The sequence below is a fragment of the Nothoprocta perdicaria genome, unplaced genomic scaffold (genome assembly GCF_003342845.1).
Source record: "Nothoprocta perdicaria isolate Ctin4 unplaced genomic scaffold, notPer1 scaffold_276, whole genome shotgun sequence".
NCBI lineage: Eukaryota > Metazoa > Chordata > Aves > Tinamiformes > Tinamidae > Nothoprocta > Nothoprocta perdicaria.
This window is the reverse complement of record NW_020455506.1, coordinates 353,419-422,598: the sequence shown is the minus strand read 5'-3', so window position 1 is coordinate 422,598 and position 69,180 is coordinate 353,419. Positions and strand designations below refer to the sequence as shown.

The following is a 69,180-nucleotide window of genomic DNA, read 5'->3' as shown; positions in this document are numbered from 1 at the left end:
CCTTTCTTTTCTCTTTTCTCCTTTCTTTTCTCTTTTCTCCTTTCTTTTCTCTTTTCTCCTTTCTTTTCTCTTTTCTCCTTTCTTTTCTCTTTTCTTTTTTTTTTTGTTGTTTTCTTTTTTTCCAGTCTAGGAGAGAAGATGTTCAAGTCCCTACAAAGGAGAACCAATCAGTCTTCCAGTAGCAAAAAATCAATTACAGAGGTAGCGGAGGTGTTCTCCCAAGGATGCACAGTGACAGGACTGCAGTCAATGGGCGCATGTTGCTTCAGGGGAAATTGGGTCTGGATATGAATAAAAGAGTCTTCATCATGAGAACAATTAAACTTTGGAATAGGCAGCCCAGAGAATTATTAGGATGCCCTCAGCAGAAATGAATTTAAAGACTCAGCTTGACAGAGCCTTGGATAACTCATCTAAGGCTCTGCTTCCAACTGACTCTGGACCAGAAGGGCTCTAGGGTTGCTTACATCCTAGGTGTTTTTGTGTTTCAAGCCTGTAAGAGCCCTATATGTTCTTCCATCTTACTGCCTAATGGGAATGGAGAAGTTGCCTCCTTAATACAAATGGAGAAGACGCTGAGCAGTAGCTGAGTTGGAGTATCTTGTATCTGCTTTCTAGTAATTCATACTGATCTTTGCTGAATCTCCGTGCTGTATGATGTGTAATCGTGGCAAACTGAAAAATGCATCAATGTTGGATATGGGGATACAGTCCATTCTTACCCACTCTGTGTCATGCCATACCCACCCTTTATCATTACTTGGATACGTTTTATGTTTTTTGAGGGGGACAGGAAGGAAGATAATTCTTGATCAGCTCAAAAATTTGTTGTAGCAGAAGCAGCAGAGGTAGCAGATAGGCTTAAAGTCTGGTATTTTTTTGTTAATCCATTCAGAAAAACGTATGTCTTCATTTTACCAGAGATACACAATTTGATGAAATTACTGCAAGGATAATGTCACTATTTCAATTCAAATAAGAACTGAAAGAGATAATGAAATGATGTTAGGAGGTTTTAGACAACATATAAGTATCCTAGTGACGGTATCAAAAATTATGCCAATTTTCACAATGGTTTTCAAGTATGATCCTGCATCTCTAGTTAGTGTCTAGCCTAGCCTGAAGTGAACTCTTTATGAAGGCTGTTCTACCACAATATATCATCGGAACTGACTTACTCTTTCGCACTCAAACAACATTTCAAATTTGCTAAAAATATTATGGGAGCATGCTGCACAATTTGGGAAGCAAATGTGGACTTCCTCTTGAGCACCAAGTGGTGAGTACATGTGAGTACCTGAAAAGTCAGAATAGACGTGATGAACTGTTTGCAATGTCTTCAGTAGTACTTGCCTTCCCAAGCAATTCAATAGCCATGCATTGGAGAAACAAGCAAAAGAAGAACAAAAAGGAAGGATTCTCAATTCTCTCTAGAATGAACTTGGGATCATGGTGATATGAACATTATATTATATTACTAAAGATTCTTTCTCTTCCCAACTGAAGAGGGAAAGAAAATATCTAATTTTAAAATTCTAGAAAACAGTATGCAGATCCTTCATAACTGACAAACAAGTAAGCAGTTTCACCTAATGAATTAACATTAGAGATGGCAGATTTTTTTTTCTAAAGAAAAGATGACCATATTTGTCTTTTGAGCAGCTTTGATAATCAGTAATGCCAATTTACTTTTATTTGGTCTTTATTTCTTTTAAAAGATAGTTCTTCTAATTTGGGCACTTGCTTTTCTTTGTTTTAAAACTCCAAAGAAATGGTAAAAATTGTGTTTTATTTTTTCCAGTGCTTCTTGAAAGAGTTAAACTAGGATTTAATTGTTTGCTTTTGCAGTTTGAGGGTGCAGTTTTGTTGTAATGTGTGTCAATGCAGGGATGGTCCTTTCACTTCTTTGTTCCAAAATATTTATTTATGGCTGCCTGAAATTATGAATTCATTCTCTGTTATTTCTTATGTAAACATTTGAGGTCATCTTACATGAGAGGCTTAAATATTTACTGCAACATTGATCTCATTGCCTAGTATAATAGTTTTGTGTGCTTTAAGAAAAAAAATGCTGTGTTTAACAGCACATGGACTAAATAAAGTTACTGCAATCCACTGGCTGCTCTATCTTTTTTATATATGCTTATGTATTTATTTATTCTCAAACTAAGGCTGCAGTATTGTTTTATATAATTTACAATCCTTCCTAAGTCAATAGTCTCCATACAGTTCAAAACTAATAAAATCATGCCACAGCCTTTCACTAGCTGGTTCACAAATGCTGCCGAGACCCTTTAGTCAGTAACAAGTTATCATATTTCATGAGTATATATGTAATCAATGGACACTGAGTGGTCCTTGCAAAAAGCTAACCCGAGTGATTCTTGTGATAAACTACTGCTGTGTACGCCTTCAACAGAACCCACGTCCCTTCTACTGCCTCCTATGAGTCAGTATCATAAATCTGTAAAGCAGAATAGAGTAATCCAGTATCTCTTCTTCTGACACTGTGCAGCTTTGCTGGCTAAGTCCAGGAGAAGAATACTGTAATTCCTTCTTGCTGGAAACATCCCGAGGGTGCACAGTTAATCTGCTGTAGTAAAAAATTGAACTAACTGTTTCCTGAGAGATTTAGATCAGTATGGACTGCATTAATGTCCCTCTATTGCTGCTTCTTTGCATTTGCAGGAATCCAGATGTCAGATTGTGACAGAGCTGTGTGCATTATGATCACTGGAGGAAAGCTGGATAGGCTGCAGGCCCAGACTGATTGATAGACTTAGCAATGAAAAACAAAAATTTGTGGGAATGCCTACCTGTAGCGGGATCTAGATGAAGAACAGTATCTTGCCAAGTTAGCTATTAAGACAGGCAACTGTAAGATAAAACCCCTTGAAATCCTAGAGAGCTGTTTGAAAACATCTGTTTGAAAATGCAGATGATTTCATATTTCTGAAGAAGGATGTGTCATGCAAAAAGAGAAAGGAATTTGACCCAATTATATATGACATGTGTAATTTATTTGGAGATCTGCTTGGAATATAAAGCAAGAATAACAGTTTGGCAAACACACATGTGACTTGCACCAGTAATTTTATTGATTTCAGAAGGAAATCTCAAAGGCTTATCTGCTTGTTTATCTCTTCCTTTTTTCACATAAGCACAGGAAGGAAGGGTTTTGTTTGTTTTTGTTTTAAGCAAATACGCAAGAGAAATAAAAATCTACAGATAAATTAGGAGCAAGACCAAGAGGTATGTAGTTTAACTGCCAAGAACTGAAGGGCTATAATGTTGAATGAAACACTATTCTCTACAGAATAACAGATGGTATTGTATACTGACAACATCTGATGGCTTGAAGTGAAAAAAAGTGTGACACTTTTGCGTAATTCTTTAAAAAAAGGGCTTTTTTGAAAAAAAAAAAAAAAAAAAAAGGTTTGTATCAGTACTGAAGAGAATACCCAATGAATAAATCAATGAGTACAATCATTCTTGAAAATTCAATGAATATAATCAGTCTCAAGAATTGCTGATTTGTTGTTTTCTAAAAAATGTGTTTGGGATTACTGTTTGATAAATTAAATCTAGTTAGGATACAGCTCCTGCTGCTTCTCCCACTGAATTTAGTGGCAGCCTTTAGTCGCATAGATAAAAGTGGGATTCAATAATTTAAAAAGACAGTCCCAAAACTGTCTGGCTACAGCTAACATCTACACAGGGAGGTTTTCTGAGAACTTCTAACACAGTGAAGTTAAACTGATGAGACGTCTGCATTGTCATACATGGGCAAAACCAGTTTATGTTCTGGCTTATGATGATCATGCCTGTGCTTCACTAACTCAGCTATTGACAAGGATACGGCTCCATTGCCCTCGTAGGGCAGTCTAGTGCTCGGCAGTCCTTAGGACCTTTAATGCAGAAGGACAAAGCGTGTGCATGGCACTAACCCCCGCTCCAGTCTACAGGAAAATTAATAGTAACTGCATTGAACTTTGAGTCATGCTAACTACTTTTCTTATATATCCAGCATGTTGTATCAGCTAGTAACAAAAAAGATTATTGCTATTTTCTTTCTTCTGTTTATAGAAAAAAATAAAGTGTCTAGAATGGTAATATAAGTTTCTTGAAAACTTGGATTTTTTTTTACAGAAGTCTTCTTTTGCCTTTTTTTTTTTTAACAAGTTAACTGAGTAGGAAGAAATCTTATCAGCTATCCATTAAAGGAGAAGAGATGACACTTATGACAAATGATGGATATTTTTGTCTAATAAAAGAATTTAGGAAGCATATTGAAGTTTTTTTTTTTCCATATAATTTATACAGGTAAAACTTTTCTCATTGAGAGAGGAAGGCAGGTGACAATTTGATCAATCTTTTGTAAGTAAGTTTATATTCAGGAGAAAAGAATGGGAGGTGCCTAATATTTCCAGAGCTTTTTGATCAGAGGAGAGATGTCTGAGCCATATATTGGCATACACTCTTTGCAAATGTTTGTCCTCAAGCTAGCTGTCTGACATGAAATCAAGATTCAAATCCTATGAAATAGCCACTGCTATCCAAAGAAAGAAGACTGAAGAGGAAAAAAAATATATAATAATATATACAAGAAGGAATAGTAAGAAAGTTTAAACCATTTGCAAGCAATTTAATCTAACCCTCATATATTATGCAAAGCAAATTTCTTTGGGTAGCAAGGCACTGATAATAAACTACTCTCTAAAGGGAGATACCTAAAGCCTTGACTTATCTTTAGTAAGGTCTATCTCAAAATATATATCATAGACTGTATATAAAGCCACACTTGCTGAGCTGATGGAATTCCAAGCATCATGTACTGGTAACATTCCCACACTTTTCCCATGTTTCCTAGCTTTTCCTGGCTTTTTCCCAATCCCACTTTTCCTAGCTTTCACCTTTCTGCTATTTCTCCTCTCCACCCACAGTCATACTACTAAAAAATTTAGGAAAGAGAAAAGAAAGGTAGACCTTGCTAGTGAATGCTTACAGATTCTGATCAAAACAATCACTCATTCAAAAGGACATATCAAAGCTCCTGTTTTTCCCTGTCAAAAAAGCCAGCATGAGATGCAAGAATATATTTTTCTTTCACTGGTTTGCCATTATGCAAATCTTTCTATGATAAAAGCTTTAAACAAAACAAAAAGCCACAGAAGAAAAGCTCCTCATATTCATCTTCCTAGCAGGGAAGGTGAGATTTCTTTAGCAAACTTTAAAATCATGTATATGAATCTGTCTATCTCTGAGTATAAAACAGAAATATATATGAAATAAAAATGGATGTTTACAGGATTGGAGCTGGGCAACATTATTTCTCTTTTTCTTTCTTCGGTGGCAAATTAAGATTTGGCAGTAATGAAAATCTTTCATATTGTCTAGATAAAATGTGGCTGATTTCATAGACACAGTCCTGCTGGGAGATTTTTAACTCTTTGAGGTCTGAACTGCTTTGAGACAGCTTTGCTTTTGTTCCCTATTTTGTTTTGAATATATTGGCCATATTTTTTTTGACATTTCTTACTGGATTTGTTTCCCTCTTAATTATAGACATAGAACTCTGCTAGTATGCACTGTAATGTATAATACAAGATAACATTGTTAATAAATGCATTCTTGTCTCTATAGAATTTTATAAAATATGTTCTGTGTAGTTTTGAAAGCTTTGTTCTTCTGCCTTTGGGAGTATATTGGAAAGTTCAGCCAGCAGAGCTTACTTTCTCAAAGGACACAGCAGGCATTGATAATGTACTGTAAACTGTAATTCTGTAGTGACAACATGCTGCAGACTGACAGGAATCTCCTGGGTGCCGGTGACAGGGTTACAATACTGCCTCAGTGAAGTGACTGATGTCTTTGAAAGGTCTGTTTGATTTCAAAGGACATCATATTTTTCCTAAAGACAAAAGTGTTTTAGACATTTGTAATGAAAATGAATAACCGTATAATAACAGTAAATAAAATTACTATTCCTTATGAGAGATTTATTGTTTCAAGTCAGTAAAGTCGAGCTTGATTTCCACCTAATTCCTACATAATTAAATTGAGTTTTGTCAAATGTGTCTGTTTTCTTTTTTTTTTGAGTTAGAATATTGAATTCATTATTTTTACAGGGATTTTTTAAATACAGATAAACTACCCTATAAGCAACCTTTATTAAGATATGAAAAAGGTAAGAATTTTCAGTTGTTTCATTTTGTTTTCTTATTTCATAAGAAAGTACTCATATTTTGCATAAATACTCTGCATACTTTGCAGTAAACACAATCAACAAAATCAGTTTTTAGTCACATATGCTGTTCACAGGTTTAATATGGTATAACACATAATCTGTTAATAAGCTTACACATGTAATACATAAACTCATTTAAAAAATCCTCCCATAGGTTAGCTCTACTGAAACTTATTTAAAAAAAAAAATCAGTTCCAGTGAATTTGTTTGAACCTATAGAAAGTACAAGAATGCTAAACATTACTTCAGTTTAATTATAATGTTAATATTTAAGAAACTAAGTTGCTCATTTGACCTTTTTTCTCCTAACTGAGAGAGTCAAAGCAAAAGACAGATCATAGTTTTACATAAATTTCCAGAAATGGCTTTCACCTTTAATGTCATAGTTCAGGTTGATTAGCTCATTATAATAGCATTCTCCCAGGACCTGTTTATAGATTTTTTTTTCCTCCAGAAAATAATAACTCCTAGATTTCATTGTCACTTTTTCTGAAATATGATGTTCTTTTGCCACTTAATTTGTTATCAATTTGCAGAGTAATGTGACAGCAATACTAGTGGCCCTGCATCACTTCCCGAGCAACTTTGCTGCTTTACTGGCTCTAAGACTTTTCATGAAGGTATTTTTCTTCCATACAGAAATAGTTGCAACTTCTTTTGCTTCAAAAACTTCCCTCTTTTCATAACCATATATATTCCTCTTGCTCTTTGAAGCTAAGAGGCTTTTAAAGGGAGTATCTGCTCGAACACATTTATCTCAGTTCTCTATAATATTTCTTAACTATTTTTTGATATTCAGCATCAAGCCGTAGACAAAGATTCTGTGCATTTTGGTGGGATTTTGGCCTCTGCAGAGAAAAATAACCAAAAAAAAAAAAAAAAAAAAAGAGAAAAGCCCCTCGTTCTCCTTGCTTTTACTATTTTCTAATTTGATTTGTCCAAAGTTTACTCATAAAATAATAATTTTTACTGTTAAATTCTACTGGGCAACTGCTCAAAAAATTAATATCAAGCAGTAACAGGAAAAGCGGATGAAGTAAATGAATGAAACATTTATTGAATAAGCATTCCATAAAAACAGATCAGTCAATGAAGACTAATAAGCACTGGTTCTAATGTAAACTGCTAGTGCTAAACACTTTCAGGTCTGAGAAAGAAAAGTTTTCTGATATTTATAATATCTATTTTAATCTCCCAGAACCACCTATTCAATTACTGTTGTTTTTTTTCCTACTACACTGAAAAATTTATTTGACAGCTATGCTGAACTTCTCTATTGCTTTTTTATTTATGTGAAAACCTCTGGGGCTTGTAGGGACGCTAATGCTCTCCTTACTTAAAATATCTCATTGTAAGCTAAAGATATTTCTAGAACCAGAGAAGAAATCAAAAGATCTCTTCACTCTCAAATTACAATGTACTGTCCTTTTCTGAAAGACAAATTTGCCTAACATCGAGTCATAGAGAAATGTATAGTATATGAAAGAAGAAATTAGAGCAAAAACCAGTGAATTATTATGTAAACTGAAAAGAGTAGGACAGATAGTGTGCTCAATATATTTAAGTTTAAGATTTTTTTTTTTCATGTTACAAAAATGCTCGGATTTTTTAGGAAAACTCTGAACAGATGGTATATTGCCAGCTACTAAAATACTGCTTACTACTTATTCCTAAGTAAAAATGGATATTTTATTTTTTGTTTCTATCATTTGTCACTAACTTTACTACTCCCTTGTAAGACTAGAAGATCCTACTTCAGGTTCTAATCTTCAAGTTGAGCGGTTGCAGCTTTGATCATTTTTTTTTTTTTTCTTTTCTCCTTTAAATCAATTCATTTTTTAAAATAGTTTTTTTTTTTCCAATTAAAAATCCAATTTCCCTTCAGAAATTATGGAGAAAACATAAATTACATTTTTTTGAATTCAGACTAGGTGGTGCTTCAGATGCAATGGGTTACATCATTACTGGATTTACCAACTTTCTAAAGAGAAAAGTCAGTCAAACGGTCTGTGAAGCCATCTCCGCTCCCGCTTTGTTGACAGTATAATATCCAGCAGACAGCCCATGTCTTTTGCTCTGATCAAATGGGTGTCTGCTTTGTTTCTGTCTCGATAAAATGACTCAAAGGAGAAAGTTTCAGCAGTGTAGAACAAGTGAAAGGACTGCTGCTTACCAATACTTCTGTATTTAATAAATTATTTCCATAATCTATATTTGCACATTATGCAAAACGAAAGTCACTTGCTATCACAACTCTTCTCCTGTTTTGCAGTTCTACAGCATCTACAATATTTTTTCTTCCATTCAGAGACTTATTTTACTCATCCATGTTTATATATAGCTATTTCTATTCCGGAAAAACATTCCATGAGCTTAGAGTTATAGAAACTTAAGAGATCCTTCATCTGCTTGTTTTCATTTATTTCACTGACCTGCAATCATTTATCTCTGAAAGTATATATAGACTATATCAGCATTAGTCATTTTAGTCATTTCTAGATTTGTACTGACTAGAGTGTAGTAAATATCTAAAGGTACAATTATGTTATTAATGTCTTGAATGTATTTTTTTTGTTGTTTGTTTTCTCAGTTAATATTTTCAGTCCTTTATTGTTTCTTCTAGTACATGTAACATATTTTTCAGAGACGAAAAGCTGAAGCAATACCTAATTATTTAACACTAATAATCATTACCAAATTGTAACAGCACACTTGAGGACTTTGAAAGAAGGAAGACAGAAATCAGAAAATGAATAAAAATCCTAACATTTTAAAGGTAGAAAACCCTGAAATAAAATCCTGGAAAGGATATGGAAAATTAAAAAAAAAAAAAAAAATCAGGACAACAAGGAAGTTATCTTTAAAGTTCACAGGGATCATGTTATCTTGGCATATCTTGCACATGTTTATTAAATATTCAACATGCTAGAGTGATGGAACATAATAGATAGCTTTCAGGATATTAACTACATTCATTATGGATGCATTAACGGGCTGTCATACCTGGGGAAAAATAGTTTTTTGCACATGTAAATGAGAGATCAGTTGAAATTTGTTATCTCATTCCATAAAAGAATAATCTATAAAGTCAATATGCACTGCTTGTTGTCTAACTTGATCCTAATTAGAATGATGAAGTATAAATATTCTTGCATTCTGCAAATGATTATTAAATCATTTTACATTTTCTTTTACATTAAAAGATTTAGCTTTTTTTAAAAAAGAGGTGTAATAAGCCTAAGTACAGAACAAGTATATAGAGACGACAATGTTAATTGGACCACTTGAAAAATAACTGTATCTTTTAATAATGAATGGTATGCTTGAAACTTCATTTGAATTTCTTTACTTTGTAAAACTTGGATGGAAGAGCCACAAGGATGTTTTCTAGTAATATTTTAGTTGTTCCTTGATTATTGTGAGAATCATAAATTTCAGATAAAAGTTTCTGTACAGCTTTTGTGTTTGAATTTTCTTCTGTTTCAAAGCTGTATGAGATGGGAAGATTCCAATTCTCTTGGAGATTGGAAGACAGTCTGTAACATTTCCTAGTTCCTCAAATAGTTTACATTTTGCAAGCCAGAGTGAAGAAAGTTTTCAGCCTCATGTCCTGTCAACTTCCAGCTAAGCTTGTGTTTCTCAGGGAAAATGCAGAGAGACAGATGTAGGCAGAGAGATGCAAGCTCATTTGCATCTCTCTCTGGGCCTCTCGCTGTGAACCTGGGACAGGCAAAGCTGCACGGCTGCATTTATAGCTGCATTACTTGAGATTTGGGCGCGCATTAAGATAGCCCTATCTCTCAGGGGAGTTCTGAGAAGGACTTTGACTGAGATAACAGGGCAGTTTCTGACAGCCCATAGGAAGTCTTCAAATGAGAAGGGCAGCCTGGGAGACAGTTTTATGTGCCTTTCTCCTGTTTAATAAACAGATAATGGAGCCAAAGCAAGGCATGACTTACTTGCTCAATATGTGAAATGGTGGGTACATCATGAAAAATGGAATTTCTCTTATGTGGACTAAAGAACCTGTCCAGAAAGTTGAAGGAGATAAACATATATATATATACATATATATATATGGAGAATAATATAGAGGGGAATAAGGAGCTTTAGCAGATCTGAAAGAAGACTGAATTTCCAAGAAAATTTTGTCAGGGTATTTGAAGAAAGCTAATAATACGAGAAAAATTGTTTTTAAGAATTCATAATAAATACATCACTGAAGATGGTGAATAAAGTATTTTCAACAGAATGCAAAGGAAGAAGACAAATTGGCAAGTAATTTTTGAATATTTGCCAGCAATTAGCAATCATGGGGGAAAACCGATATCCACAACTTAACTACATTCTCAAAGTAAGACTGTAATGCCTCATCTCTGAAATGGGTAAGGACTATCTGCTTGGACACAAATACCATTTCTAGAATTCAAGTAGACAGAATAATTGAGAGTCTGAGCAACTGAGATTGAAGTTCAGGGAGCATGGATTTGTTCTCTGGGAAATCTGTGACAGGTTTCTAGATTTTTGTTTTATTCTGTTCCTTTTGTTTTCATTTGGTTTGGTTTTGATTCTGGACCTAGAAGGATATGTTTCTGAAGCCTAGAGGACTAAGTGTGAGTAAGTCTCAAGACTGGTCTGCTTTGGAGTAGGTAATGGTTTTGTAACCAATAGTTCTGTAACCACCTCAGGTTTAGAAGCTGTGGTTCAGCCCCACTGCCCTTTTAAACTACATTTTTTTTGCCAGGGAGGATGATTTTGAAATGCCAGCTGCTTTTATTCTGCATTCATCTCTGTTATTTTATTATGATCTTAAAACCATAAAGTTGACCTGTTTAACATGTGCCCCCAAAATTTGCATGCCCTATCAGTATGCTCTACTTGACTTTAACAGTGGATAAGAAATTGTCTATTTTTTATTATTAAAGTATTCCTTCAGGATCCTGGAAAAAAAAATCTTTTTTAAAGTGGCCTTATCTGAGCTCAGAAAAAGCATTCTACTGCATCCAAATAATGACTACTTTTTATTTTAATGTAGGAGTACTTGGCAATTTAGACACTGATCTATAATTGAGGACTTCAGAGCACAATAATAGTAGTTAAACAAACATCAGTTACTAGTACTGTTTCCCAAACATAACTATTAAGTACCCTCGCAAAGAATAAAACAGGTAATTTTGCTGGAGAGCAAATTACTTGTCAAACTGATAGATTCATACAAAATATAGCTATACAAATTACCTATACAGCTTTTTCAAAACATGTGTATAGACCTGCATATGCATGTGTATATATCTGTATCTGTACAGTGTGTGTGTATATATTTAAATATATACACACAATATCTCAGAAAGACTTATTTTTTTTTCCCCAGAAATTCATGTTAATTCATGAGTGATTTTGCTGTGCTCTCTTGATGTGGAATAGTGATTTAAGTGACTTCTCTAACTTGGAAGAAACAAAAATGTTGAAACACTAAGATTATAGTATAAATTATACAGGTATGACAGGGTAGATTGCCCTTGCCCTATATACAGGGCAGTACTTAAAATGACAGCACTGTCCTGACTGTACTTTAAAGGACTTTATGGTAAAATTTCATTGCAATATTATGCAACCCACTCTAGAGACATGATGTTCCATCTAAAATTCCTCAGAATGAAGGTTTGCCACTCTGGATTTTTGTTTGTTTGGGTGTTGTGGGATTTGACCCTTAGTCTGCAGTGAAAGAAACTCATGAAGACTGGCCAAGTTCTGTGTGGCCAGCCACTTGTACAGAGATATCAATGTTTTGTGGACGTATGTTCATCCTTGCTACTTGCTGGACTCAGGGATATGAAGCTGTGTCAGCCTTATTTTTATCTGGCTCCCAGATTTGGCACCTCCTAATGAGAAGAATGTTCTGCTTATAATTACATGCAAGAAGAAAATATTTCTGTTTTGGTCCTAAGTTATCTTGTCTATTTGGACATTTGTTACGTGTGAAGTCTTAAAATATGAAGCTTTAAATGTAGATTAATTTGTTACCTGATAGCTTTAACAATCTACTTTTATAGCTGCTGGCAGTAATATGACAAATTAACAATTCTAATCTTACAATACATTTGGAGAGTGACCATGGACAAATTAGGCGAGTGCTATTCTCTCGTTAAGTTTTTAAATCACAAAACTTGACAAATTCAAGAAAATGTCTGTGGTTTCATTGTATTTCTAATCAATAGACTGTCTGAGGTTTACAATTTGAATGCATGGTACTAAATACATGTGCATAGGTACATAAAGTTTACACAAGTCAATGGGAATGAATACTGTTAATGCCCAGAGTGCTATATCAAATAGTCATTGTTTTTGTAGTCACTGTTTTAAGTAGTTGCTTCCAGTCTGTATTTAGAAATTTCAGATTTTTACAGAACACTACTGATGTACACAACATACAGGAATATCATTTACAAAGTATGCTTGCATTTATCATTTTTCTTTTATAATATTTATGATATCACAGAAAACTACAATTGTGTACTATAGCACTACTACAAACATTATAGGATTAAAATTTGCACAAAACAAAGAGAAAAGGTGTAACATAAACAGAATAAATAGCCTGAAATGCCGAAATTGAGCTGAAAGATATTGCTGATTAAATGCCTGAGGGAATATTCATTTTCTCTGCATGCTTCTGTAAAATTCCATTTTTCACTGGCAGACACATCCAAACAGAATGGTACTTTCTGTTAGTATCTGCACCTCCTCTCCCTGGCACTCTTGGGTTTGGCAAGTAAAAAGATGCATCTGAGCCAGGGATTTTGTAACACTGAGGTTACTGGAACCTCAAGAATCAGAGATAATTAATCAATAAATATACCAAGTAACAAAACTTATCACAGCAGTATTTTCCTTGCTGTATATTTATTTCCTGGCCAACAGTCACTGTCACACTGAGTCCACTACTGTTGCATGGTAGGGAATAACGACAGTCTTTCTAGTGGCAATACTGTGACAAATGCCAATACTGGATAAGTTATGAGAGACACTTGTATTAACCCCTTACAACCTCTGTAATAAAGCCTCAGTGTATATGAATTTCTATTTTCTGATCTTTTGTCAAAGGATAAATAATACCGTGGCATTTTGTGGAGAGCAGACTCAACCCATTCAGTACAGAAGCCAACTTGTAAAAGATTTGAATGATTATATAGCACCATTAGCAATTTGAATTGTACATACTGGATTGAAACAGCTTCACATTGCTTCCTACAACAGAAATTGGGCTGGTTTAGTTCAGCCTACATAACATAGTACTCATGAAATTCAGGGAGCCTGTCTCCAAAAGCCATCATTACAAGAATACTTGCCCATTTGCTTGCTCTATGAATGACTATCAGTCTCTGTGTATTCTGGAAAACATCCTGGCTTCAGTTCCAGTGGAAAATTAGAAGAATGTAAGTAAAGATAGTGACTGAAATAAATGAGTATGTTTCTGACCTGCCATTTCTTTCTGTTCTAAAGTAGGGAAAAGGAAGTGTCTGTGCTAGCTTTGCTCTCAAGCAGATGAGCTGTTTGCTGATTATGTTTCCCAAGAAGTGATGGGATGAGTCATATGAGATGTGTTTTTCTCCCTGCCCTCTTCCTGCAGTGTGCTTAAGAAGTGGTGAAAATGAGGGTTTTTTTTTAGCATCTAAATATCATTTTTAAAACAATATCAGAATTATGTTGTTGGTCAGCTCATACTCTTGAGACAATTGGATGTAGAATGAGGACCTCTAGGCAGTCTAATCTGTTCATCTCTTTAGTATTTCTTGAAGGCATAAGTAATTTTTTTCTTAGGCAACTTACCAGGACTGAAGCAAAGCATCTTCCCATATCATTTATTTATTTATTTATTTATTTATTTATTTATTTATTTATGTAAAAAAGAGATACTAAAAGACAAATATTTTGTCTTTTTGGGGTTGGTTTTTTTTTTTTTTGGTCACATGGTGACATTTCTGGACACTCGAAATCTTTCTGATTGTAGATGTAGATCTTTGATGTAGATTGTATTGACTGGCTTTTTGATCATCTATAATCTTTAAATACCTTAGTTCTAAAAGCCTTAGGAAAAAACACCACCTGTAGGCACTGTTGCATCAGTCACAGAATAATGCAGTTACAATTACTGACTATGTGCTAGTAATCAAAACTTGTCAAGGTAATTTGTTTCCTTTGCAACTCACATTTGAAATGTATTTTAGGCCTAAAATCTATTGTTCTTAGTATAACTCCTAAATGTGCACTACATCTACTAAGTGTTTATGTAGGAAATATCAAAATTCATTTCAAGGAACTGGCCAATTAATATCTAAGGCTATTGTTAAGGGGCATTACCAATTAAAAAAGCTATATTTAAAAAATAATCTTGAAAATCAATACCTCATGCTACTACTAAAGCAATAGAATTAGTGAAGTACTTCCTGCACTGTATTTGAGAGCTCATTTCTGCTGAATGAGGTATTTCAAAGTTTCTAAAAATCTTCATGTTTTCACAGATTTCTTAAAATGTGACATTTCTTGTCACATTTTCTTGTGTTACTACACAGTGAATAAAATACTCCAAATTTGAACATATTTAAACAGGCAGGTCCTTAAACAGAGTTTGTTCTCATTTCAAAAATTTTCTCAAGGAGTCAACACATAACCTTTACAATGCCTTCCATACACTATTTTTTTAGCAGATGTGAAAGTATAAAAATAAAAGGCTTACCCTTACCCTTATTAAACACATTAATGCAGTAGCTGCTTTACCTAACAGTATTTCACAGAAGTCCAATAGCAAAGTATGCTTCTTGCTGTTGTTTCCAAACAAATGTACAAATAAACCCCAAACCAAAATTGAGGTTAACCTGTAAAATCTTGTAGAGTTCCAAGATATCAATTTTTAACAAAACTGGCTCTTCAGGAGAAAAGGGAATACAGAATTCAAATATATGACCACACAACTCCAGTTTACTTTCTAATAGATAAGACTCATTGCACACAAACACAAATCCCATATTTGTCTTTAGACTGTGAAGAGTAAAAGCAACATATAAATGATGTACAAATTACAGGCTGCTAAATTATATAACTACTATGTTGCATTTGGAGCCTTTCACTTTTACACATTTAGTATCATCCAGAGTGATTCATTTATTTTTCACTTCACTGCTGATAACTCTTATGGCAAGCTGTGTTTCATTAATGACATACACAATGAAAGGAGCTTAGAATATTTTGGCATTCTCAAAGCACAGTTGCATCTTTTTCTTGTGATCAGACTCATGGGAATCAAGCTAAGGGAATACAAACTGACTTAAGCAGTCCAGTCTGTTCAGACTTCCTCCTAATATAGACTTCATGAAGTTACTCCACCAAATCTTCCAGTGTTTGCTTTATGACAGAACATATACAGTGCTTGTAAATAATTTCTGTTGTTCCTGTCAAGCTCAGGAAAATAAGCTTGGAATTTTCTAGTTCTTAATATTTGTAGTTTGCATAGATCTGAAACCTCATTGAAATTCTATTGAACTTTTATCTAAATTTATATTGAATCTGGCATTGTTGCCACAGTACAATATTCTCCCGAGACATTCTAAGCTTATGTTTTAGCTTTATTTGTGATGCTTTTTTGGTTTGTTTTTTTGAGTAGCATCATATGGATTATGGATTTGTGTCTGGTATTGTGTACCTATGTTGGATATATTTGGTACTTACAAATATGATAAACCACAGAAGCAAGAAAAGTTTCTGGCAAACTAATAAAATAAAGGGATTTAGGAAAATAAACCTGGTATTCCACTAAAACTTGCAAATGTCAGTGGAGAGACTCCTTTTTTTTTTTTTACCAGGAGGCTTTTATTTAGCTTTTATTACAAATTTGAATTAAATATTTCCCAAAATTGTAATGTTTGATGGACACTTGCTGGGTGTTTATATATCATAATCCAATTTCCAGGGCATTGTGTTAAAATTCTATAGAATTCTGTATATAACCAGAGTATTGTCTTTTTTTTTTTTTTTTTTTTTTAAAGAGAACTTGTATCAGCAGTGATTTCATTATTTTCCAGGTATTTTTATAGGTTGCTAGCTCATCTTGAGTGGAATACACTTTGATATATCACTTATTTTTCATACTTTTCAAATTTTGAATATTTTCAATACTTTCAAGCTAGATTTTTTATTTTTCAAACAGATGTACACACTTGTAACTGACAGCAAATGGAGCTTCATTTTGATTATTTTGATTCCTTTGAATATAAGTTTTCTGCTTCATTTAATTCTGTGATTGATTTTTAGTACAGGAAGACATTAAAGTTTATTCACTATAGACTTGCCATAATTCTGGTATAAGTAAAATTAAATGGTGTTCCCTGAATTTTATAAGAGCTAAACCATAACACTGACAACAATGTCTGATGTCATTATTGCTTATTGCCTAAAATAATGTATAGTTATCCAGTGTATATGATACAATAATACTCATTTATGGCAATATATTAATTGAAAGTCAGTACAGTAATATGCTTTCTGCTGAAAAAAAGGAGACTTGCTCTACATATCATTTTGCTATTAATAAAATATAGCTGTTTATTTCAGCTGAGTTGAAGTTGTAGAGTACGTACTAAAGAATGAGGTAGGGAAATAATTAGTGGGAAAAGTTGAATTTTGGACAGATATGTAAACTCCATAATGATTTTTGGGCCTAGGGGAATGATCAGGAGTCCAGGAAAGTACATCAGTGTAAAAAGAAAAACTGTTAGGGCATAGAAAGCAATTAGGAACTTGGATACAAATGCTGCAGCCTGAGGAAGAACATTTGTCTTTCATGGTGGATTAAAACAGCTTCAGCCATTCATATACTTCCATGTTGTATCTGTGAATGTAGAAAGCAATTGCTCATCACACACTGTATGCTGTGCTCTGAAAATAAATACTCAGTGTACTTAGATACACAGATGATAATACACAGTATAAAATAAAATGTGGAATTTCTAGTAACTGCTTTTAAGTGTCTTATTTCTTTCTCCTGTGTTGACATCGGAAGAATGCACTCTGTTGCATTTATTCTGCAAATAAAGTAAGTCTTCCTTTTATAGTGCTGTCAATTTGGAATATAACACTAAACATGAAAGAAAAAAATAAATGTGTATTGTCAGCTTACTTGATTTTGTGACTTCCTGGGAAGTGCTTTGTGAAGTTCAGTGAATGAATTGTTAGCATCGGTGTGTGCCAACTGGCATGCTTTGTGGAGTTTATTCAACTTAAGATAATTAAAAACGTAATTGAAAAATAAAATTGCATAAAAATGCATCTTCTATAATTGAAAAAAAAAAGCACAGATTTTTATTGAAGAAGCAGCATTAAGTTGCTTTAAATTTGCTACAGTACTAGTCTAAGCAGAATTTTTCACTGCTTCACATTTTGATCAGTTTGGGATTGTTTCTTAAATGCAGAATTAAATGCATATCCTAAACTACAACGAATGAATTGGCTTAAAATGCAAAATATTCCATATTATGGTGTTTTTATTAAGCGGCTGTACAGCTGACTATAAGCACTGCTCAAGTGATTTAATAACAACGCAACTATTTTGAAAACAAAACAATTTTTAAAAATAAATTGTGTAATTATTATAACAATCTAAATAAATTATAGACTGATACAGAGAATATGAGATTATAGATCACTGCTTACTATTTTCTTGTGTTATTTTAACTTCTACTATTATTAGATGCAAATACACAATAAATTGAGAAGAATGCACATGAGAATAAGAATGCGTATGGTGTTTGGTGACTGCTTCTTCAGATGGTTTAGGCATAATAGGAATCTTTAAGACTCTTAGTTTAAGAGTCTTTAAGAATCTAAGAAGTTGGAACTTTTTCTGCAATTCTTCTCAGTGTTTTGTGATCCGAAGTAGAGAAAATACTTAAAAATAGAAAATTTCAAAAATGCTGTAGTATTCAGGTAACAAAAACACTTGCAAACCCCACTTTCCTACCAAAGAGTAAAGTTTCAAATTCCTAAGCTACTTGCTTCTTGATGATGTTGGGGCAGTTGTCAGGAACCCAGGTGTACCCCCAAGCTCTGCATCCTCCCACCTGGACACCCTCGGGTCTAGTGACCTGGGCTCAGGCCAGCTCAAGTTCATCAATATTTTTTCAGGTTTTTAAAGGAATGAATAAATCATAACAGTCTTCTTAAACACTGCTGTAGAACATCGCTATGCAGCCATGGAAAGCCAGCTACCCCAGCTTCTTTCTTCTTTCATACAATCATTCTCTTTTATTCTGCAGGTTTGGAGAAGGATTATCAGTCACTTAAGAGGATCTGTGTAGCAAGGTGTTTTACTTTCTGTCTATGGTATATTTATTGAAGAAAGGAGGAAGTCTGCTCCTGTTAAGCAGTTGAACATAGCGGAAAAGCATTCACACAAAACACACTCATTTCCTGGGTTTTATGTTACAGTATCTAGAAAATACTCCATATTCTCATTATATCAGAGCTTCTGCCAAAGCTGCTACAGAGGAACAGGGCGTTGAGATGCTCTATGAATTCTAATACTGCTTTTAGTAGGTGACAATAGCTATCAGTAATGCATTAATGTTATAGGACTTTTCAGTCACTGTACCCAGAGTATGATGAATGACAGTATGAAGTGAGGAGAGATATGACGAAAAACGAGTCTGTTTCTACCAAGTTGATTTCAGCTGAAAATAGTGTTTTAGAAACTCCTATCTAAATTTTCAGGATGTAATACTGAAAGTCTAAAGTCAACAAATGCAGAATTCCATTACAGTGTGCAACTGTTTCCTCTTCTTCCTCTTTTCCTGTTCATAATCTGAGCAGATTCTACCTTTATTATTATTATTACTATTATTATTATTATTTATAAAGTTATGTATAGCTTTAATACTGAAAACCTTCTATTATGAATGCATGTTTTAAGTATCTTTCTAACTATAGATTCACTCTGTGCCCTACATACTGTTGTGGTCGCAGTATGCCGATGAGAGTGCTAGGAGCCCTGGCACAGGCTGCCCAGGGAGGCTGTGGAGTCTCCTTCTCTGGAGGTCTTCAAAACCTGCCTGGATGCCACCCTGTGCCACGTGCTCTAGGTGTCCCTGCTTGAGTGAGCAAGAGGTTGGACTACATGACCTCTAGATCATCTCTAGGTCATGAGGCCGGATCATCTCTTCCAGCCTCAACCATTCTGTGATTCTGTAATTCTGTGTTTTTTCTTTTTTTTGGGGAGGAGGGGGGAGATTTCAATGCTGTAAATCTTTTGCCTCTAAAGTTCATAGTAAACTCAATGTAAGCAGGTTTAGGATATATTCTTAGTTCTGAGTCAAATCATTAACAGATGAAAGTTTGAGTGATTCTGATTCATTGTAAAGACAGAACTCTCCCCAGCTTGTCATTTGTACAAATTGGACCAAATGCTTATCTGGACAAAACACAAATTTGGATGCTCTTATGAAAAGAAATAGACTGTACATTACATGTATCACATATGAACCTTTACAAAAGCTGATTTTCTGTAGTCAGAAGCCTGGTAAAATACTTACAAACAAAATAGGAGCTAAGTATAATGGCAAATAGATTACTAGAAGCATTGCATCATCTACTGATATTGCACACTCAAGTATAAAAATATATTGATTTCACTATGTCAGCCAGTGATCAGATCATAAATAATAGTTCTTCTACCCACCATCACTAACAAAAACACATATTCCACTCTGAATGTGTATCGTTCCTACATCCTTGAGTAAAACTGATTGTCTTCCTATATCCCTGATTATCTGTTAGTGGAAAGCCATTTACTGAATTTAACAAAGTAATTTATTTAAAGCAGACAAATTGTAGTTTGTGGGAATGCTGGTCTCAATTATATTGTGGAAATAACAGTACTACCACTGAGATTTCATCCACGGAACAAAATATATGCCGAGTATATAAAATTGTGGTTTAATTTGGACAAACTTTATTTAGGGACCAATTCTCTCTGAGCACAGGAAGTCCATCTAATGAATTGTTTTCTAAGTGACAGAATAATTAGTTTTGAGGTTTGCAGCTTAAAAAATATTGGGTACACAAAAAGAAATAACAAGTAATGACAAGATAAATAAGTGCAATATAAAAATGACCAAACTTTAGAATATCCAAACCAATAATTAACAGGAAAATCTGCTCCTCAGAGAGAAAGAAAAAAAAATATGAAGTCATTCTAAGAAATATGATATGAATTGTATGAGATAACTTGTCTATATGCATTATTTTTTTCAACTCCATGAAATTGTAATGAAAAATGAATTGTAAAATTTTTGAAAAAAAAAATTCTCCTAATGATTAGATTGCAGAAAGATTCTTGAGTTGTTTCTTTACTCTGAAACAATTCAAACATTTCACAGAATGAGGTATTACCTTTTGCCCAAATTACAATTACAATTCCTTCAATTACAATTATTACAATTCCTTCAGAAAGGTGGTGTGCGAAATGTTCTTTCCTAGACAACCTGCCAACTGGGGCACATGCTGAAGAAACTGCTTGATTATGATGTCAAAGCAAAAGCACTTTGATGTAAAGAGCATCCAGTTTATGATTTACTCTTGCATTTTACAGGATCTCTTGCCAAATTCAAAGAAAATACCCTTTTGGAAAAGATTTGCTAATAGTTAGAAATACCAGATCCTACATGTAGTATCTTGTCTTCCTTGTTAATGCACAGCAAACCTTTTCCCCGCATATCTTAGCTCAACACTGTTCTACCAAAAATATATGGGCTGTTGTAGAGGGGCTAGAAGAGGGACTGAGGGCAGGGGTTACTTATACTAGGTTCAGAGTTAAACTTGGACAAGGTAGAGACTCAGAAAGCAACTTCAGAATAAAGCATAGCTGTATAGCCTTGTTACAATCTCTTGTAGTAATCTCTTGTTACAATCATTAATTAGAGATTTATGATTTTTAGCAGAGACTGAAATCATTTTTTTATTTCAGGTGCATGGACGCACTGTAAATGTACAGAATTAACTAATATTGAATACAAGTAAAATGTACAAGTACAGTTATCTTCTGTTATTTGCTCTATATTCAACAAGATAGAAAATATGGATACTTATCATAAGCCTGACCTCTTCCTATACTTGAATAAATTAATACTTTTTTTTATTCTTTGTAACTTAATTGTGGAGAAGTAATTAGGCTGAAAGAAGCAAAACAAAACAAAACACCAACAACATGGAATGAGAAGCCATTAAAATATTTTTGAAAAGCTGCACCAAATCCTACTACTGCTATAATTTAAAGGTTGACTGTGATAGAAAGTTAAACTCTGTTACCTAAAATTGGAATTTGGGGTGAAAATTTGGAACAAATACTTCGTTGCTATTTTAACATGTACAATAATGTCTTATATTAAATATAAGTTGGCTATTATAATAGAGGTGTGTACTTTCTCTGAACTACTGACATAAGATACAAGACACAGGTGTCTCCTACAACATTTTCAAAAATCTCCTAAATAAACATTAAACGTGAGCTCACAAGCGACTGGTCTTTGGAAATACAGAAAATAAAAATATAATTGCAATGATAGCATGATTCCATTTTAAACAAAGGAAATAATTTCATTGTTTATTTTTCTTCTTCTTCATGGTGTGACTAAATCTTTTTCTCCACATGGATCAACTATACAGATTTTAATTTTCACATTCTACATTGACAAGCAGACTTTGACTTATCTTTTCATATGAAGGAGCACATTTCCGAGCCTCTGTTTTCCAAAGCTCCTCCCCACAGTCTGTTTACTTTCACTTGCAAGCAAAAGCATTATGTTGAAATAATGTTTTTCTTGGATGAATGTTTTGAGTATTTTTCTACTGCAGAAATTAATTTGAACAGTGGGTGCTATCATGAAGAGGAGAAATCAGAGCACTACACTAATCAAGAAAATATAGTAATGTATTTTTTTTTTTTTAAGCACAGAAAATGCTTAATGGTCCTCAAATAAATTTTTTTAAATCTATTTGTTTCCTTTAGTACTCATCTTTGTGTTGTAAAAAAGTAAACTGTTTTACTTTGTGGGATTTTGTATAGTTTTACGTTCTTCATTAAGCTCTTGGAATCTTTATTTCAGACTACTTCTTAATTAAAACAACTATAGAGGAAAATACATTCAAAAAGTAGTTCTGCAATCTCTATTTTCAATGGTTAAAAATAAGATTCCATTGCAATTATTTCTTCTCTATCACTCTTGCAGATCAACTTTTCTTGTGTTCACATAGGTATTAGTAATGATATTTTCAAAGAAGTTTGCAACCAGAGTTAATAGTTATGGACAGAAATTTATGTCATTCACCCTGCTGTACACCCAGAGCTATCAGTAGACAGCTCTGTACAGAGTATCAGTAGATAGCTCTGTACAGCACACTGAGTTAGTTATAAATTGCTAAAGGATTAAAATTTGGAATGAGTAAAAAAAGAAAAGAGGTTTATTTTTTCACATGAAAATACGTCATGCAGTCTCACTATTAGTCTGAATTATGTCTGTTCACTTTATAATCTCATTTCATGTAAAGCATTTAACTCATGACTGAAATGAAAGATCCTTCATTAAAAGAAAGTCAAATCATAGAGCAACTAGAGGAAAACTAGTTTGTAAAAAGATGATGCCCATGTTTTCCAAGTACAAGAAAATCTTCACAAGTACAATGAGCCTTTGTTCTTGAAGAAATTATATCCTTTTAGGAAGGATATTGGAAGATATGTATGAGATAAATAATCATTTGTTTCAGTCACATGTTTCAGAAAAGCTAAGAAAGTTGTAATGTGATTTGACAGAGAAACCTGCATAGTAAGATTTGTGAGGGGGGAAACAATATTTTGCCTTTAGAAGTCTAGACTGAGAGTTCAGATGGCAGAGCAGAATTGTAATTTGACAGAAGGAAACATCAGTGAGCTTGAATACCTTGTGAGAAGCATTAGAAGTAATAATCTAAGGAAGCACTCTGAAGTATGTGAAATGTTTCCTGAGGCATTAATTTTATTGTTTTATTAGCAGATGGGGCTAGGGAATGGGGATGTATTGGAGGAGGGCTTTTTTTTTTTTTTGGACTTAAAGACCTCATTCTTTTAAAATATAACCGTCAAATTTCAAATATTTATTCAAGATACTACATCAGTAGAAAAGAAATTAGTTCAGTTTCACAAACATAAGAGTCCATTTTGTAGATGCCCTGTACATCTTGGAATCATAGGATCTGTGCTTCCCCCTTTTATTAATGTAGATTAGAGGACAGACATTAACATTTGTTTCAAAACTATAATTTAATCAATCTGTAAATTACAGATTAAGTTTTCCTTTTTTTTTCTTTTCTTTTTTTCCTTCCTCCCTCCTCCTCCTCCTCCCCTCAAGATATTCTGTAGGACCAAAGAGCGAGAAGAAAGAACTATGTGCTCTGTTTCTTTATGACTTGACTGGAACAATGATCTGCTTATCTTTGGTGTGACATGATGTTAAACCAAATGCCCAATATTTGGGTACTTTTTGGGAGTATCTTTGATAGGAAGTATAACGTGGCCGGAAATTTAGTTTTGATGTCAAAATCAGCAGAATTTCAAGCTTGTCTTAAAACATCAAAGACTGGATATTTTTATTATTCACTTTATTTAAAATAACTCTGCTAAATATTCCTTGCCTCAAACTACCTATAGCAGTATTAAACTACTTACAGTATAGTAACACATAAGTATATGGGGCAGAAAATATACACAGACAAATCAAAGTTTAGTCTATTCACAACAGCCTATACAGACAAACTTCTTATTTTTCATTACATGGGAATATTACCTGCAATTAATTTGGCCTGTTTCTGCTTTGCTTCTCCAAAGCTCTGACGTGATTTCTGTTTGTGTTTAGTGTTTTAATAAAAACAGTCTTTCATAGGTGAATGTAAACTAAAATCAAAATATTAATAAAGAAAATGTATAACATATATACTTCTCTATAACATAGTAACATTTTAGGCAAGAACGTGATATGTTGAATAGACACTTTCTCATTGTCTCAACACTAATTGCAAAAATATGTTTTTAGTTATAGAATGATTGTGCCGGTTCAGACTTTTCATATAGCAATACATAGCTCAAGGTATATATGTTCTGCATAATCCTGATTAGGCAAGTATATTTGAAAGGCATAATTTCCCTATTAGGGGAGATTCTAAGACAACAAATTTTGTATCTAATATAAAAACTTCATAGACAAAGACATAGGAATTACAAAGATTCTTGTGGTGACAGAGCAGTGCACTAATATATCACACCTGAAACTAGTGATTAACTCCATACTTTATTGAATAATTTTAATGAATTTTAGCACAGCTTCAAGACATAACACGTAGTCATTTTCAGATTTCTCATTTTTATAGCCATCTACAGACTGTATCTTAATGGCATTTTGAAAAAGAATGATAAAAGAATAAGAGTGGCTAAAATTATCTCCCCACCTACATAGTGTGGCATATGTTATTCTGGAGTAACACACACAACATAAAAAGGGTTAGATGTCTCTGAATTAGTCATGCAAGAACTCCTATGATGGGGTAGGGCACTGCATAGAAACCTCAGGTTGCCTCTATTATGTGATTCAACCTCAAAATATTTTGTTAGTCTATATAGCATGTGTGACATTTTGAGCATTTTTCTTTCAGTCCTGGAACTAGCTTGGATGTCTAAAGAGCAGGTTTCTCTCCAGGAAGGTTTATTGCATGTATGAATAAGCCCACATTTCCTCAAACAACCTTTCTTCTATTTTTCTCTTTTCACCATATCATTTCTTGTTATTTTCTCATCATATGATCTTCTTTTTCCTCTTGTTATAATATAGTTATATCTCTGAGCAGGATTAAAATGCTGTGGGTTTTTTTTATTGTTTGGTTGTAGTTTTTCTCCAGCAATTGACTTCTAGATTTTGGGGGCATGTCCTAGCTATAGTCTTCCCATTCTCATTGATGATAGTACAGAACACAATATTGCCCTCCTTGTTTTTCACAATGACAAATTTTAGTTTTGTGTATTTATATCAGATATTATCTAAGCGTTATAGATGTACATTGAGTTATTACTATAGGTTAGATATTTACAATAAATTATCATGTAAAAACCTGAAGCTAGTCTAAAACATCATTCCAGTCTACCCAAAATTACTGATGATGATGACGATTTTTAAAGTTAATCAAAACTTGGCAATATGTATATATGCAGTAATGTTATTTACTATGTAGGACTAGAATAATGGATATAATCTCTTTATTTGCTTGATTCTCTAGATTAAGGATATAAAAAAAAGAGCTTGAGATGGTCATACCAATAGAAATACAGCAGTGTGTCTGTTTTGTGTATTAATATTTTTTTCCGGGTATTAACAGCAGGAAGATGTCAGCTAGCATGACTCTGACTTGATTACTCTGTATATTGCACAACATAAAAAAAAAATACCTTTGGGTGACTTATTTATTCACTAAGGAAAGACCCACTAGCTTCTTTGCTGTTATTTCCAAAAATGAAAAGGAGGAAAACAGTGCTCTTCTTCTATCCCTATTAAAAATGTATGAATTTGGTAGAAATTGGAAACTGAAGAGGGAAGTACTGCTCTCGGGCTATGATAAACATAACAATGTGTACAGAGGGCTGCAGAGGTAGGGCCTCTATATTCCTTCCACAGAATGAGGAGGGGGTTATTCTTTTTTCCTGCTCTCTGTTAAGAAGAATAGAATGCAGAATGTCTCTGAGTTGGATTCAGAAACTAAGCACTGTTGCCAAAAAGAAGTTGAGGAAAGGCATTTTGCCAGTCTTTTTAAAAGAGTACTTTTACCAGGAAAGAAAAAATCCATTTTTTTTTTAATTGCCAACTTTGGCATTGCTGTAGAAATGAAATAAGATGAAATTTTATTCATTGCTCCTACTTTGTCACTATTAGGAAAGCAACTGTTATTATGAATCAGCATATGATTCATATATTGCACATTAAACATCAAAATTAGAAATCAGCTCAATAGTCATCATACACTTGCTAAGAGGGTTCATGTTGATAGAGAAAACTGGAAAAAAAATTACAGAAGGACCTGATGATTCCAAGGGAACATGTCAAAGGGCAATTGATTTTTTTTTTAATCAAAGACAGTATGTAGAAAATAATTTGGGAAGAAACAATTATTATGTCATATATGTATTGAGAAGCTTTAAAGGCGTTGACTCTTAGCAAGGTACCTTACAGTCTTTGTGAATAAAATTCTGAAAGTAGGAATTTAGTATTTTTTGCTACATAGCTAGTATTTAGTATACATCTTGCTGTTTACCTAAACACACTGCTGCCTAGAAGTCTATTAAAAATGTGGAAAAAATATTTTTTAAAAGAATTTTTCCATGTTGTGATGCACAAAGACAGTACAGGTTAATTACCGATTTCAGTATATAAGGTGAAACTTCACTCAACTGAATTCAATGGAAACTTGATAATTAGCAGCACATATACATACAGTTTCCAATTTGTAAAAAACAAATTGGGCCTATCTTTTTACAAGAAAAAAAAAGAAAAAAAATGCATTTATGACTAGATATGCATAGTAAAAGATTTATAAATCAGAAATACTATAATTCATTATGAAACATTTGCTTAAATATATTTCTGATTCCTTTTTTGCCATCTGTGAGACTCCATGAGCTATCTGTTATTTATAAGCATTACAATTTAGGATATTCACATATTTGGATATAACATGCATGTCTACTACTTTCAGTGTATGTAGACATCATAACAATTGTGTATTTTTATATATGTGCACAGATAAAAGGTCTTCAGTTGAAAAGGATACTACCAATAGATATCCATGAGGGAATAAAAGAAAAAAAAATAGGTTATATTGATGCAGGAATATACAAAGTGATTTTACATTGTCAAGTAAATTATTTTCAATAGATTTTTTCTTTTTTTTTTTTTTTTAAGCAGTTACCATGCAAAAGGAATGTTTTAAATTACAGTGATGTATAATTTCTACTCAATACCCTTGTCAACATAAAAGAAGATGCAAATATTCTAACTTGAAAAGATAATATATCTTCAGGTGATTAAAGATAGCAGCCAAGCCCATTTGTAACACTGTGCAGGGTAAATGTAGGCTCCAAAGAGCTCTATGAAACCGTGACGTAATTAGGCAAACTCATGATAATATCCAGTTGAACAGATAGGTTTTCAATTACAGGTGTTAGGGAAAAGATATTGCAACAAATCAAAACGCAAAATAATGAGATATAGCAAGGCTTTTTTTTTTTTTTTTTTTGAACACAAATGCTTAGGCATAGGTCTGAGTAAAAGATGATTCCTGCATCATGAATGTGATAGTAACAGGAACTGTTTTGTCAAAAATAATCAAGGAAAAAGAAAAAGAAATGTAAAAAGCTGTGATAAAGAGCTCGGTTTCATCACTATAAACTTGAGCTATCAACTAAATATCCATAAGGTAATGTCAGAGATAAAAGAGTGAAGTGCGGATCTGGTGTGGGGTAAAATAATCTGGGAAAATTGGAATAAGGACAAGAGCTGCATAAAAATTTACCTCCGTATTATTTATAAAAGTTTATTCCCTTACTGTATTGCAAATCATTTTTTTCCCCACATCTATGCTTTTTCATGCAATCTATGCTCTTTCACTTGGATTTATTAGCACAAATGACAGTGCTCATCCTCAAAGTTTACTTGTTATTTTAGTTAGCTTTCACTGAGCAATGACCTCCAGTTTAGTTTTGTCTCTAGTTTTGCTTCCTTAAGTAACACAGATCTAGCACCTTTTAAATCAAAACAGAGATTTTTCTTCCACCTCTGATTTTCTGAATCTCATTGTATTTTTTTAAGCTAGCTATATAATTTTGTTAATTCATCATTGGCTATAGTTATAAAGTTAAATTTGTTCTGATGCAAAACTTTCTGCATAGTGAAACCAGTTTGATCAGAATATGCAAGTAAATGGACAGCAGATTAGAAGGAGCAATGAGGTCTAATCAAACTGTCTAAACTTTAGACTAAAAGTTTAGACTATTTTAAGTGTCCCAGATTGATGTCTTTTAAAAGAACTATTTCTTTCCTTTGATAATACTGGAGATAGAAATTCTCAACTCCTACTACTTTAAACTATAAATTATTGATGGATTTAATCTACACACTATATGCTTTCTGCCTCCTCTGTGTTTAACTGCTTATTTAGGATTTCTAGGCCTAATTCAGTTCAATTTTCTATCCACTCCCCTTTTGTTATATATACAATTTTTTTTTTAAAGGCAAAGATTTCCTTTCTCTATAGTGATACAGATCATCAGTGAACTTATTAGTCACACTTTTTGCTGGGAGTTCATCTGTTTATCTGTGGATTTCAGTCATTCTGGCAGCAGTTATCACTCTCACACTCAAAACCCTGTGCTTGGTGGCTGTGTGTATGTGTATGAATACATACATAAATATCTCAAAGGTCACATTCCTGCTATATTTGACAGATTGACTATATTATCCTTCAAATGGCCTTTTTAGAAGTTGTCTCTGCACATCATAACTGCAACATTTCTAAAGTGATATTGTGTAATTTGGAATAACTGAATAACTCTTAAAATATATTTTAATGTAGTCTGATTCCATTTCATTTTTCCCCCTTATTCAGATTCATGCAACTCCTTCTGCTAATCCCTGCTTTAGAATACTTAATTCTCCAAACTAAGTTGCCTAAATCTCTTCACTCCACTTAAATTCTCTTAAAAAAAAAATCTCTTTAAAGTCTTCATGTATCCTTTCATTATAAAAGTGTCTAGATGGGTCTAGATGGAAAAAAAGCAAACCACTCCACCTCACTCACAAACATTCATGTACTTTCTGTCACCTAAAGGGAGACTTTTTCTGCAGATTCGTTTTGTAACTTCAAAATGGATACATTCAACTGATGGAAAAATATAATTACTGTCCTTAAGATAATTCATCACCAAACTACATTTGTGACATCAGTCATTATGAGGTCTAATGCATGTAATTGGCAAATGTGTTTGCACCTCATACTTTATTCTAATTGACATCCACCATGTTGCTGCTGACAGCTTTTCAGCCAAGATGAATGCTCTTTGCCAAGAGCTATTACTACTTTGCTGAGGCCGCCATACATGGATACATTACAGTAAGGGTACAGCGTAAAAATTTGCTATGTTTTTTACTGCTCAGGTGTCTAGGTTCACTAGCGCTGAATAGCAAAGCTTTGACATGCATCAAGTAGATCCCTGGCAGTCTGACGATATGTCACTTCTGAGCATTTTATACAGTACACCAAAAGAGGACCATTGAAATACTGAAAGGCTACCATGTGCTTTGAAGCCCTAAATATCATTCATGGAAGATGATTCTTTATAAATTACATCACTGAAGAAAAATGTTTTACTAAAGAAGTTATTATTAAACTTTCTCTCCCTTTAATTAAAAAAAAATTAAAAGCACAAATTACATTCAGTTCACAAAAAATAATGAACACTGTAACATGAAAGCTACACATCTGGTGAGTTGCTACACACATCTGTACTTCCAATGTATCTTCCAATGCTACCTCTACAGGCTTTCACACTTCCTTTTTTCATACATGGTAAGAGATATTTTTCCTTCTCATGGACTTCTGCGAAATCACTTTAACATTAAAGACTACATGTGGTAAAAGTCAAAAAAAATGTTATAGTACAATTAAAGCAAAATTTTATGTCATGCTTTGCAGATGTTATTATATTCAGGTATGTTTGACATTTTTGTTTTCTATCTTCATGCTTTTCTTTGTAACTACATTTCCGATAATCAAGAACTCAACACTTTTTGTTTTTAAAATACATTTTCATTTCATTTTAATCCATGTTATAGGTGTAGTAACCAATTCAACTGTAACTTACCTGAAATATGTTGTCCACAGCAGATGGACTATTTTGTGATCATCTTCCTCCAGTAGTCTCCAAATTTTATTTAAAAAACTACAGTTAGTTAGAAGGGAAAAAACAGTGGCAAGAACCTATTCTCCTTTTCTTATTTTAGCAAATGTATTAATTTAGAGGGACATAGTTTTCATTTTGATAAGCTCTAAGCACTGTTCAAACTTTTCTAGGTATTAGGTAGCAAGCCTTTTGGTATGTCACTTCTCATAAAGTGCTTATAATAAGATATTGATAACATTTCTATTGTTCTAACTCTTCCTTTTCAAGCAGCATGAATTGCATCATGAAGTTTCTACAGCTTCATAATATCTCACAATTTACATGTTGTTTAAAGAATTATCTATATAATATTTTATCGTATTCATGTGAAATATTCTTCCACAGGCTGCGCTTGACATATTAATAATTTAAGTAACAATTCTGATGCAGTTTTTTCCCCCCTCTTTGGGTAATTTCAAATGGTCAAGTCTTTAAAGCTTCATGCTATCAAAGCCAGTTTCAGAAAATGTGCCATTTCACTATGCAGCGGTGAAGACCAATGATTTGAATTATCATAAAGAAAGTAGTTGGTATTTTAAAACAGCAAGCATGTGTGCTACTTTCCATGTTAACAGGCCTATTTTTTCAGTTTAATTCTTATCTGTCATCGTTTCTGAGTTCTTATCAGAAATTAGCTTCCTATTTTAAAGATAGTAATTGGACATCATTTTTCCACAAAGACCAAAAAAAGGATGTTTTCTATAACATACATTGTACAAGAGAACTGTCTTTATACTTTTAGAAAATGAAATTGTGTCTTCCATATCTTAAATGGCAAAGAGTGATAGGAACAATAAATAAGGTAATGTAATCACATAAAACTCTAAAGACATGTTACTTAGACTGTATCCCTATACATGTTACTTAGACTGTATCCCTATATATCCTAGACTGTATATCCCTAACCAAACCAATGTGTCCTAGACTTATCTTAATAACTGTGTGAAAAACAATGGAAATAAAACATTAAAAGATTATCAGAGTAGATTATTCTAAAAAATCTAAATAATTTCTTTTAGTCTTGTGCTGAACAACAACTCTCAGATTTCAAAAATCAGGCTAATTTTCTTTTCTTATACTTTGCATCTACTTTTTCAAAACCCCATGCATCCCCACATGTATGTATTAGATACAAATACCTGGGAAGGAGTTGAGCATCATATATATTTAAATTGCATAATAAATACCTATATGCTAGTAGCATTGTGTAATGCCATTTCAAATTTCAGATTTTCAAAAACTCTCTAAATTTGTACATACTATAAATTTAGGTTTTATCATAGGTGTATGATGGTTGGAAAGGACCTTCAGAGGCCCTGGTCCAACCTCCTTGTCCAAACCAGAGGATAGCATCATGTCGTCACCCAGGGCCTTGTCAAGTTTTTGCATCCCCAAGGATGGCTATTCCCCAACCCCTCTGGGTTAGTGTGTTTTTTAACAACACTCATAGTCATTTTTTTTTTCCTAGTACATGATCACATCATGCCCTGTTTTAATTACCTCTTATCACTGTGCATCTCTGCTAAAGGTCTAGCTCCATCTTCTCTCCAATCAATTAACTGTAGAAAGCAATCAAATCTCCCCTTGGCCTTTTCTCCTCCAAGCTGAACATGCCCAGGTCTCTTGATCTGTCCTTGTATGCTATATTTTCCAGTCTCCTGACCATCTTGGTGGCCTTCTGCTGAAGTCACTCTATTATGTCCACAAGATTTTTTTCTAGAGGAGAAGGATGCAGGCCTTGCTAAAATGAAGATGTACAACATCCACTGGTTAAGTATAGCCAAGTATGACCACCCTTGGGTAAAGCTTAGCTTCATATTTTCAATTGTCTTGTCTTTCACATGTTAAAAGGGTTTTTAAGGAAATTTGCTCCATAACTTTACCAGGCATCTCATTGTCAGTAAGACTGACAGACCTTCAGTTTCTGCGATCTTCCTTCTTGCAGACAGGTGTTATGTCTGTTTTTTTTTTTTTTTTTTTTNTTTTTTTTTTTTTTTTTTTTTTTTTTTTTTTTTTTTGTCTCTCCAGTTATCATAAACCTCTCAATTGCTATGACCCTTCAGGGAGACAGAGCGTATCAGGCTTCTCCCAAGGTTTGTTCAGGAGGTCACTCTTCACCTTTGCTGCCGCCATGCAACCTCCAGGCAACCCGTTTCAGTCCAAAAGAGGGCATGGGCCTGCAGTGGTCTGGGGCCGCCTCGCCGCTCCTGCTCCTCCGGCAGGAGGAGTCGGGCCGCCTTCTGCTACAGCCGCTACATCTCACGGCGCCGCTCCCTGAAGGTCGGGACGCGAAGCCCACAGCTGGCGCAATCCCCGAAGGCACCAACCGCCACTGACAATCCCGCTAACGGCCGCTAACGGTCTCTCAGCGCTGCCTCAGCGCCTCGCAACAGCGCCGCACACGCGCCGTCACCCCCGCCCTCCGCCGTCTCGCTCCTTCTCGCGAGACTACGAGCTGGCCCAACCCCTACAGGCGACACGTGGCCGGCGGGGTGCCGCCATGTTTGTGCGAGGCGTCGTGCTGGAGTCGCGGGAAGAGGTGGAATTTGGAGCACTGTGAACGTTGGTTTTCTCCCTCCTCCTGTGTGTGGGTATTTTCCGAAATACTCGTTTATCTCCTAGACCTGTTCTTTTAGTCTACTAAAAAGTTTTTGAGCTGTGTAGCTCAAGAGGTTCCGTCCGCAGTTGGGCACGAGGAGTGCATGAGAGGGAGGAGTTAGGTAGAGCTGCTGTTACATCCACCCGGCGCAGTCTCTTTAGGAAACGTAACCATGTTGAGTAAGGCCAGTAAGCAAAAGTCAACCCGTGCAGAAGAGGTGATTTCTCAGCTTGTGCACGGTGGAGGAATTTTAGGAAGAGGTAAAGAATTTTATTTCATAGGTTAATGTTTTACAGTGTTAAAGAGAATTTATAGGAAAGCTTGAAAATACCAAATCTGGAAGAAATTCCTTTTTTAGGTTAGGGTTTGCATTACTTATTTATTTTGTGTCTTCATGGAGTATCTTGGATAGAAACTCCATCATCTGCTGTTGGAATATGAGTAAGGCAGGACTGATGACCAGAATAAATGGATAATTTTATGTCACTGGATAGAGCTTATTTATAACTATCTAGTTATATCTATACTATCTAGTTATAAGTTATATCTATCTATACTAGCACTGGATGCTAGTAGAGCTATAGTACTACAGTAGTAGAACTATAGGCTGGAATTGCCTTTCTTAAGAGAAATTACATATACTATGGGTAGAGTATTATGGAAAAGCCAAAGTGTTATACAGCAATCTGTTGTAATGTTCAAAATGCAAATGTTAATGTGATTTTGTAATTAGGGATATATGGTATTTCTCAGTCTTTTTTGAGTCAAGTTCTACTATCTCTTGATCAAAGACTCCTTTTAAGCAGAAAGCTGCATGAGGGAGGCTTCTGTATATTACTTTTAGTCTTATATTCTTGTGTCAAAGTTGGTTCTTTTACATGAGCACGTATGTTTGTTTGCCTTTGGTTGTCCTGCACTACAGTGGTGCTTAGTGTGTATCTACAGCACACACTAAGGAAATTTCCAGTCTGATTTCTATCACAAGATTAAAGAAGTTATGTTAATCTGATAGACCTAATAGGAACAAGAACAGAGAGGAAAGGAAAAAAAGACAAAACTGAGAGTAGGGGCGAAGCTGGAAGATGCAGGAGACAAAAACAAACAAGATCTTTAGTTGCCATGGGCGTGTAAATTCATTAATTTATTTGAGAGGTAGTCGATCGATGTGTGCGTCTTCCAGCAGTTTATGTGACAGGGAAAGAAACACCGGACAACATGGCACTATTAAGCTCGTTTTGTTGAGAGGATCAAGTAAGTGATAGGCTATATCAGAGAAGTGCTTACATGCATGCATGAATGCGTACATGCCCCCACACACATGCTGAGTTAACTGAGCCTGGCCCTATTTACCTGCCAGAGAATTGACACGGTTAAATATGGGGAGTTGGAACACTTTCTCCGACTAGTCTAAGGTTCATCTCTTTTTGTATTTGGTGAGCTTTCCTTCAAGTAGCAGATTTTCAGTAATCTGATTAATATTTCTGTACCTGCTAAGCAGCTTGCAGCAGTAGCTGTTCTAAATTTCCCAAATAGGGGCATCGATTTCAAAAATGAAAACAATCCAAGATTTTTATTTAGCTATATTGAAAGAACAGAAAAATCCATTTTCTTTGTGAAATGTATACTAAACTGAACTAAAGAGATAAAGATACTGTTTCTCTGAGGATAAATTTTAACTGGACGATCAGAGCAAATGATGGGACAAATCTTTGTGCATTTGGGTCCCCCCTCCCCTTTAAAAACAAACATACCTTGTGTTATGTCAGGTTTTTTGTGTAACTAGTACAAAGAATACCACAGAAAATTCAAAGCTTGCTGAGTGCAGTAGTAGAATTTCATACAGTGGTTTTTTGCTATCAAAGCAAAGTAATTAAATGGAAAGTCATGCTTTCTATTAGGAAAATATCAGTATAAATTGCCTGACTGCAAGACTCTATCATTTCGAAACAACACTGTCTTGATCTTATGCTGAGACAGTCATTTTTGTGCCTTTTTAAAGGCAGATACATGTGCATAGAGGGGAAAAAATCTACAAGAGATCTGGTAACTGCAGAGAAATAACTTTAGGATGGTGAAATTGCAGAAGTTTAATGGACAAATACAATGCCTGAAAAAATATCCAAAGAATAGTAGATCAGTTCTATTAACTGTATTTCAGAGAGAGACTTAGAACAATTTATCAAACTTTTTCTTTTTTTTTCTAAGCACCTGTAGGAGATGGAGAGAATGAACTGTCAGCATAGATTTGTGGGGAACAAGTCAGTCCTACCCTGCCTCACTCAAAAAAATAATGCATGAAGCCTTAAGAGGACGTGACATAAATTAGTTTTGGTAAACTGTTTGTTGAAGCCTTGTGAGACTTGCCCTTAAGCAAGCTAGGGATTTATGGTATATATCAGAATGCTCTCAAGTTACTGTTTAACTTAATAGGGAACAGAGAAGAGAGATTAAAACAAAAACAAAAAAAAACCCCACATTTATTCAGAGTTGATCTGGGGTCATTCAGAAAAGTTGAGTGAATTCCACAGCAGCCTGTACCAAGTCTAGGACTGTTCCATAATTTCAGTGGTAACTTAGGTGATTATAATAGAGATAACTTTTGCTGCAGTCATATAGGAGGACAGGGTTCAAGTTCAAAATAATCACAATTAGTTTCAGAAACGAGAGAAAATAATAGCACATAGTTTGGTCAAAACAAGCAACCGAGGCTAACTGTAGCTGCATAGACTAACTAACTGCGTAGATGTAAGATGGGGAATGACCTCTAACCTGTCAGGAAAGAGTACGGTGAAAGCATGTTCAGCATGCCCTACTGTTACAGGCATACCCAGGTCTGGACTCCTCACTTCCTAACACAGCTGTTTATACTCTCAATATCACTAATATGAGAGCTCAGAGCTCAGAAAGTGTTACAGGACCTGGTGGAAGATCCTTTGGAAAATTTCCAAAGGAGGCATAATATCTACCTCTTCTTGTACAGAATTGGTAACCTGTAGCAAAGGTACAAGAGACAAACTTGATGGCAGAATGTTTGAAACTGCTAAAAGTAAATGAAGTGGCACTATTTTTTTTTTTTCTTCTTTCTTTCTCCCCTCTTTTTTGGCCTTTCAGTGGAATTAACTCTGTTATTAAAATGAACTAGACTGGTCATTTTACAAATACTTGTATCATTGTTCTCCATACTGACTGAAAACCTAGTTAGACTGTTTCGGAAAGCTCTCCTGACCACTCTCTGTCGTCATTATGTTTCTCCTCTCAGACCACCAGATGGCTGTTCAGGTGTAACAGTGGCAACTGTTTGATTCTGTTTGCCAGCCATGAGATAGAAGAACTCTAGAAGCACTTGAGTACTGCAGATATGAATGAGGGCAAATTTAAAACTTTTATTTTCTATAATGTGGTAATTACATTTGAGAGAAGATCGTGCAGACTTTGCAATAAATTATTGTTCAAAATAATCTATTTCAAATGATTTAGTTTGTATTTTTTTCTGTGTATGTTTGTACTTATTCTGCATTGGTTATTTTCTAGGTGTATCTCCAGAAGGACAGAAAATTAAGCAAAAGAACAGAATACATTCTGGATTTTCTTCCTGTGTGCAGTCTACACTGATTGAAGTGTTGAACCCACTCATAGGACCAGCTTACTGTAAGTAGACTCCAACAGAATGAAACACACTTTATAAAATGTTGTTTAGTTCCTAGTGATATAGTACTCTATGAAGGAAGCAATTCCATGTACTTATGTGCTTACAGAATATTGAGAGAACAATGAGGAAGTTTAAATGTTTTCTGATTTTAACAATTTAATATTTCTGATGCTCCCCAAAGTCTCCTCTGAAACTAAGTTTTGAGAAGGAGTAACAGGAAGAATGTAGACACTATTGGCCAGGTTTCAGAATCCTCTGTACAATAGGCTCAAGCCTAAAGCTTCTGATCCTTTGATATTTAAATGTAATGAGTGCATAATGATCTTTTGAATGAGTGCATAATGATCTGAGATGTATTTTACAGTCATGAGCAAAAGCTAGAATTACAAAATAAAGAAATTATGAAGAGTTCCCATCATTCTTTTTCTCTATCTCTTCCATTGCCTTCCATGTTATTAAATAGCACAGACTATTCTTATGTATTTGTCAGTTTTATTCTGTATTCTTATGTATTTGTCAGTTTCATTATGAGGCACAGAAGGATTGGTTCTGAGATGGTCAGAATGACAATCAGAGACACACTCTTGTGATTGATAAAGTGGTAAATAAACATTTTTCAGGCTGAATTTTATCAGAGTGATAAAAGTTAACATAAAACATACCTTTTTTTTTTTTTTTTTTTGTTAGAGGAATGGATGTTTTGAGATATTTTGAATTTACAAGAACCCACGTGTATAAATATGTTTCTTTGACTGTATTATCTTATTTGTAATAGGTACCTGAGTTGGCTCCCCAGTTTTGTGGTTTATTTTTAGGAGTTTTAAGACACAAAATCCTGCTACCAAAGATGATTTGTGATTTCTGTTTGATTTAGAAAAATCAGATGTAAGAGAATTTTTTATTGGTTCATTTGATGGACTCTTGCGTTTATATGGTTAAAATGTGTGCACATGCAAATTTTTAAAGATAATAAAAATAGTGCCTTAATCAGGGCATAATATAGTATATTCTTTAAAAGCTTGACTTCTTGACATCAATGAAATAGAGATGTTGAAGTTAACTGGAATAGTCAGTGCATGACTTTTGCATGTCTGAAATACAGATCTAACAACAGAAATGAGAAGTTTTGTTGTATGGAGCATTTGATGATCTGTCAGGGTGAAAGGGATCAGTGTAATTTTGACACTTTATTTTCTGTCATCTTAAAATATTTCTGTATCTACTGTTTTTTTTTTTTTTCTGGCTCTAGAATATGTAATAGTACTAGAGGTTGCTTTTCATGATTGCTCAAAGTTGACTTTTTGGGGGGATATAGGGATTGCAGCTTGCCATCTGTTGCTTCATTCTCTACACATTTTTACTACATCGACTACAGGCTGTTTAGCTGGCTTTATTATTTGCAGATAGAAGGCAAGGCTTATGTAATCAAACAGTGTAAGCGCATATTGATGGTCATCTGCATGGTTTATATCTGCAGTTACTATCTTTGAACCTGGAAAAGACTGGAGGCATTTTGAAAGAGATGAAAAAGTGTCCATCCTATATTCCTGGATAACTTTTATGGCATGTGACTGAGCTGAGATATTCAGATACAGGCCAAATGTCTTCAGTGCTGTTGAACTGTTGGTCAGTGGAAAATACATGGGGGAGCAAATTATGACAATTACCTCTGTGGGAAAATTTTCAGACAGAGCTTTGCTCCTTAAGCAGGCATGGACTACATTGAATTGCACAATCTTTCAGCTGCATGTAACTAAATGTAACTGCATGTAACTATGTCAGAAACAAAGTATCATCTCTTTTTCCATTGTTAGTAAAAATGTTTGCTTCTGAAGACTAGTTGCAGTGTTCTGTGAAAGCACGTGCTTTTCTGCTTGAGTAGAGGGAAAAACAGATGCTCCTAATTGTGTATGCCTGTGTTCTTTGTAACCCCATGGAGATGCAGGAGGAGAAACTGAGCACGGAGTTCAGTTAGGTGAATTAATTCTGCTTCTAAGCTGTTGTTTTAGGTATATTTATGATGCTTCAATATGTGGTAGTTTAACAGCAGAACTCTTATTGAGTGGTAAACATTCGTGGGTAGGAAATATTTGAAGTTCATACATAAAGCACGGTTCAATTTACTTAAATCTGTGAACAGACTTTAGTCTTCTCTGCTTGTGACTAGTGTCCAGTATTCCAGAGAAGCTAGGAAGCTTACAGTAATGGACCTAAAATAATATTGAAACTGTTTGTCCAATACATTTATTTCTGTCTTTTACCAAAAGTGATCAATTTTGATTGTCAAATTATATATTGTTGTCTCATTGAACTTCAAGTATACTTATTAAAATGGCAGTGACACTCAAGTCTGATGTGTTAAATTTTAATCATTTCTTTTGTCAAAGAAACAAATTATGAGATTAACTCAAGAATCATTGTTAAATTTAAAGTGCAAGGTAGTGGGAACACAGAAAATGCTTTATGATGAGTTTTCGTCAATCTGTATAATTTTTCAGTTAAGCAGTCATAAATCAAGGAATATTGTATTTTTTGAGGCTCATTAAGGAGACATTATACATTAGAATAGTGAGGCAGTCAGCATAATGAAATGATGAATGCCTATAACTATCTGTATGTAAATGATGTGAGACAGATTTGCTGGTGCTACAGAGGAGAATAACAATCTATTTGACAGTTCCCTGTAGGTGCTACTTCTGGATACAAGTGACAGATGTTAAATGTAAACCTCTTCAACGGCAAGCACTTATTAGCACTCAGTGGGGAAAAAATGGCAATATAGAATAAGACAAATAGCAGATAATGCCATTTAAATAACTTTGTTCTTACAAAGCTTTACTGCCAATATGTTAAAGTCTGTGGAGGCTGGTTTTCTTGTTTGTTTATTTTCCCTGGAAAGATCAGGTATGTAAGGGAAATTTCTGGAATTTAGAAAAGTGGCATTTCAAATAAACATGGAAAAAAGCACTCAATATTATGAGAATTTTTGACAGAAAATATAAAACTTCCATCAACAAACACCTCTTAGTAAATACTTATCAAATCCTTGTTATCTGTCATAAAAGCCAGTACTGTGTATGCTGTCATTACTTGATTGACCAAATTAATTTCAGGTGCTGTTTCTTTCTTTATTCATGTGATGCAATGGAGGCTTTTTTTTTTTAATCTATGATTTTTATGGAAAAGAGGCAGAAGCAGCTGATGAAAACAAGCAGGTAGTAGCAAAGAGGTTTTAGGATGTCTTACAATTTTATGTCTAGGTCATTTGTTTCTGGCCTAGTCTGAGATGCTACTCCTACAAGTATAAATATTAATCTTGATGGAATTCACATTTCAATAATAATCCAGCTTTTCAACAGAGATCAGCATTAAAGTAGTTCAGGAGACTATCAGAAGCATTGGATTTCTCTCATACTACTTTGTAATGTATTAGGTTAGAGATTTTTGTAATATTTTAGACTAGAGATTTATATTTCTTTAAAGTAAGAAGCCTAGGCATATGCATTGACCTACCTGCCTTGAAAACTGCTTGAGAGGCTAGAAATCAAATGTGATGATACATGTTTATATGTTTAGCCTCCATACTGCCTTGTGTCTTTCAGTATTATGAAGTTTTTTGACATTATTTATTCTTTCTCTGTTACATTTTGTCAATTGCTAAAGCTACCTTGTGTTGCTTGCAGTAAATCTTTTAGAAACTTTGTGTTTCCCTGTACAGGGAAATTGCAGTTGCAGATTATTGATTCGTTTTTCATGAGGTTCAGTTATCAGCCACATATGCAGTGTCTGGCTTACTGGATGGATGTATTGGTCCTTTGTCTATGGTACTTGCTAATTTGTTTCTTTATTGCTTTGCTTTGAGTAGGGCGTATCCATATTCCATCTCCTGGATTTTTGGAAGAATAGCTGAAGTTCATTCCTATATACTTTTTGCCACATGTCCCTGGCTTGCGATTCAGACCTATCTGCAGTTTAGCAGCCTAATGTATCAAGACGTCTTCCTCAGATAGATCCTGGCCTGTATCTATGTAGAACAAGATGAATTTGAAAAATATGGAATGTAACTATCATTGGGAAAGGAGAATAAAGATACAAGTTGAGCAGCAATCCATGATTTTAACAGCCTTTTCACATAGTTAGACTTTGTATGGATGTAACACAGTTTTTTAAGTATGGTACCTTCCTGAAGCTAGATCTTAAAGCAGTTAAAGGAGTTTGGGGAAGATGTACTTTTCCTACCTCAGAGAACAGGATTAGAAAAAATACTTATAAGAAGCTATGCCAGTCTTTTGCTTTGCCATTGTTTTTGGCTGTTGGAAGTCCACTATGATCTCATTAAGCTGCCAAGACCTCTTTAGAAAAAAATAGGTTAATGTCTGTAGCTTCAAAGGTCCAGATATTCTCTTGAGATGTCCTGACATCTATTTTGGACATTCTTGAACCCCAAAATGGAAAAACAAAACTTTTTCTTCTGCCCTTTCTGTGATGTCAAGTGTAGTAAGTAAGAGCACGGAGATCTGAGATCACTACGTCTGTAACTGGGTTCTGTCTATTCTCTGAGATTGGTCCTATCCAGTGCTGTGGAAATTACTAAAAAGCCAGTCTTTTACCAGTGTTTTAGTTGCATGACTTAATATCATAATACATGCAAAGTACAAATTGAGAAATGAGTGTTTTTTTGTTCAGAATGCAGATTCAATTGTATGGGGTTAGTAGTCGTCAAGCTGGGCTTCATAGGAAAAAGATGACAAGACATATCTAAATGTAACTTTTCAGTGAGCACTGTCCGAACAGGAAGAGTGTGTGTATTCATGATGATCACAGCTTGTAGGGAGGAAATAGAGGAACTTAGAATTTCTAGTTTTTAAACATTCGACACTTAAGATGTAAGAAGACTATCATCAGCATTGAGAGCTTTTTTTCAGGGAGGATATACATGTGATATTTGTTTTAAATTATCTTTTAAAATAGAAATATATTTAGCTCAGAAGTTTTTATTTGATGAATCAATGCTTGTAAGGTACTCAGCTCTGACTAAACATTATATACACATAAAAAATATAGTCTCTAAATACATACAAAATGTGTATAATCTACACGTCTATAAATACAGGCTAAATATAGGCTAAGTAAACACTGCATTTTTATTTTAGAAAAAAAAAAAAAAAGAAAACCACAGGTGAATAATTTATGGTATATTGCAAATGCTTCTGGGATGTTGAAAGAAATGCCTTTGAAATGACTGACTGACTGAACTTTTTTGGTTAATTGGAAAACATACTGAAGCATAAATGTTACATTGCCTCATTACCTGTGTTTAGCATAAATAATAAATACAATGACATTTTTAAATTGCTGAAAATCAGTTCCTGCTGCAGTATCTTCATTTAAGATGTTGTAACTCTTATCACTAAGCCAAGATCTTACTAAAAAAAGTTATAGTGGCTATATAAGGTAGCATGAGAATTTTACTGCACTGTCATTTAAAATCAACTCAGGTGTACTAGAGTGCTTGGGCAATTGCTACCTAGACTTAACTTTGCACAGAACTCAGTTTTAATTTTTAAATTTCTGTATATAAGCTAAAGTTGAACAGTTTTTTTTCCCAAATATCTAGAACCCAGATTTTAAGTATTGGTTGTAAAAATATTGAAACCTCTTGAAATCCCTTTGATTTTAAAGTAAACCTACTGCAGTATATACAGTGGTGCTCATGCAGTTTCTGCTTTTTAAAGATCCAGATAATGTATGAAGATGTTGAATGCCAATTGTATGAGCTGACTTCAGGTGTGTCAGGTTGAACATGACAGGAAATTACAAAACTAAAATATAAATGTAGTATATGAGTTTCAGCATAATCTTTAGTAGATTATTTAGGGGTTTTTTTAGATGTTTTTTAGTAGTCAAAAAAGTTAAAGAAGTTGCATCTTGTAATTTACTGCACTGGCAATACATTTTAACCAATAATATTTTAATTAACTGAACTGTTAAAATCAAAATCCTTGTAGGTTTAAGAAATGCACAAATTAAAAATGTCTTGCAGACCAGTTTAAGGAGGTTTGGTCTTTTTCCAGTTTTTACAAGAAACATTTACAATTTTGCGTGTATAAGGACATTGTCTGAATCTAAAACGGGATCTTCACAAGTGATATGAAAATAAAGAACAGTAGTGCTCATTTGGGTAAAAGATGAAGGGAAGCATTTGTCTAGGCAAGTTCTTTAATGGATGTATTAACTTTTGTTTGTTGTCCGTATTAAATTATCTGTACTATAATTCAAAAATAGGAATCTATGGATCTACTTATGTTTGTTATGTCTGAGTTTTTTTCCATTTTCTACTGAGATCGTGAAACTTGAACATTCTTACACAGTCATCAAAATATCCCAGTTGTGTGATGCTGCCCAGCCAAAGGAGGCCTGAAGTTTACAAAACTGTTTAGGGGAGAGATCTATTTGAAGAGGAGGCTGTAATCTGTTCTTCAGTCCTTTCAGTGTGAAAGTCCAGTTTTATGTTAATAGTATGTAGGTAGGCTCATAAGGATTGTAATGAGGGTGATACAGGGATAGTGGATGCTTCACTCCTGCTCCCAGAGTTTGGAACCCTAGCAGCAGGAACCACCAAAAATTGCTACAGTCTTCCATTTGTCCATCCGTGGTTTGCCTTTTAAAAAAGCACAGTGGTGGTTTTTTTTTTTTTTTTTTTTTTTTTTTTTTAACTTCGTTGCCAGACAATAGGGAAATAAGCAATAGTATTATCTTCAGGCTTTTGCTGATTTCAAGAATATAGTGTATATTTAGTAGTCTCAAAACAGTCATTTGTTTTCAAGTTTGAGATATAGCCGAATTTTTGCCATAGAGGCTTTTTGTGAGGAGAAAATAGAATGACAAACAGAAGATTTATGGCTAGTATTGAAAATACTGTGGAGTGTGCAATTGAATTGCAACATACTTAGGTTTCCTCTTCAACCATTGTAAAATTTTGACATTTAAAATTGAGGCTGAAGGTGAAGGATTATGGAGAAGACACAAAGTAAAATTGTAACTAAATATGAGAATACAATAGAAAAGAATAAGCAATGGGAAGTATGTCTTTGGACACTGTTGAAGAGGATTAGATGAAGGGTTGCTTGAAAGAGAGAAAGATAATGAGAGAAGAAAAAAAATTTATCTTAATTTTAGAGACTGACATAACCTGAAGCAAACTGTTTGACATTGCAAAGCAGAAGCAATTACCTATTTTACTGAAGTCATTTCCACCTGAAAGGGATGGAAATTAGAAAACGAAAGGATGAAAAAACTGGTCTGGGAATTCTGTACTAGAGAGAAGGTATTTAAAATGTAGCAAATGCATCTGAGATGCATCATTTGGCAGCAATTTTAAAACGCTTTTTCCTGAAATATTTTCAAATATACTTAAACGTATAGACGTATGTATTTCATACGCTTTCTTTATTTTTCATCCATCGATATATGCACAAGTATTTATGAAGATGTATGTTTTATTGCTTACTATGCACATTATTGATAAATGAGCTCCATTAACTATGTTTAGTTTTTCCTGGAGAACTTTTTCTGCAAAAGCTTTAATAATGTTTGTCTCTCTGCAATTGCAGTTTACCTTTATATGAGTGGTAAACCTGTAATAATCCCCTTGGAGTGTAAGCAGTTACTTAGTAGCCTACAATGCCTGACACTTTCCCCTTTGCTCTACTGCACCAGATAAAGTTAGACTGAACAAATACACATTTCAGTTTTTGAAATGAATTAGAGAAGGGTACAAGAAGGAAAGTGGGAGGAAGGACAGAAAATAAAAACAGCTTTGATGAAAAGAAGATTGTTGACTTACATATTAATTTCTGAAATGAAAAAGCTTTTTTGAAGTCTAATAAAGGTTATTCTGCTTGACACAACATGAAAGAGTTTGCCCAAATTCTTTTAAGAAAAGTAATTCTAGATGCATAAGATTGTGGAAGGGAGATTTTATCTTTTACACACTTTCTGTTTCAGTAATTTTACCTCTATAGTAAATGACTGAGGGTAAAAGCTTCCACTTCCATCTGCTTTCTGAGAGGATTTGATTTTACATTTTCCACAAGAATACCCACTAGGCTGCATGCGTGGGGGGTTTCTGTTTGTTTATTTCCTTTTCTGGAAAAGAGAGAGTAGCCAGTAAGTTTCCTTAAAACCTACCCTCTGTATTGTATATCAGCAACTTTTAGCTTTCTCTGGAGCAGGCACAAGAATGACTGCCAGAAAATTGGTCATTTCTGTGCACTTTCTCTTTGTACCGGATAGTGCTGGGAGAATGAACAATTGAAACAGTTGGGATTATGGAAGAGTCATCTTGTGATATTAGACACTTGAATTTGAAAATGGATTTCTTACTGCAGTGGTAATTGTTTTATTTTTTTCTCCAATTGCCTTTTCAAAAGTTATCTTGAATTCTGAGTCTTCTGCTGTGTACATCAAAGATCTTTTTGAATCCATATGTGATGGAGGGAACCCTATGCACCAAAAGTGTAGAGACCTTTGATCTTTATGGGAAAAGGAGGGGGGAAATCTTTGAGGCCATTTTAATAATATTAGATATTTAATTGTGTGGAATATCTTTTATTGAAAGAAAAGAAAAAACTTGGTGAAGTTCAGATATAACTGTCCTGGAACTATCAGTGCTTTAGAGATCTAGTCCAATGGCCCTGCTCAAGCAGGGACACCTAGAGCACGTGGCATAGTTTCTCTCCTTGTAAATATATTTCTATGAAATTTATAATAAATATTTGATGTTCTAGGAAGACTAGAGGAAAACAGGAATTATTTTTTCTGGAAGTCTAAAGATGTACAGGATTTGATGGTTGCTAGAGGTCTGCTATCTGTCAGAAATTGCATGCTTTGGGAAGTTTGCTGTGTCATAATTCTAATGAAGAATTTAATATACTAAAAGTATATGGCAACTGTAATGACAGTTGTCACCTGGGTTTCAATAAAAGCTTTATACCATTAAAAAGCTGCAGAGGAGGGAGAGAAGGCAATTAATATGGTCAACATATTTTTGCAAACCATTTCAAGAAGGAACTTATTTTTAGTAAAGTTTGAAAATATAATGTGTCTGAGCCTGTTGTTCATGCAGGAGAAAAAGCAATCAAGCAAATAAAAAGAACAAACAAAAAAGGATCACTTTGTCCAGACTATTCTGTTTTCCATTTGTGAATACTGTGTGCCACCTGGCTCATTCTAGAAACCGTGTAGGCTTCCATCTTGCACTCGCAAAAAATGAAAAATACATCTAATTTTCTATATAGGATCAATCAGTTTTTAAATATGCCCCAAGAAATTTAAATTATTACCTATAAAAAGTTAAAACATATGTTTATCAATTGTCAAGATGGTAATATGTCAGTTCCCTACAAGTACCTTGGAGAAAATAGTGAGATAAAAAAGGGAGACCAAGAACAGAATTTGAAGCTCAGTACTGAACAACCTTCAGTACTGCTGTTAGAGCTTCTGGAATAGCTTATGTTACTCATTAAGCTAAGGAGGTCTGTTAATAGTAAAACTTAGAATTTATTATGTATATAGAAGGAAATGTTTGAAAATCTTATTTTCAAGAAACAAGAAAATAATGAAAGCAAGTACACAGTATAAGCAAGCATACAGAAGTTTTCCATATTAGTTTTACGCATCTTAAGATCAGAAAGCTATTATTTTTTAATATACTGCAAATTTGACATTGAGACATAAATTTCATACTGCATAGGTGCATGTATTTTGTGTAGTCTTAACATTGATTCATTGTTAGGACTTGGATTGTGGATAGGAAATTGTGCAAGAAAATACTGAGGTAGGCAATATTACTATTGCCAAGAAAAAATCAGAGATAATTTAATCCTGCAAGCCTCTTTATTTATTTATTTATTTTGAAAATGACCTTCAGAATTTAGGACAGGAAGTATTCAGAAACTTGTATTGCTGGGGAACAAAAAAAGATGTTATTTTTCCAATTGTGCCCAGCATCTACATCTCCATGGAAGATGATAGCAGTTTGGCTTTGCAGCCATGCAGGGATATGAAAATGGTGAATACAATCCTATTTTGTCCAATAGCTGTTCTTTGTAAACTGCTTTGGAATCTCTGGCATTCTGTCACTACTCAAGCATCTTTTAATTAGAGTGATTTTTTAGGTAGAGCAATTTTTTTGTGGTAATATTAAGATGGTTAATATAAAAGCCAAGCATGCTATTTGTGTAAGATTTTCTTTTTATATTTGCATGCTTCAATGGAAGGTTTATTGTTGTTATATTCCTTTCTATTGATCTCAGTAAGCGTGAACACATAGACCCCAAGACCCTGTGTGTATGAACACACATACAAATACATACCACTTGAGTTAGGAAGTTCTCCTTTTGGGAATTAAACAAGACAAGAAGTGATGTTACATCTGCAAATAAGCCCATAATTGACTGAAACAGATACATTTATATATTGATTTTGTATTATTTGTGTATTACTGGATTTTTATCACAAATAGTTAAAATCTAATTCTTTTTTCCTAAGGACTTATTTACTTGAAAGTGTAATCATACTGATTTATACTTACCTGCAAAATGTAGTATCTTAAGATCCAGTAGAACTGGTCCCTTGCATTGTATTCAAATAGTAAGCTCTACACAGAATCACAGAATCTTAAAGGTTGGAAGGGACCTCAAGAGATCATCTAGTCCAACCTTCCTGCTCCAGCAGGGACACCCAGAGCACAGGGCGGCATCCAGGCAGGTTTTGAAGACCTCCCGAGAAGCAGACTCTACAACCCCCCTGGGCAGCCTGTTCCAGGGCTCTGTCACCCTCACAGCAAAGAAGTTCCTCCTCACCTGGAGATGGAACCTCCTGTGTTTCAGCTTGTACCCATTACCCCTTGTCCTGTCATTGGCCACCACTGAGAAGAGCTTGGCCCCCTCCTCCCTACATTCTCCCTTCATGAACTTATACATCTTAATCAGATCCCCTCTCAGCCTTCTCTTCTCTGAGCTGAAAAGGCCCAACTCGCGCACTCTAGAGTATATATTGCATATTAGCTCATTATGAGAAATATTACTGTAAATTTTAGATACTCTTGTTGTAACACTTAGATTAGTTTTGAATTTTGTTAGTGCTGTAGTTTAAGGTCAAACTTATGTCAGTTAGTATTTTCCTTTCACCAATGCTACCTTGGTGTAACAGCCACCAAGACTAACTTTTAATATTGTTTCTTTGGAGTTTTTATCCTGTACATTTAATCCACGCTTTTCCAGAATAATTATCCCCTAAAGTTAGACTGAAAATTATTGACTTTGTTCATTTCTGAGGAGTTTTATAATCAGCATATATGCTGTTGTCAAATCTTACAGACAGTGATTTCTCAGCTACAAGAATTGTCATTGATCTCTTCCTTTCTCTTATATTTCACATCTGTGATATTTTCTATCATTTGGAAGCATTTATTTATTTATTATTAATATACTCCTAAATTGTAACACTTTACAGATCATAAAAGAACACTACAAACACATGTAGAATTTATGAGCAGACTTTGAATTTATTTAAATACGAGAGCTTCACTGCCATTGAGATCTGCAGAATTCTTCAGGTGGTGATGCCGTGTGGGATTGTAGGTTCCTTTTCTGTTTGATGATTATCTGGGTAGGAGAACAGACTGAATTCATTTCTAAGATCCCCTTTCAGACCTTTTTTCCTATGGTTCATTTTCACATACTCTCCAGGCGAGAATGTAACCATAAGTTTTGGATTCTTATAACTAAGTGATACTTTCTGCCTTTAAAAAAAAAATAAAAATAAAAACTTAAAAAGTTTAGTACAGATGCGTTATACCAGGCTCTGTATCAGCCTCAGCTGTTATACATGTTTGTGGGTGTGGTTTATTTTGTTTTGTTTATTTGCTTTTTCCCAACACTAGCTAAATACAGGCTCATGCGACCCAATTCTTGCTGTATCATCATCCTTCCAATAAGCAGCACAACTGGGTAAGAGAGATTCCATTTGGATTAATATTGTCTTGTAAAATGGATTTTTTTTTTTTTTTTTTTTTTTTTTTTTTTTTTTTTTTTTTTTTTTTTTTTTTTTTTTTTTACACTAATTGTGAAATTATCTTATGCCTGGCATGGGCTTTTGCTTGTAGCATTACTGCTGGGAATGCTTGAAAGAACTGTGTAGAATTCGAAACCTTCAGTTTAAAGTAGTTAAAAATAATGAGCTGTTTTCCTCATACAGTGTTTGTGTGTGTGGAGATTAGGAAAAAGAGGTGACACCTTGATTGCCTCTTGGTAGTATAGGAAGCATACTGGTAAGAAATACGTTGTGCAGAATGTAGGAGGTTATACATAGCATAGGAAAGTGATGGTGGAGGTGGGTTTCCTAAAAAAGAGACTATGTTGTTAGTTATTGCCTTTGTTCGTAGACTGGTAGATTGATGTTTAAATATATGTATGTATATATGTATAAAATTCTAAGATTGTGCCCACTCTATGCGAATTCACATATATTCTCAGATAGGTAGAAAAAGGCCATGAAGTCTTAACATGAGAACACCACGAACAAGATGTGCTTGCACTGTTATTTCGATATAAATTGTTCTACCTCTGATCTTCAAAGCTGTATGCAATGTATAAGCTGAACCTCACTTGCATATTAGATCCTATATGAGCCGAGCTATTGCAATTTGGATATTTATTAGGTTCTAAAAATTATTGGTGGCTTAAAACTGATTTCTTACCTCCTATGAGAAGTTTTTTGTTAGTCCTTCTTTAATTATCTTGCTACAGTTTCCACTGGTAATCTTTAGTGCAAATTACTCAGCAAGTAGAAGCAGGAGAAAATATGGCTAAAAAAATCCACTAATCCATTGGTGAGCATGTGCACAGGTCCCACAGGTGCCACTGGCATGGTCCTTTAGGTAAGGACTGTAAAACAGTGAGGAAACCCATCTCTCAGTGGTCTAAAAGAAACATCTTGTTTGCAGGCATGGTTGTGATGCCTGTTGGTATGCAGGGGAGATCTCAGCTGTCATCTGCCTGTTTTTCTATCCCTCTTCCCCCAGTAATTCATTCAGCGCACACAGTGCTGACCAGTGAGTTCTTGCAGAGGTGATTATGACCACCACAGTTACTGTAAGAAGTGCTCAGAGCACTGACCAGAACCGGAGTACATGTGAGGAAAAAAGGAAAGGGAAAGAGTAGGTGAGGCATTGTGGTAGGGAAGGGGAAAATTAGCGGAGGTACCAAAGGAAGAATTTAGGCATTTTAGGGAGGATGTGAGAGAACTGGATGCAAATCCGTAAGTAACAAGACTTTCTTTGTCCTAAAATGGCTTGTTCGGGTAATACTGGTTTTGCACTTTATTTTTTTTCCCTCCTGCTTTCATTTTATTGCCTTATTTTTTCTTGGTCTGAAAAATCCTAATGACTGAGCATGTGACGCAGTTAAGTTCTTTAACCTGTAAACTCTATAACGTTGTGTAATTGGCATTGAACAGAAGCTTATTTTTTGGGGGGATGCTTCTGCATGGCTTGCAAAGAGCTTTAATTTGGTTTCCAGAAAGTCCATCAAATAGCATTTAGATTGTTTCGTATTGTCCTGTGACTCTTTGGCTGTTCTCGTTCACAAAATTCGCTCATGTGAAAGCTATTTTCAGTCCTTCTCATATTGAAACACATAAAGTGTCTGTAATCCAGTTATTCTGAATGAAAAAGCAATAAATCATGTACCTAATCATATAAATATCAAATACACAATATCCTTGACACCAGCATACCCTTTTGACTGCAGTTATGTAAAACTTGCTCTTGTTGACACACACTATGGTTACTCATTATATGCAGATGCATATTTGTGTGTGTGTGTGTATATATATATTCCAAGTAATATCTTGATTTCTTTTGTCTTGCTAAAGAGTCCACTTATGTGAGCTCTTTAACACTTCATATACTATTCAAAATAAATGCTTGGCTGTTCTGACTCAGAACTTAGTGTAGGGAATTTAGATATGATAAATTTTGATCCACTTCTCACAGCCCCCCACCTCCAAAAAAAAAAATTTTTTTTGCATGTTAATGAATTACCATGCATTATGGTTCAATAACCATTCTTTTTTTCGTTAATGAATTACTGTGAACACATTTCAGATGTGCACAGTTGTCTTTGGGCCCCATGCACTGAGAAGTCCAGCACAACTTTTACAGACAGGCCAGGGTTTGCAGCCTGTGCTTGGGTGCTGGTTTTACACCTATCCCAAGCAGTATTTGTGTGTGAGCAGGGCCCGTTTCAACAAGGCTGAACATGGCCAGGAACTGCCAGATCTGAATAGGTGCCATCCTCCCCTGAAGCAGTAGCTGGAGAGTGTCCCTGCGCCTTATCGGGAGGGATGTATCCCTGCTCCTGATGTTGACAGCCTGGATGGCATTTTATCTTTCATGGCTCAGCAGATCACAGTTACTCATAGGCTGTTTAGGCAACGTCACATCTCTAGAGATCTACGCTGTGATTTAATTCCTGCTCCGTCAGTCTAACAGTGGGCTTCTAGTGTGCACTTCTGGTGTGCTCCCAGTGAGCTCTATCTGGAAGGCTTCTGAAGGAAATTAAAGAAAGGAAGGCAGAGATGGCAGCAAAAATATCCATCAGGGCAGAGATATCTTGAGAAATGAGTTAGAGTGGCAGGAGAGTAAAATACTCTGGTAATTTCTTTGTGCCACAAGCTGCACCGCTCACTGTGTTGAGGTTTAAAGCTAGCTCAGTTATCACCAGCTCTGCTGTGTCCCACTGTGTCCACATGCCCTTTATTTACATAAAAACAGTTATGAAACTATGAAGTTATAAAGTTTGAAAAGGCAGGGAGACTGCATGGTGATCACCACAGGATTTTATACTGCTACTTAGACAAAAATATAAATATTATTTAACACTTTCATCAAAAAAACAGATTTCTGCTCCATTCTAGTATCTTAATAATCGAGAAATATCTGAGAAAAACCATAAATGTAAGAAGAATAAAAGATACTTAAAAAAGGAAATAAAAAGAACTTGATGCAATTCATAACTTATAGTGTATATCATGGTTATTTATCTGTATAACTTTTTAGTTCCATACTGTTAGGAATATAGATCACCTTCAGGGAAGTAAAATATTTAATTTATGTGGAAAACAAACCTGAAATTTTCTTAATCACTTGGATTTTTGTCTGTAGTAATTCCTATTCAGTCTTGAGGGTTTTATTTTTCTCTTTTTATAATAAAACTGTATTTTGTGGTGATTAATGACGGTCTGATTTAAAAGTCATTTTGAAGAATAGACAAGTCCCTTAGCTCCAAGGATAAACAGCAAATAATAGCAGTAGTAATGAGGTAATTCAAATCCCAGCTGGATAATAACCTGTTGCTAGAAACTTTTAAAATTGGTATCCATCATCTAGCAAATATTAATATGAACCAATTTATTTGAAATTTCGGTGGATATTTATATGTGATATTCATCTTCTGATGTTTCGAATATGCCATAGTATTTTAGTGTTCTAGTGTATTTTTAGTTGAACTGCCTGAAGTCCTTAGTATCTTTCCTTGTGTAATTCTCTGTTTCTTTTGAGCACCAAGTTCTATTCGAATACCTGCTTTCATATCTCAGAGCTAAGATATTTTTAGGTGTCATCTTTCTCAACTGAAAATAGTTTTCTTCCTGAGTCTTTTAATCTTTCCTTTGCATTGTGCTATGCTATATGTTTTAGAATATACTGCTGAAACTCATAAAGGAATCTCTGGTCACAGAACATGGAAAAGCTATATTAGTCTTCAAAATTAAATTGTTCACAATTTCAAAACAAATGCTGTCTTGATTTTTTTGTGTGTTTAAGATTTTTTGATTTGTTTTTTGATTTTTTTTAAATCAAGTTTTTATTCTAAAAGTAATTAAATACAATAATTAACTTTTGAACTATTATTAGTCATGTCAGGCTTGTTAATCAGTTGTGGATTATTGAAAGCGTTACCATGATCCTCTTGGTTTTAAATACTTCCTAAATTATAGGGAATTCATTTGAAATTAAAAAATGAAAAGGTTCAATAATTCATTTTTAAAGCTATTTTAAAGCCATTAAGGGAACTTAAATTTCCCATAACAATTTGTTTAAATTTAGCCCATTAATCAGCTATTATTTATGGGTCAGATATTCCGTCTTGTCATTATCTCCTTATCGTTGTGGCTCAAGGTTTTAGATGCTTCAGAGAGTGCTTCAAATTCTAGTGCAAGGGGCGGGGTGCTGTGCGGCAGTCCCTTCCAGTGCGTGTCGGGGTCAGGATTCTGCCTTGCACCTGGTGATGCTGGTGATGTGACACTGCCCTGAGTAGCATCCCAGGCAGTCGCATGTGGGCAGGCATTTAAAAAAACAGTGTTTAAAAAAAAAAAAAATAAATAAATAAAAAAAAAAAAATCTGGATTCTATTAAGTATTGTCAAAGGTAAACTTTGGCCATTGTCATTGATTCTGGCTGTAACATACAATAAGTCTAAACTAATATCGTCAAAAAAAAAAGAGATCTGAGTGTGCAACTTGAGCATCATTGAGGGTCTACTCATTACAAAATAGAGACATAACATTAAATTTTTGGGTATCATTGAGTAGCACCACTGATTTGAAGATCAAGTTTTAGGGGAACCGAATACTTCATTTGTTTACAAAACTGAATTATTGTTGAGACTTAATAATACTTTCACCGTCTTTTCAAGGCAGTAAGATTTGTGAGTTACATCATATATCATACATCTTATTTCATATCATATGTGATACTTCCCTGTAATACCTTATTTTTTTTTAGCTGATGTGATTCTCTTCATTTGTTTTTCTTTTCCACAAAGGTTGTAAGTAGTTTTATAAACCCATTCAACATGTATTTTTCTGGTTATTTTATTCATGCAAGTATGTTTCCATGGAGATGACTCTGAAGTTCATTTCAGCTGCAATTCTAGTAAAAGTCATTTATCTGTAGATCGACAACATTGCAAATCAACTTCTGTGCATGTTTTGACAGGCCTAAGGTGTTCAGTGTGTTGAGTATCTCTGTAGTTCATTTCCATGTTTGCACTTACACACGGAGGCATAGTATGTCTGTCTGAAGAACTATTGTCTTTTAGTGGATATAGGCTTCTCATTTAAGTACAGTTCTGGATATATCAGTATTAAGGAAAGAGGGAATGCTTCTGGGCAATACCCCTGATCCTATGTTGGTGCAGAGGTCTGGGGGCATTAGTTTCTCTGTGCTCCGTGCTCCTTCCCAGGCAGCCCGGCAGAAGGAGAAGCGCGGCACGCGCTGCAGAGACTGTGCCGGGGAGCTTGTTGCAGTCTGCTTGGCCTCTGGCTATAACGACATTGCCTAAGATTCTCAGCACGGAGAGTGGCTCTTGGTCCTCAGGCAAAGTGATGAACAGTGGCTTCTGCCCCCGCTGCTTAGGTCTAGTCTTTTCATTTTGACTGTATCCAATTTTATTGTAGCTTTTCAGTGTGGGATCTTACAGTGCGATGCCGTGAGTGCGTGGAGGGCGTCTGAGGATCGCAAGGCTGCCGGAGCGGTGCTGCTGCTGTGTACAGCGTGACACGCGGAGCTGTCTACTGACCTGTTCTGTAAACTGCCCTGACAAGCAGCCTTGTATGACTTAAGCTTGGCATCAAAGTTTCCTATGTATTCGGTATGGTCCTGTAAATATTATGGAGGGGTTTAAAACCCCCAGATTTATCAGTATGTTTGAATTTAGTTACAAGGTTTTGACCGAGTTGATTTTTGCATGTTTGTTGCCTATTTACAGGTACGTATGCTTAACAGTACTGGAGTGACCATTGTTTTAATTGAAATAAAAAGTAGAAAGGATATATCAGTAAAAGATAAACCTCAAAGGACTGAAAAGAAGACTATGCAAGTCGTGGTATTTATTTGTTGGCAATTTCTGTCTTTCAAAGTTATTGAAATTCACCAGAGTTCAAAGAACTCTCGCTAGCAAAAACCAGAGAGATGGCCAGAGCAATCGTATACATGAAAACTTTGTTCAGAAAAGAAGGGAAAGTCAAAAACAAATATAATATTTTTGCTAAATGCATTGCACAAGAAATGTGTTGCAAAATGAAGAAAAAAATGGAAAAAAAACTTAATAGAGATCTAGTCAGCAAGTGAAGCTTACATCACAAAAAGGAAAGGCAAGAATTAATAAGATGAATGTTGTTTTGAAGTCTTGCATGTTACTTGGAATCATTTACAGGGTTATTTATTTTCTTGTGTGTTATCTAGCACAGAAGTATTTTTGAAAATGTTATCTCCAACCACTCTGGAATGATTAACTTTTTGAAGGTAAGATAAGCATAGGTATAGTAAATAAGTAAAACCTGCAAAGTTGAAGACTTTCTGCTTACGCTTTGTTTTCCTGATATTTTTCCATGCCTGTGTTAAATACTTTGTTAAAGTTATACTAACGCTACCTTCTACATAGAATAAAATACTCCCTTTTCATTTCTCTTAAGCTGTTTCAACTAAGCTTAGTTTGCACATTTTGTCAGTTTCATCCATTAGTTCTTAGGCATTATATAACTGAGAACTTCTCTGGTTATCCTTCACTCCAATTTAAATGCTGAAAAGAAACTAGAAGGGTTTCAGAATCCATCTGTCTGTGTAATTATACTATGATTTAAATTGCTTGGTAATAGCAGTATTAGTAGTCTGTGTTCCTTGAGGCGCTGATGTAAAGCATAACCTGTCTTCCTCATGGAAAATTGGCCATATGTCATCATAATACATGCCACGTTTTCCTTATAGTCGTCAGGAGATTGTTCTGAAGAAAGAATAGACTGTTATGGTGTGTATCTTGTTGCAGGGTTTAGATGAATATTCTATTTAGAAGAAGATGTGTTCTAATCCAGTTTCAGGTACTTCTTGTTTTTCTTAAAAGTTTAATAATTCAATTCCATTCTGGATACAATTTTTTATTTTCTTCTAATAATTATTTCCAGACTTTCCAGACTGACAATAACCTTTGCATTTTTTTTAATGCAACATAAAATACCTTCTACTGTAAAACTGGAAGAAGTTTTTTTAGTCATGAGTATGCTTGTTTTGTATGATATTATTAGAATTATTTTTGAAAAGTAGTTGAACTGATCTGAGCTATTCCTAAAAGCTCTTCATAAAAGGGATTCCTGCCTTCAACTCTACGGTGGAGATCAAAGAATCTTGCTGAAAAGTATGTCCTTGTTCTGTCATTAAGATCTGAGGATGCAAAATTACTAGATTGTTCTTAGACAACTCTGGGAGGGACAAAACCATGCTAAAGTTTGCTAAGCGTGGCGGACTGGCCGAATATTTCCACACTTCCCCATGTTAATTGTGTTGGTTCTGTAGGCTTCCCCAAAACTAGGCTGCACACATTTAATTATTTATTTTGCAAACTCATATTCAGGAAGTTAACTGCAAAGAATTCACCTTTTTTAAAAGAGTTCCAAATAATTATATTTGCTCAGGTAAGTGGTGTCTGCATGCTTTGAGCTTTTTAAATTGGTAAGTTTAGTAAGCTTAATTTCAAATCCAGGAACTTTGGTTGGCCTTGTCTTGTGCAAAACTCTTTTACGTAATGGTTAGTATATAAGTCTTTTTTCCTCCACTAAAACAGATTTTTTTTTAGATATTATTGGATGGAATATGCATGAAGGCATAAAGTGAGAGCACTTCTGAAGATTATCCAAAAATATATATTCAGTGTAAAAGGATTGGAATTGGATTATACATTTAAGAACTAATTATCAACATAAAATCAGTGAAATAATTGTTTTTTGCATTATATCTTTTTATCTTGGAGTATACATTTTTAGCATGGCAATTCTATAGGTTGTTTTCAAGAGATTTCAAGTTCTTACTGAATGCTCTTCCTAAAATTAATGCACTAATTTTGCTATTTAAGCTAAACTGCAGCAGCATCTAGGAAAATGTTATGTAAGTGTATTGGTCTGAATTTTGGGACCATGCATAGCATGGTACTGTTTTGAGGTTGGGGGGAGGGCAGTGTATTCATCTGCTGGCTGAGATGGTCAATTATTACTGACTGAATGAGTAATCTAACTCTGAAGCTATTTACCTACTTTTTGAGCCATCAAGAATCTATGGTGTTAGTGAAGGCCTTGAGAATAGGAGAAAAGCTGCTCCTTTCTGTATCAGTGATGCTCACCATGTTGTCAGCAACATGCAATAATAGCGCATTTGGATCTGTAGGACTTTGCCTCCACAGGGATGTGCACAAGGGTGCTCCACAGGGATGTGCACAAGGGTGCTCCACAGGGATGCCCTGCACAAGCCCTGTGTGGGAGGCTTTGCCTCGGTGGCAAGCAAAGGCAGCTTCAGAGAGCTTTCAAAGCATCTAGAGCCGAAGGTTTAATTGTACTTTCTGTTCTGCTCTGTGCATGTCTAAGCAGCAAATTACTATGGTGAAACGTTAGTGAAAGCCGTGTGCATGTGTTGCTGAAATGAGTGTACTAAATGGGATCGATGCATTGACCCAGCAAAGGGTGCAGATCACACTTACAGTGTGTCTCGTAGCATACTGAAGATGGGCGATTGCTCTGATGGTCTGTATTGGAAAACGTCTCCATGGAAGGGGTGCTAATTCTGTTCACTGTGATTCTGAAAGGGAAGACAAATTACTTAATTACTACACACACAATTTCTAGGCAATTCAAGAAACATGCTGATTTATTTAACTATATAGGGAGAGCTACTGTTAAGCTGAGGAGATCTTCTAGAATAAAGAGCATGGAGGAAAGCATGGGAGTCAGCCAAGCGAGTAAGAGAGATCGCTGGGTGCCTGCATAAGGTAATGATGTACTAGCTGTGTGGAAAAGAGAGTTCTAAATCTACCAAATGAAGTTTCCAAACTGTTTTTAATTTGGCAAACTATGTCTATTCAAAGCAATCTCAGTAAGCTAGAGAAATGAGTTGATGGGAACACAAGTGGGGAAGAGGATGAATAGAAAGTATCGCCCACGTAATTGCATAGTGCTGCTGAGCAGGACAGCCCGGGGGTGCATGGCCAGGTTTGCAGGAAGGGACGAACGGAACCTGCAGGATAACAGGGAACGGAGTCGCCAGTGTCACGGCTGCTGTCTGCCGGTGGCTGTGTTCCTGTTCCCAAGGGTGATTCTTGGTGTGCTCGCACCAACCGGTAGGAGATGAGATGCCCTCATACAGATCATTTCGTACAGATTGTGGTAATTGAAGTGTACAATGTCAACATGAAACATTATGCTGCTTATATTACTGAGTGAGCACTTTCAATGACGACACTCTTTTACATATTTGATGCATCATTGATATTTTGGTATATCTAAATGCCAGAAGGTAGTCCAACTTTTATTATTATTTTCAATAGCAAATTAAAATAACATTATGGTTATATTTGACTGCTAAATTCCTAAAGCAAAGTAAGTGTTAGAAATTTTTAGAGAGAAATAGAGAACAAACCCCAAGTCTGTCCCAGCGGCTACATCAAGTTCCGTAGGCTGCAGGTTCTCCGCTTAGGCTGCTCCAGAGGTTTTGAGGCTCGTTAGTTTAGCGGTTTGTTCAGCACTGGAGCCTGGCAGGGTGCTCCCCCTTTAGACCACTGTTAGCTGCTGCCTGCCTGCTAGGAAGTGCCTCCTGGAAGGATCTGGAAAAGACATCCTTGTGACTTGTGTGGCAGCTGTCACTGAAGTAAGTACTGTTCAAGAGAGTACAAATGATCTGGTAGCACCTTTAATGCTGAAAGTAATTTAAATGGTAAAAAAGTATACTGAAGCCTTAATTGTGTAGTGAAAATTATTGCTACTTAGCTAAGGAAGGAGGAAAAAAAAAAGTAATGAATGATAATGGCCCCGGTTGGGTGCAAACAGTAGTGTGTGCTAAAGTCTGTCACTTTCATCAATCTGTGAAGCAATTTATTTCCAAGAGCCTTAACTGTAGGATGTGTAAAGCATAACAAGTACTGTAAACTTCCTTAATGTACTGTGAGCCTCCATTTGCTTCAGTAGAGCTGTGCTGTGAATCAGGCTGTAGTCATTCAAGTATCATCAAGTTATCTTATACCTAAGAGAGATGTCAGTGCAGAAGTCTTTCCCAGAGATCTGTTTATAACTTTTTTATAAAAAAGTTAAGAGAATTATTTCATGGAACATTTCATATTACTGAAATTGCATATATGCTGCATGATCCCTGACTGATCACAGCAAGATTCTGTTACTTTGAAAGAAATCGAATGAACGTGGAAGTACCACATTGCAAAAGAGCTCCAAACCTCAAACTTGCACTTCTGTGCAGTCATACGGGATTTAATGTTTCCTTTTCCACTTCTAAAATTATACCATATTTCAAACCAGCCACAATCTAGATACTCTATTCACAGTGCATTAAATATATTTATTAATGCTAAGTATAAAACATCTGCAGTAATGGACATTTATTTGTATTTGGAAAACTTTTTAAGACCTAGTATGTTATGTGGAGAAAAAAGGTGTGTTTTATTGCATTTAGTAGAAATCCTTACCAGCTTTGTTAGTATCTGCTAAGGGTCGGAACTTGAAGCTGTAGGAAGCTGAAAGTCTCCCCGGTCCTTTGGGAAAAACACATTCTGAGATTTTTTTTTTCTTCCCCTAAGCAACACTCAAAGTTTTTTTGCTCCTTGACTTTATTATTTCCAAGAATGATCAGCTGGACTTCATGCTTTGAATGTACGTGTTCGATTATAAAAATATACAGCACAAAATAAGTGTTTGAATTTGCATTAAGAAAATTATATTTCTGAAACCTTTTTATTAGAAAATTGTAATATAGCTCAATATTCTTGATAATGCGTTTGATATTGAAATCAGAAAAAGTCTACTAAAATTGAACAAACACTTGTATAAACTAATATTTTAATATACTAAAGTAAATAGAATCCTAATTGTTTTAAATATATTAACATAAATCTAGCAAAACGAATGAAACCTAAAAATGCTTAGGCTGAAGCATGTAACTATCTTTTCATATGCAGTAGCTTTTCAATACTCAGTTGTGATTTTGATCCCTGTAATTTCAGGGAGAATACTCGATTGTGATTTTGATCTATTTTTAGTGCCACTGCTTTTTGTCTTCGCTGTATATAATGCCCAGGTTCATCATGCTCATTGCATCTGACATAATTCAATACAAAGCTTCCATTTCACACTGTCATTGGAGCTGACTTTCACTAACTGTTTGAATGGTGCTTCTGTGGTTCATGTCATCAAATTTGCAGAATCCTTTGAGGGAAGTATAGACCTGGAATTCAGTTGAAGTCCGCTGTGATCCTGTATACTATGTGTTTATTAAGAGGATATGATGAAAGTAAAGTCAGTGTTAACTGCAAATAAAATGATCGTGAGTATAGCGCAGAAATATATTTTGTTATAAGATGTTACAAGTCTCAAATATTATTTCAGTCTGAACGTTTTGTGAGCTTTCCTATTGTGGAAACTTCTTGAAAGCTCTTTTAAATATCAACAACTTTCCAGAGACAGTCAAGTTTTTCCGTATATAAAGTTGACCAAGAAATTATTTTGATTGTTTATGGCTTAGCCCCAAGTGCTTCAGAAGAATTTGGGCTGTGCTCTAAATTGCAAGTGGAATAACGTGCTCCTGCCAGAATTGATTCAGAATATTGGTTCTTAAATGAGTTAAACAATGTTTAAGAATATTTTTTCCACATTAAAAAGTATGTTAGAAAAAAAAAGTGTATATAGGTGTATCTGAAGACATCTGATTTTTGAAAGATTAATTTAGCTGAGTAAGCAGTCCCCCTTTTAATTTTGTTATATCGCTTGCATGCAAAATATTTAAACCACATACAGTTGCAATTACTTTTATTCCTTTTCCAGATTTTCTGAAATAATCTATAATTATTTTAAGTAAAATATCTGCTGAAAACTCACCAAAATCAGAATGTAAAAGATTCATGTAAAATCAGAACATAGGTTTATTTGCTAGTGACAGTATGTATATCAATTTTACTTCTGTCTTCTGTACTTGGCTGTTTTTATGTAATGATTTGATAGCCATTCTATAGCCATTGAAGGAACAGTGTACTTTCCTCATTGGTCACCTTCATATTAATTTACAGCTGAAAAAAATTGGGCAAATTATGTGCTGAATTCATTAATACAATTATTTTGCTAAACATACTGTTGAAAAGTGGGCATATAAAACCTAGTGTCTGGAAAAAAAAAGAATTTAAAATTCATAGAAATGCACATATTTGCTTATATGCATTCAAAGATGCAATCATTCAGACAGAAGTAATGCTGTGAGATTTATCTCAAGGCTTAAGTGGTTAAAGTTGATAAAATTAGAAAACGGTCACTTAAGGATTAAATATCTATAGCCAGTGAAGTAAAATATCAGATTATACTTAAATGAACTGGAATATGAATATTAAGCAGCTAAATGAAGCAAAGTTCATTTGACACATATTTCCTCATGACTTAAAGCTTCATATTCAGGTTTCACGTATTTGGGAGGCTGTAATGGTTTACCTAGTCGGTTTTGAAATTCTGAATCTAACCCCTTTTGAATCATTGAAGAATGTGATTCACAAATGTGCATTTAACCTAATTACCAGAGTGCAAAAGTTTGCCCAGAAACTTAAGGATTTAACAGATGTGCCATGACATAATAATTGTGATTGTTTGCAGTGTATTTCACTCTGTATGTAATATAAGGAAATCAACAGTAACTGCAAATATGAAGCAGGTAACATGTTGAAGATGTTTAATAACATTGACATGCAGTTTGTGCTTCCTTTTCTAATGTTTGGGGAAGACATTTGGCCACAAGTTTTTATTTAACTTGAATACACTACTGTTGAACTGACATGACCATTTGAAAGTACAGGCAATTTAACATCCCTAACATACTTTCTTTAATGAAAAGGGTGCCCTTATCTTTTGATTAGTTATTTAAGAGTACATCATGCAGCTCTTTTTATCATTTCTATAGTTTTTGAAATTTTTGCATCAACAAATTTGAAAGCTGCAGACTTGACTTTTCCAGCTGTGAATCTTCAGGGTTCTCCCTCTAATTTGTGGTTTTAATTTTCTTTCCAGATGCTAATTTAATGTTTTCCTGTGTGTGGAATTTTTAGAGAAACACATTTTGTGACTAAAAGCTTGTATTTCATTTACTTCAAAAGTACTATTCTCATGGGCATGTTGAATAGATAATATAAATCTAATTTTTTTTTTCTTGGTAAAGAAAAGTTTACTACTACTGTGCTGCATGAAAGTAATGCTCAAACTCCTGATTCTGCGTGTGGGTTTTTTTTTTTCCTAGTTTTTAAGAATATATGATGATGTAGCTACAAAATGGTTCTGCAGAATCTTATTTTTATTCCTGCCACAGGAGTAAGTATCAGCTTTGTATTCAGTTTTAGATGCTAAGCAATGCATTGCAGTATGCCCATCTCTTATTGGAATGAGGTGACCTTTGAATCCACACCATCGCTGTGGTGATTCATGGTTTATTCTGAGTAGGTGCGGGATGATACTGCTTTAACAAAAATGCAAATGATATGGAAAGGAGTAAAACAATTTCCTATATGTAAATTAACCAGAAGTAGTGGACAGTGCAATACAGTGTTTTTACTAATACTAAAACTTTTGCAGGAGCGTTTGGGAAGGATACAGAGGCCTGTGTCTGCAGGCACCGCTTGGACCCTGCCTGGGCTCGTAGCAAGGCTGGCTCTGCCTGGGCTTCCCGTGCAGCCTCTCTCTGCATTGCCAGGGCTTGTATTTTTATGAAGACTCTTTTAGCCTAATTAGGTGTAAATGTTCTTTGGTGTAGAGACAGTTTATGTTTGTTTATGAAGCAGAAGCACCTCTGTATTTCTTAATAAGCTGAATCGGTTAACCTTTAATGATTCTCTTATTCTAACATAGCTTTTCAGTCCTTACGTTGCTTTTGCGAGGACTTTCATTCAGTTTATCTAGATTTAGGATTTTTAGACTTCCTTAGGTTTAGATTTCTTTTGCCCTGCTGGAGCAGGGTAGTTGGACTAGAGATGATCTAGAGATCATCTAGTCCTAGGGACCTCTAGAGAGCTCCCTTCCAACCTTAATCATTCTGTGATTCTTTGTAATACTCAGATTGTGTAAAGTCTAGTATGCCTGTTGTACAGTGGATGGGCCATGATTTTTACTGCTGTGTAGACTGCATGCTGGCTGTGTGTCAGCAGCTAAATTGTAGGAGATCTGGTTCTGCTGTGTTAAATTCACAGAGCTGGTACAGTTTTTTATTTAAGTTGTTAGATATTTTCATTCACCCAAGTATTGCCTGCTCTTGATTTTGGAGAGAAACCTCATACTACCCAAAGACTACTTAGGTTTTATATCATTGTTCATTACAGTTAACTTTATTTCAATTTATTCTACATTTATTATTCTTCACTCTTCAATAATGTGTAACATCTGATTTGGTAGGTCTTTCAGTTTTTCAGAGAGTGAATGAAATTCCTGCTTTGGATTTTTCTGCTTGGATTGGTGTATTTGTGATTAAAAAAAGAAAAAAAATCCTAGAAGTAAAAGTATTTGAAATTTACTGCCTCCTTTGCAGTTCTTCTCTGTTAATTCTTCTGTCGGTGGTGTGTTAACTCAATCTTTGATTTTCAAACATTTGTAGTAAAGCTGAAATTACATTAACCTTTTGATAGTTTATCTCTTGATACCATTGTGAAGTATCAAAGCATTCCTTTAGGGAAAGAATTCCCAGGGAAAAAAAAGTCAAAGTAAAACCAAACCTTTAAGCAGCAGCTAAGGCAATTGATATATATTAAGTAGCTTAGAGGCAATTGCATTAAGGAGAAAACCCACCTTTGCAGCTGCAAAGGTCATCATGAGCAGCTAAATTAGTGCAATTGTACTGTGCAAGAGATTATGTGATTTCTTGCAAAGCTTTGGGGTGCAGTAGATCTCATCCTAGAGAGGATTTTTGGCACTGCAAAGTGTGGGGCATATATAGGACAGGTGTGCTCCTATGCTACCTGCTGAGGGTGTGTTCTGAGTTAAAATTTGGTCCTCAATTATTAATAATTGCTTATTAATTGCATACAATACTTTTGATTTTAAAACAGATTTTTCTTTCAGATACAGGCCAGAGTTTGTATTACAAGAAGACTCTAAAAGATATTAAACAAGATGCATTTTTCTAATTAAAATAATGAGGAGAAATATAAAACAAATAGCTTTATACTAAACCTTGTAGAACCTGTGCTTTTTTCTGAATCACCTGAATGCGGATACCTGAGGTTTCTGTTTTAAAACTTATGCTGCAGACCTACACAAAATTTGCTGATTCGAAAGCTTGCATGGAAGGAAGAACAGTAATTAAATTTGTTATCCTCCAGAGAAAGTTAAGAGGTATGATGGGCATAATCCTTTTATTGTATATGGAATGGAGAAACATGGGCTTAAAGGAGATTAGGGAGTTAATGATAAGTAAATGGAATATCTAAAAATGTCAGCTACTGTACTATAAGTGATAGTCTCTATGCAAACTCAAATATATTTGCATTTTAAAGTTTGGCTTGGGACTCTTCCTGACCAGAATGTTGTTTTTTTTAAGCATTCAAATGTATGAAACTTTAAGTGTTTATGCTGCTTATAGTAAAAAATGTATCTTTTGAGTTTTTATCACTTTTTCTGTTATTTTAACATGTTAACTTTTCAATAGTAATATTAGTGTCTTTAAATTTTTAAAACATGAAGTGTTTAATTGAGACAAATGGAATACTTAATATTGCTTAGTGTGTTTGATATGTTCTTTTAAATCCAAAATATTGCTGAAAGGTCCTTTTAGTTTCTTTTTTTAAGAAAGCTAGATGATAACTAATATTTTTAAAGATAATATTAAGTATATCTTACAGTTAGAGACGTACAGTTTAATGTACTGTAATAATGAAATAAATTATGCAATTATTTTTACGCTTTTCTATAAAAACTCCTGCAACTGAATTTTTCATGATAGTGGATAAGCTTAACCTTTGTTTCAAAGAATCAGATTTGACATCACTTGAACATTGCAGCTGATTAGATACATGAGGATTCCTGTAAAATAGATAAATACAGGCAAGATTTACTCTAATTATATCCTGTTTGATGTAGCAGCAGCTAAGAGGATCCTGGCTTGGCAAAACGGGACACATTACTGGAGCGCTGGAGGATCTTAGAGCTTGCCCCATCACCAGGTGAGATTTAGGTGTCTGGATTGTCTGATCTGGTCTGATCCAGAGATAAAAATCAGATATTTAAACCTCCAGTTGAGTCTCATTTAGTTAATCATGTATTTTTTCTAGAATTTCTTAGAATTTCTGAGAGATCCATAGACAATTCGGTGGATGCCAGGCAAACTAGAAATACTTGACAGTATATCATTGATATACCTTGCATATCGGACTAAAACATCTTGCAGGTCTTACCCATGCAATAGGAGGCGGATATATCTGATTACACTGAGTCTTTTCTCTGGTTATGGTAAAACTTGAGAGAAGTCAGAATTTCAAAAGCGGATGTTCAGAATCTGGCATATATTGGCTTGCTCTGAATAGCTTTAAGAAGGCATGTTGGGACAGGATATGATAAGCAAGACATCATTTTTGCTAGCTATTTGCTTGTTTTTGAAGTGCAGTCTGCTCCAGTTTGGAGAATAACAGGATTGCTAGTTATAATGTGCACTTCACTGCGTCCTACACTGGTTTTGTAGATAAAGCTGATTTGGCCGTGTCCAAAGTCTTTCCTTCAGACTCCAGAAAATATTTTCTAGTCTGTCTTCTGCTCTAACATACAGTTTATGGAAGTAAGCACTAAGGATTTTTTTTTTATGAAGCTTTAATTGCATCAAGTGTTTCATTTTGGCTGCTGTGTTTTGTAACATATAATTTATAGAAGTACAGATCTTTTTTCTTTCTTGAGGTGGGGTGGAAATGCAGTAACCATTATGCATTATTCTCTACGGCGACCAGAAATTCTTCTTTCTGGAGATCTTTTCAGTTGCTTAGTTAATGCACCATAATTTCTGTAATTTCTTATTTACCCGTGTAACAGGATTTCCTAAGGTGGTTTACTCGTATGGATCTTTTCAAATGTCTACCTAAATATTAGTTATCAGTATTACCACTGTTTTGTGTTGTGCAAATAATATTTCCTATAGACTTTGTGTATCCCTATTTGGTAATGCAACTATTTTACATTCTCCCTGTAAGACCTTTATATCACAGTTACCTTATTTTTTTCCTTCACTTGATTCAAATGCATTTATTAGTCACTTTTTTTTTTTTTTTTCCCTCAAGGTGAACAATGCTACTGAAAATTTTGTTTGCTCTTCAGGCATTCAGTATGCTCTGACTAGTCTATTTATTTATTTTAACATTCAGTTCTTTTTCATTAGGGATTTTCCATAGTTCTTGGTCCCTTAAGAATGTATTCTGCATATTATTATCCTTACCTTTGACTTAGTTTGAGTTAAGTACGTTTTATGGCTTTCACTTATTAGTACTTTAAAAAGGTTGTAATTGTCTCTCACAGAAATGTTTTTCTTCATGAAAGATTTTTCTGCTTTTTCAGAGATGAAAAAGTGACTTATCCTGATTTGTGATGTCAGAATTTTTCCATGTGATCTTACTACTGCAGATCTATGTTCTTAAAGAAAGCAATCTTCTGTCCAAATTGTAAATCATGTACATCATCCAACTTATCTACTTGTCTTCTCTATTTTTATTCTAGAGTTTCTTCACGTCATATACCTTATATTGTTTTGCACAAACACCACAAAGTTAATTTGTCTGGACATGACATTACTTTGAGATTGTCTTCAATTACGTATGGGAACAGAGATCCGCATAAAAACACATTCAAGTTTACATATTCACCAGCTTTTATACACGCTTCTCAATATGCACTTGAATATTCCTACAGAAAGCAACAAAGAAATTTTTGTGCTTGAATTATGCCCAGTGTTTCTATTGGGAAAAGAGAGGACAAATATTCTGTTTGTGTCATGACTTGCTCATCATCATGAACTCACCACAATCAAAAATAATGGAGTTGATCTTACAACGCATCCTCTAACCTGTGTATCTTGTACTCCAGCTGTCTTGAATTAAGAGCAGTCTCTTTTGCCTCTTGAGCTCTGATGGTGTGAATTCTCAGGAGAAGAGATGGCGTTCTGCTCTGACCCTTTCAGCCAGCTCATGTGTGGTAGCGTATATGAATGTTGCATTGAGCAAAAAATTAGATAGAATGCATTTGCACAAAGGAATGTCTTTTATAACAAAAAGACTTCTTTTCCTAAAATATCTTGGCCAGATATTTTAACTGGTGCAGTGCTGTGTATATTTTATTCTGTTGTGCATCTATATTTATATTCCTTTGTGACTTCATGAAATCAAACCTGCTATTACAAGTCCTTGCGGAAATCAATTCTATCAAAAATATTTTTTCTGAACTGTGTGATCTTGGGCTTTTCAGATTTTTGTCCTCACAAATGTCATGTACTGTCATTACATGTCAGTATGGTCCACTGTGTAGTGCCAGAGGTGAAAACACGCTGAGGATGGTGTATACACTGGAGTGAGAGCATCTGGCAGGCAATAAATAACACTAAAAAGCTTTTAATTAGGAAGTGGATTAATAAAGCGAAGGAGTGTCTAGCCAAAGCCATGTTGTAGCAAAGGAAAGAAGTGGCAACATGGCAGAAGTAAATAAGTTGTCACATTTAGATGCCGTAACAGCCTGTGGCTCCAGTAGGTATTTTCTAAACATGCTTTTGTTAATTTGTGTTCATTTTGTTGTTATCCAAATCGCACTGTTTGTAGAATCTTAGAATGGATTTTACTTATTTATAAGTGCAGATATATTTTATTAAAGGTTTAGTTCATGATATTTTATTATATGTTACAGTGGATATTCTTGAGTCATTTTGACATGAATTCAAAACTGCATAATTTCAAGGGTCTTGATTCAATATATTTGAAAAATTAACTATTTTCAAAAACAATACTGTAAAGTAATATAAAATTAAAAATAAAACCTTATATATGATGTGGTTCACTATATCTTATAGGCATATAGGAATACAGCTGAATTCTGTTGCTGATGAAATAAAATCTGAATTTTGCCTTGAAAATAGGATCAAATGTTTAACAGTGCTGAATTGCAAAAACTTGACACATTCTTAATATATATATAGTTTATGTGAATAAATAAAGGCTTTAGAGAAATGTCATTACGTAGATACAGCTTTCTGTAAGAAGTAGGCTTAGTACTTTTTTCTACTAAAGAGAGTTTGCAGAACTTAAATATTCATGAAGCACAATAGTTTCACAACAAATCAAATTTAATTAAATGATGCATTTTCACCATTTACAAAAGGTTTATTAAAGGTTTATTTGTTCATGCAAATTAAAGTGTTAGAGTAAAAATCCACATGAAACTTGGCACTAACAATTAAAAAAAATTATTGGAAGATTTCTCGCCTCACTGCAGTACCCTGCCATGTTTAAACTGCTCAGCTTGTTATTTAGAATCTTTAATGAAACCAGGGAGGAGGCTATTTATTTGCATAATAGGACATAATTTGCTGTGGTGAGGTTTTAATTATTTATAGGCTGTCTAAAATATTTAAAATGGCATCACTAAGGAGCATGAAGGGTTGGATAATGCCTTCATTTCTGGTTTCCTGCGGATTCCTTTTGGGTCAAGCATTTTATTTCTAATTAGCATATAAAGATAGTAGCTGTAGAAACATAAGGAAAACAAGTTCTTTTCAGTATGTTTGCAACCTGAGCAATTCAAACTTGCCAGAGGTCACAGGGAGGACTAGAAGGTACAGAATGAGCCAGAGAGGTACAGCCTAAAAGGAAAATGATTCATCAGATGTACGAAGAATCAAGCCTGAGGCACAGTTCTGCTCAAGTGCCGCTTCAGCGCTACATGCTTCCCACCTCTGCTCCTCTGGATAGCTTCTTCCTAACATTACCTGTGTTTCTTTGTTATTTAGATGCATTATATTAGTCTCATGAAGAAATTTTTTAAATAATAGACTCTAAATTGTTTCTGTTTGTAGCTTGTTTTAAATCGCTCCAAAATGTTGATTCAGTTTGAGAGATTTCAGTGATATAATACGGAGAACTGCCTGTTGTTATCATCTTCCTTGTAAAGGTATTGAAAGCAAGAACAAGACGGGAAAAATGAGTCTTCTTACTCTCAAGGAGAGTAAATGATAGAGTTGATTTTCCTACTTGTTTGGACATAGATACAGGTTTATAAAGACCAGCAGATGAAATTGTAAGCCATTTAAAAAAAAAAAATCCAGAACATGTTTAACTTTGTTACAAATTACATCATACAGTGCAGCCCAAAATATTTTGCAAAGTAATCGTATTATTTCTGTATTATAAATCAGAGTAATTTTTCTTTAATACAGCAAAGCTTATCAATTCTGAAGATATATGTGCTTGTAGAATTTCAATGGAAAAACCAACTTCTGTATAGGTGAAAATGAAAAATGTCATTCTTCATTCATGGTATCA

At 34.6% G+C, this 69,180-nt stretch overlaps 1 long non-coding RNA gene across 1 annotated transcript; it reads left to right on the top strand.

Moving 5' to 3' along the window:
• Positions 1-32,836: 32,836 nt before the first annotated feature.
• Positions 32,837-38,708, top strand: LOC112948760. Its single transcript, XR_003249694.1, has 3 exons — positions 32,837-32,889; positions 36,433-36,549; positions 38,028-38,708. It is a non-coding gene; the product is annotated as an uncharacterized LOC112948760 (long non-coding RNA).
• Positions 38,709-69,180: the final 30,472 nt, after the last annotated feature.